This window comes from Colletotrichum navitas (genome assembly GCF_030913465.1).
Source record: "Colletotrichum navitas strain CBS 125086 chromosome Unknown LY79scaffold_162, whole genome shotgun sequence".
NCBI lineage: Eukaryota > Fungi > Ascomycota > Sordariomycetes > Glomerellales > Glomerellaceae > Colletotrichum > Colletotrichum navitas.
The window spans coordinates 1-57031 of NW_026850708.1; the positions used below are offsets into that span (position 1 = coordinate 1).

Here is a 57031-nt window from a genome sequence, read left to right on the forward strand (position 1 = left end):
AGTCTCCTTAGAGGTAGCTTATATAGGTATATAGTATTACTTAGACTTCTTAATTAAACCTCTTAGTAGCACTATTACTTTATAAGTAGTAAAAGGTACTAAGTTATTATTTATCTAGTAAGTATATAAAAGTAGTACTAAAAGTAGCTTATTTAGTTATTTCCTAGTTACTTACTATACTCTTAGGTATACTATAAAAGTAAAAATAGTAATTTAAGAAGCACTTTATATAACTTTTACCTCTATAGTTACTATAGCTTTAAAGTTACTAATTTACCTAGTTAGTTAATAATAACCTATATATATTTAGCCTAGTCTAGCCTTAATATAGAGAGGTTAATAATAAAGTTATTAATAAGTTACTTTAGAGGTACTTTAGTATACTAAGTAGTTATAAAAGGCCTTTTTTACTTTTTACTATACTTTACTACTACTATATATATTATAGTTATAAATAAAGTAGTATACTACTTATACTTACTTTAGCTAATAAACTAATATAATAGTATCTCTAGTGTACTATTATACCTTAGGTAGCTAGTTATAGTTAAGTTATAGCTTTATTAGATTAACTAGGTGTATAGGCTATTATTAAGGGATTTAAGGTCCTAGCTACTTAGACCTATAGCCTTCTTCTTAGGTAAGTTAAGACTTATTATTAAGTGTATAGTCTATAACCTAAATATATAGCTATAAGTAAAAGAAGTTTATAGGTACTACTAGAGATAGCTTAGTAAACTCTTAAAATAAGGTATTATTATTCTATATTAAGTTCTATAGTTACTATAGTTAATATTATTAAAGTAGTTATATATAGTATAAGTAGTATACTTATACTATATACTATAGGTATTATAGTATTAAGGATTATTTAAATAATTTACTTTTACTTTTACTTATTATCTTAACCTTTAAGGTATCTGTTTATACTATAAGAGTATATCTAGGACTACTACTTTCTTCTTTAGTTAGTATATTATTTTAAAGTTATACTCTAAGAGGACTTTTACTTACTAGCTTTAATATTCTATTAGTTTTTACTTCTTTATAAAGTATTCTAGGGACTTATAGTCTATAACTACTATAAATATACTTTTAGTACTCTTAAGCTTTACTTCTATATATATAAGTAGTTAATAATAGCTAGTATTTCCTTATTATAAATTAAGTAGTTATACTTAGTAAAAGTAAGCTTATATAAGTAAAAGTAATAGGTTAGTATAACTAGTACTATTTTCTATATTAGTATACTACTAGTAGTATAACTAGAGTAGTTAGTCTTTATAAATATTAGTGCTTATAGATTAAAGTTATATAGTAGTAAAGTATATTAGAAGTACTCTTTAATATTATAAAACTCTTCTTATAATCTTTTTTAGTAAAAGGTTATATTTTTTTAGTTAGCTTTATAAAGAGGCTACTATTATAAAGTAATTATTAATAAATATCTAGTAATAGTTAATAAACCCTAGAAACTTTAGACTTCTTTAACTAATTTAGGTACTAACTATTTACTTATAGTATATACTTTATTTTATCTATAGATATACTTTAGTTACTTTAAGTATAAACCTAATATACTTAACCTTTTAATACTAAATTTACTTTTAGCTATATCTAGGCTAAGCCTTATATATATAACTTAGTAAGAATATTATATACTTCTCTTATAGTCCTCCTTAGTATACTTAAGTAAATAAGGATATTATTAAGGTATATAGTAATATAGTTATTAAGGAATTTATATAAAGTATTATTAATAAAGTACTACTAGCTTATAAGTATATTAGTTAACCTAAAAAGTAAATAAGCTATTTAAAAAGCCTATAATATATATAGAATATAGTCTTATACTTATTTTTTTTATATTCTTATCTTATAGAATACTACTATAATATTTACCTTAGTATACTACTTTACTACTTTTACTTATTAAAGGTCTTAGTAATTAAAAAAGTAAGTAATAGTCTTCTTTATAATAGTATTTAGTATATAGTAGTTATAGTAAAAGTATAAGCTACTACTAGGTTTATATATAAATAGTACTAGTATACCTATAGCTAAGCTACTAGTATATATAAATTCTTTATTAAAGAGGTCTTTTAGTATTCTCTTAAGTATAAGTAGCTTTTTATATAATATACTATAAAGTAGTCCTTAAGATAATATAGTGTTAAGTTTAAGGTTAATATAATAGTCTTAGCCTAGTTAGTACTAAAGAACTATTATTAAGGTACTTAGGTTAAATAAGTTACTATATTTATTATAAAGCTATTATAGTAAGGCTATAATTACTATAGCCTATTAGGCTACCTTATTTACTTTTAGTATTAGTACTTTTTATATATTAGCTAGACTAATAGCTATTACTTATAAAAAGGCCTAGCTATCTTTATTAAGAGGGGATTAGTACTTTTATTATATATACTTTTTATAGGTAGCTTATTAATAAAGTATAGTAAAAAAAGTACACTTACTATATATACTACTTAGATTTCTTAAACCTTAGCTAACTTTTTTTAGCCTACTAGTTATAATATAAGGTTAATATAGCTATAGTAAATAGTATATTTAGCTATATTAAATATAACTTTATTATTCTTTATCTAGGGCTTCCTTAAGAAGATATCTTAGCCTAGGTTAAGTATAATATATATATAGATACACTAGTGATAACTACTTAACTTTAACTTAAATACTACTATACCTTTAGTTATTATAGGCTAGGTGTTATTTATAAATCCCCTTAAAAAGGTCTTATACTATAAGATATATAGAAAGTACTTTTAGTATATAAAGTAACTACTTACTATTATATAGGTATTATAGCTAGTATTAGTAAAGGCTTAAACATAGGAACCTTTATTAATATAGGTATTTAGTAGTACTAATAGTCTAATTATTTTTTTATTATATAAAAACTTCTTTTAACCCTTATGTTTTTTACTTATTAGCTCTAAGGCCTAATTTTACCTTAAAGTTACTTTTTTCTTAAGTCTTTACTATTAATATTCTTTTCTTTATTATTATCTAATAAAAGCTTTTTAATATATATAGGGGCTACTATTTTAGCTATATATACTACTAGTTATATAGTAGTATATTATTTAGTAATATATCTCTTTTTTTAGTAGTAAAAGTATACTTAGGTATTTTTATATATACTACTATACCTTATTAGTGTCTTACTATTATTCTTATAAAGATAGTTTTTATTACTTAGTTTTTAAATAAGGAATTAATAGGGACACTCCTAGAATTAATATAGACGCTTTAGCCTTATAGACGCTCTACTATTTGCCCTTCTAATTAGCTAAAAAGAATTTTATTAGTATAACTAAATTCTACTAGACCTATAGAAGGTAGCTTTCCCTTTCTTGTCCTTCTTTATAATAAGGTTAATTTATTTAACCTTAATTTTCTTTATACTATTTATTTATAATAGCTTTATAATATAGTCTAAGGTATAATATATAACTAGCTTACTTTTTTACTATAGGTTATATCTTAAGAGAGTAACCTATAACTAATTATAACCTACTACTATTATTTAGCTACCTACTATTATTTTTCTCCTTTAAAAGTAGCTATCTTAGTGTTAGCTAGTTCTATAGAGCTAGTAATCCTAAGAGGTAATATAACCTTCTAGTTAAGCTCTTATTAAGCTTATTATAAAACATATAACCTCTTTTATACTATAAACTATATTACCTTAGTATAAAGCTAATACTTTACCTTACTTACTATTTCCTTAAAGGAATAATAAAAACTTAGTAGACTATTCTCCTTTAGCTTTCTTTAGAGTATAGCTTCCCCTCTTATAATAAATAGTCTTAGTAACCTTCTTATCTTACTATATAGTAGTTTAATAGTGCCTTTAACTTTATTTAATAAGTTATTAGGACTAATTAATAGCTAATAATAGTACTTCTCTAATAATAAAAGTATACTTATTAATAGTAAGAATAATAAGGTCTTTAAGCTAATTTACTACCTTATTTACTACTTTAATAATAATTCTCCCTTTAAAGTAAAGTGTCTTTCTAAACTATAGCCTTATACTATACCCTAAGTAACTAATCTTCTTTTTCTCTTATACTAAATATCCTAAACCTACTAATACTTAGTAATCTAGAATAAACTTTTAAGGCTATCTTTAATTAAGTTAATACTTTTATAAAAGTTAATAAATTTAGTATTATAAAGTATAATAAAAGGAAAATCTATAGCTATCTTAGGTAATACTACCTTTAATATAATTAGTTTAGTAACCTTAAACTACTAAAAGGTAATAGTATTTAATAGTATATATCTTAAAAATATAGTTATTAATACTAAATTATTATAGAGGCCTAAGAGGAAAGCAAGTAGCTATTATATTATTATCTAAAAACCTAGTATAGTTAGTATAACTATAGCCTTAGCCTTAAAGCCTCTATATATCTTTTTTATTATAGGCTTACTTAGCCTATAATAGATATAATTAATATAATAAGCTAATAAATTAGTATCTAGGTATATAATATATACACTATTATTTAAGAGTAGTTTCTAGATTCCTTATTTACTTAATAAGATATTTATAACACTAAAGCTTATATAAACTAAGAAAAGTTAAATAAGTATTTACTAACTATAGCTTTAATTAAGCTATTTAATAAGTAAAGTATCTTATATATAGTAAAGTAAGTAGATAATAAGCTAGACTACTTTATTAGCCTTATCTAGACTTTTCTTTACTACCTCTAAATATAGAAGTAATTCCCTAAAGTAATTAGTTTTAATAATACTTATAACACTAATTACTTTAAACTTTTACTTTTCTAGGCTACTAAATAAACCTACCTTAGGTCTATTTATAACACTATATTTAGCCTTATTAATAATAAAAGACTAAAAGGTTTTTAGTTTTTTTTAGTAAGTATTTACTAACTTATAAACTAATACTTAGTCTATTACTTTACTATTATTATTATAGACTATAATAAATAAATAAAGGCTATACTAAATAAGTAGTTCTTTAGTGTCTAGTAATAACTTTATATCTACTATATTAACTTTAATATTATACTTAAGGCTAAGTAAAAGTAGCTTAAAGACTACACTTATAGTAGTAATAGTAGTAGGTCTAATAATAAGGCCTATTAGCTAATAATATAAGTAATAGCCTAGCTTAGTAATAAGGACTAGGCTTATATTAATATACTAGTAAATAAATTACTTCTTTATATATATTATAGGGTCTTTATAATATAAAAGCTAGTTATTTTTACTAAGACTAAGTATACCTTTAAGAAAGCCTAGACTAAGCTTTATAAAGAGTTTATTAACTAATACCTTATCCTCTAGTATATTTATATAATATACTTACCCTAAGAGTATAGTAGGCTTACTATTTTATCTAAAAATACTAGAACTTTAGTATTTATATTATATCTAGTATAAAGTTAAGTAATAATAATATTAAAGGCTATTTCTTAAATAGTCTTAGTGACTTATATTAACTTATTAATATTATATAAGATATAATTAATAACTAAAGTTATACTTTAGATAAGCTTATACTAAAGATAAAGTCCTTAGAAGCTAAAGTATATAAGTACTTACTTTAAGCTCTTTAGTAAACTTTAGATAATATTTTCTTAAAATATTTAGCGCTAATTAAAAATAATACTAGCTAGTAAAAAAGATAATACCTTTTAGTAAAAGACTATTCTTAGCCTTTATTAAAGAATATAGTCTAGACTATACTATTTTAACTAAGCTTAATATCTTATACTACTATAAGATCTTTATAAAGATACTTAATTTAATAATATTTAGTAAATAAAAGGTATACCTTTAGTAGTGTCTTTAAGAGATATCTTCTTTTAATTTATACTACTAATCCTTAATCTAAAGATTATAGTATTCTTCTATAGTAAGTTAAAGAATATAGTATAGCCTATTTTATTATAACTAGCTTTACTTAAAGAAGGCTACTTAACTAAATAAACCTATACTTTTAGTATAAGCTAAAGTATAAGTAGTAAAAAGTAAGGTTACTTATCTAGAAGTAAAAATAAGTTAATAGTAGCTAGGTTATATAAGAGAAAAGTTAACTAAGTTAAAGCTAGATTTTAACCTTATCTTAGTAATAAACAAGAAGCTAGTCTAGTATTCTTAGTAGTAAAAAGATAATAAGGAATTATATAAGTAAATAGCTACTTTAGCCTAGTGTTTAAAGAATATAAAGTTAGTAGAAAATAGTTAGTAGTAATAATAAATCCTTATAGCTATATTATAAGAAAGTAGCTAAGTAGTAAGTATTTTAAATATAAAAAAGGTTACTTTTCTTAAGGTAAATAAGAAATAGGCCTAGTAAGAAGGCTAACCTTTATAGCTATAAGAAGTAGGCTTAATAAGGGGGTTATTTTTATAGCTATAGGAAATAGGCCTAGTAAAAGAGGTAACCTTTATAGCTATAGGAAGTAGGCTTAATAGGGGGGTTATTTTTATAGCTATAGGAAATAGGCCTAGTAAAAGAGGTAACCTTTATAGCTATAGGAAGTAGGCCTAGTAAGAGGGCTAACCTTTATAGCTATAAGAAGTAGGCTTAATAGGGGGGCTCTTTTTATAGCTATAAAGAAGGCCTTTCTTATAAAGTCTATTTCTTATAGCTATAAAAAGACCTCCTTATAGAGCCTGTTTTCTATAACTATATAGGTTAATTAGTTAATAGTATAATAGAATAGTAGAAGAGCTATATTAGTGTAATTACCTTTACTACCTTTGTAAAGATATACTGTTTTTTTAGACTAATTAGAACAGTAAATAGTAGAGTGTCTATAAGGCTAGAGCGTCTATATTAATTCTAGGAGTGTCCTTATTAATTCCCTTTAAATAAACTTTATTATTATAGTATTACTATTAGTGTCCTTATATAAAAGAAAGTACTACTTTTAAAAGGGGTATAAAAGGTCTTTAACCTTCTAAGATACTTTAGTAATCTACTTAACTTATTTATTATAGTTATTTAAAAAGAAGACACTTACTAATATAGTATAAATATATAGTAAAAGTTTATTTATAAGAAGTATAATATATATATTATAGTCTTAGGACTACTTATTAGCCTCTACTAGTATTCTTTTAAACTTAGAGTAAAAGAATAAGAAGGTTTTATTATCCCTTATATAAATAAAGACTAGTACACTAGCTATATACTACTTTATATAAAGGTTACTATAAGTATACTCTAGGTACTATAAGAATTATTTAAGGTTATAGTTATATTATTTACTACTTTACTAATAAAATATAAAAATAATATATTATAGTCTAATCTTTAAGTATATATTAATAAAGTACTATACTTTATAATTATTTATAAAGAAAGTATAATTAAGCTTTATTTTATTATATATTTAGTATAACTATTAAAAAAAAGTTATAGTGTAGGCCTAAGAACTTCTTAGGTAAAGATAGTAGCTTCTAGGCCTATAATTAAAGGCTAGCTTTTTATATAGGTATAGTAAGTGCCTATATAAATTTAATAGGTGTTTATATAGGCCTAGCGCCTATAGGTATAGGTTTAGTACTCTCTTATATAGTTACTATACTTTTTTTTACTAGCGTTATAGTGCTTTATTTAATAACTATTATATTAGCTTAGAGGCTTAGGATAGTATTATATATTTTAAGTAAGGCCTTATATATAAAAGCTATCTTCTCTTATACTAAAGTAGGTGTATTACTAAGCTTACTTATTAGTTAGTTAAAAAGTCTAGATATATAAGGGGTTAGTACTACCTTCTAATAAGTATATAGTAACTTAATATAATTAATCTAGACTAAAGAAGAAAAGTTATTTATAGTAGTATATATCTTGTGTATATAAGGTTAAATAGGGGCACTAAGTAAGCGTTAACTAAATATACCTACTTTATTAGCCTTGTGTATTATAATAGACAAAGCCTTACTACACTTACTATAGCTTTAGCTTATAATAATTTTATAAGTCTTCTAATAATAATATATTTATCTTTATCTCTTTTATTTACTTATTTACTAATCTACTTATATATCTCCTATTTATCTACTTTTTACTTAACCTTTAAGATTAAAATAACTACTTAAAGTAGCTATAAAGACTATTTTAAGTCTTTACCTTCTATTTTAGGCCCTATATTATAAAGCTTAGAAATATAACCCTTAAGGAAGCTAAGTGTAATAGCACTAGTAAAGAAAAGTAATAATTAAAACATAGGTCCTATATTTTATAGAAGCTAATTCTTAACCTAGCTATTACTAGCCTTTTACTAAGGGGTTAGCACTTTTTTAATATTATGTTTATTTAGCCTTACTAGGTAAAACGCTTACTAAACTATATTAGGAATAATGTTCCTTTAACCTACTAGGTCTACCTAGGACTTTAGGGTAATTACCTATTGTCCTATAATAATTATACCTCCCTCTTGTATAACTGTCCTAGTTATACTACACTAGCCCTAATCTAGTATATCCTTAAAAAGGTTTAGCCTGCCTATTAGCTGTCTATAGGGCCCTTTATGCCCCTTATTAAAGCTACTCCTTTAAGCTTTACCCCTTTATTATTTATTTACTTTTATAAACTTTATCTTCTTTTTTTTATTATAGCCTTTTATTAAGTTCTTATATTATTATTACTGCTTTTTTTTTCTTTTACTTATATTTTATTAGATTATTAATTTATCTTTTTTTTTTAGATTTTTAATAACTAATTCTTAATAAATAATAACTAATATAATAGTAAGACTTAGCTAATTCCTTAGATTATAAGAGAAGAATTTATAGTACACTAGCGCTAATCCTTTAATAACTTGTCTTAATTAAGCTATTTATAATTAGGCTATATATTAGAAGTAATTAGCTAGACTTTACTATACTTAAGCTAATATTACTATAACTTACTTCTTTTTATTAGTAATTAACTAGCTATTCTAATATATTTATATTCTAATAGGCCTACTAAACTACTTATAAGGTAAGCCTTTTTATTAAAAATAGTAAATATAAAGATACTAGTAATAAATATAACTCTTTATTTTTTAATAGTTCTAGATTAATTTATTACTAATTAAAATATAATAATAATATAAATAGTAACTAAAGCAAAAGTAACTTCTGTTATCCTTCTCTTATTAGTCCTAACTAGTGTTCTCTTAGCTCTTTACTACCTGTTGTACCTAAGAACTATAGCCTTGCCCTACTAGGTTTCTAGGGCTTTAATAATAAGTTTTATAACGCTAAAGATAAAATTAGTATAAATAATCCTAATAATAGGGTTACTTAACCTCCTAATCCTTCTAGTAATAACCTACTAAATAAGACCTAAATTCTTAATCCTCTTCTAGAGAGACTAGTTTTATTATATTAGCCTTATATATACTATATTTATACTACTGTTAAGGATTAGGAGGCTAAGTATACTTTTACTAACGCTTTCCTAATTCTAGACTATTAATTTACTTTTAATAGTAGTACTAGATATATATAATATATTACTTATGCTAATAGCTATATACTAGTGCTTAGGTTTTCTTTTTTATTTAGTAGGCTTTTACTAATATTTATTTATCTAGTGTACTACTATAATCCTAGGTAATTACTAAGACACTATAAATATTTTTATAGTACTAAGCACTTTAATTTAGGCTAATAAGTTTATAGCTATTTATAAGCTTATTTTTACTATTTTAGTAACTTTTCTAGATAACTTAGCTACTCTAGATATTTAGTACTAAAAGGCTTAGTATTAGCTAGTATTAAAGAATCTTTCTTATGTTTATTTTTTTTTATATCTTACTAAGCTTTTACTAACTTATTACTATAGAATAACTTTTTTAAGGTTAAGAATACTTTTATTATTTACTATAAACTAGTATCTAAACGCTATAATTAGATCTACTATAGGCGCTTTAATTTACTTTTACTTTATATAGTAAGTATTACTTTTTTACTTATAAAACCTTATAAATATTTACTAATTATTAATAAAGACTACTAAAATAACCTTTGCCTTTTTCTAGGTAATTAAGGCTATATTATATAGTAAATATATAAGCGTAAGGTATATAATAATATAGTTTATATTATCTATAATAAGGCTAAAGAACTTATTACTTATTATCCTTTTACTAAGACCTTAGCTATAATTTACTTTAAATTAAGGATTTTAACTATAGTTTATAGTAGCACTAGATATACCTTAAGTATACTACTCTTTAGGTTTCTTGTTTTATTTTTTAAGTTAGGTTTTTAGGCTAGTTTAGGTTTAGTTATTTTTATTTAAGTATACCCTTTAGGTACTATATTATTAGGCCTATTAGTTCTTTTAGATTTACTTAAGATTTAGCTTTATTATTACCTAGTAGTAATTAATCTTTATACTTTTAGTTCTTTTTTACTTAGCTTTCCTTATATTCTTTTATTACTTCTTATACTAATTTTATATTCTTACTACTAACTTATAAGTTATACTTAGATAGCTAGCCTATTTACTTAACTAAGTAAAATATTTTTTTTTTATAATATAGTAGTTAATAATATAGTCTAGTTTTTACTTTAGATTATTTTCTCTAGGTTAAAGAATAATAGATTTTAGTTACTTTATAGCTTTCTTTCTAAGGCTTTAATAAGCTAATATAGAAAACGTTATATATCTATAAGTATTTCTTAGGTAACACTAGGTAATAAGCTTACTTACTTATAGCCTATATTACCTAAAATAGTCTAATAAACTTAGGTGCTAATTTACACTATATAGCTTTAAACTATAAGTTCTTTATAGATAATAAGACTAAATCTTCTTATTTAAACACTATAGGTTTATAATATTTATTATAGCTCTTTGTTTACCTTTTAATAGCTTATTACTATACTTATACTAAATCTAGCTATAACTTATATAACTTCTTTAGGTAATATTAGATACTTTATACTTTTTTTTCTTAAATCTTGTCCTTAAGATTTAGGTAGAACTTTAGTAAGTACCTTAATAAGGCCTAGAAAAGGCTATATTTTATTATTATATTTTTAGTATTATTTACTATAAATCTACTAATAGTAATAAATTAGGCTAATAAGACTTATTACTTATAATAAAATAGTATAGGTAATACTTTATAACCTTATTTATAGCCTTTATTTACTTGTTTATTTATAAGTAAAAAGCTATTAAAAGCCTTTTTTTAATCTTAGACTAGTAGTATAAGTTTAACTAGTATTTACTTATAAATACTAATTCTTTATTTAATATAACTCTTTATAGTATACTAAACTTAAGCTTTACCTTCTTATATAGTATTTTAGTAATCTCTTCTATAGTAATTAATATACTTACTACTATATATATATAGTACTTAGTAAAATAGTTAATAATTACTAGGATTATGTTTACCTTTTGCCTCTTAGTCTATACTAAAAGTAAACTTATAATAAAGTCTATTAAGATCTTTTTAAAAGGCTTCTAAAGTAATAGTAATAACTATAGGGTGCTATATAGCTTATAGGTCTTAGCCTTTATACCTAGGTATATCCTATAAGTATTAATATACTCCCTTATGTTTTACTTTAGCCTTTTCTACTAGAACTTTTACTAGATTAGCTTTATAGTCTTATCTTTACTAAAGTGTTCTACTAGTAAATTATTATAATAAAGAGAGATTATCTTTTCTCTTAAACTAGCCTTCTATAGAACTACTAACTAATCCTATAGAGAAGTAGACTATTCTTAATAGTCTAGTCTTTCTTTTTAGCTTTAGTTACTTTTTACTACTATTATATCTTTTTATTATCTTACTATAGATAGCTAATAGTTTTAACTAATAGCTTTAATATATCTTCTTAATAGGTATTTTTTTTACTAATACTTTTTTTACTTTACTCTAAGTTAAGACTTAGACTTTATAAACCTCTTAAACCTTAGTCTAATTTACTATATCCCTTTATATTAGTGCTTTAAAGTAAAGATTATCTAATAGGTTAATATTTACTACCTTTTTAGTATAATAATTTAGCCTTCTTAATAGTTTATTTATAAGGTTATACTTCTTCTCTTAATAATAAATAGTAAAGTTATATAAAGCTAGTATTATATACTATCTTACTTACTTACTATTTAGTTACTACTTACTTATAAAGTACTATAGATTATTATAATTTATTAGGACTTCTAGGGGTTTTATTACCTCTTTAATATAGTGTTACTATATTTTAAATAACTTTATAATTATAAGTATCTCTTAATCTAGGGTATATAATTTAATTTAGCCCCTTAAACTTCCTTAACTAGAATATAACTAAGTACTATAGTTTATCTTTATATAGCTATAATAGTATTTCTACTACTATATAATATAATATATTTATCTTAATTTAGTTAGTAACTTAAGGTTAAAATAATAAAGAAGTAGTACTATTTTAAAGGCTAATAAGAGGTATTTAAATACTACCTATTCTCTAAGATTAAACTATACTTCTTTTAGCTTTTTATTACTTTTATTCTCTTTAATAGGTCTAATAATAGGCTTATTATTTTATAAAATCCTATATAAACCTATAGTAGAAATTATAAAACCTAAGAAAAACTTAGACTTCTTAATATATAGTAGGTTTTAGCTAAGAATATACTACTTTTACCTTCTTTAGGTCTATTAAAACCTTGTTAATAAACAAGATAAACCCTAAGAACTTTACTTACTGTTTATAAAATTTATACTTCTTTAGGTTAGTATATAATATATTATCCCTAAGTGCTATAAGATTTTTAGTAAGTGTTCTATATAGGATTCTTTATCTTTTAAAAAGATTAGAATATTATCTAGGTATATAATATAGAATATATTTATTAACTCTTCTAAAATAATATTAATAAGGTTTAAAAAGTTACTAGAGTATTAGTTAAGCTAAATAGTATTACTATATACTTATATAACCTATAATAGGTCCTAAATATAGTCTTTTATTTATCTCCTTAGTAATCTAGACTCTATAGTAAGTATCCTTTAAGTTAATCTTAGAGAAGTACTTTATACTTATAATCTTATTAAAGATCTCTAAAATTAGAGGTAAAAGATAGTAATTTTTACTAAAACCTTATTTAGTCCTTAGTAGTCTATATATAAGCAAAGAGTACTATCCTTTTTTAGGATAAAGATTACTAGTGCCTTTACTAAACTTTAAGACCTCTAAATATAACCTAATTATAGGTTTTTTTTAATATACTTATAGAAAGTCTCTAATTCTTTAGTAAAAAGAAGTAGATTAGCCTAAATAGTACTTTTTTTCTTTTATAATATTAATCTTATAATCTATAGGTCTCTTAGTAGAATAGCTAATATACTATTTATACTAAAATGTCCTTTACTTTTTTAACTCTTAAGGAATTATTAGAATTTTTATTATTATATTATTAAAATCCTTGTTTAGTAGTAGTAATAACTTAAGTAAAGTTACTATAGTAAAAATATAGCTTTTAATTATAATTACTTAGTAAACTTATATACCTTTAGTACTATTTAATCTTTCTAAATATAACTTTAAACTACTATATCTTATTATAACCTCTAAATAAATATTTATATCTTTAATTATAGCTATTAATAATAATATAGGGCTACTTTTTAGCCTTAGGTCTTAATTAATAGTAATATAGTCTTAAGTAAATTACTTAGTTATTCCCTAGGAATTAGTTACTATTAAAAGACTTTATAGACACTATAGGTAAGCACTATTATACCTTTAGTGCCTTAAGACTAGAATACTCTGTTTACTTTATTTAATCTTATTTTCTTTATAAATTTATATAAGATAATATTATATTTTACCCTTAAATCTAAATTAGGAATAAATCTAAGGATCTTTAATAGGTTTTAACCTATATTATAATATAAAAACGTTATACTATTAGGAACATTAGATAAGATAAAGTAGTTAAGTCTACTTTATTTTTACCTTATTTCCTAAGATTAGAAATAGTTTAAGATATAGTAGTAGCCTATTTTACTTTTATTAGGTTAAGTATAGTCTTATAAAAAGTGCCTTAGCTTATTATAATTATAGTATACTTAGTAGGTTTTTATTATTTATAACTTTAGTTAGTAGTTATTATTAATACCTTAATTTAATAAGGTATTTCTTTCCCTTGTTTTTACTACCTTTTTAAATATACTTTAATAGTCTCTTAACCTATTATATTAACCTTTATACTCTCTAAGCTAGCTTTACTATTTCTATATATATTTTTAGTAGCTTTACTACTAATTTTTATACTTTATCTTAGAGTTTATTAGTTAATTAATAATAAAACTTTAGGGCTTATTCTTTTTTAGTCTTTTATTAAATTCTTTTTTAAAAAGTTAAGATATATATAAAATTACTTAGGATCTTAACCTTCCTTTTACTTTACTATAACTATAAAGTATATAACGTTTAGCTCCTAATAAATAGTGTCCTTAAGAAAGGTTTTAGTTTATTCTAAGAAATAATTAAAGTCTTTAGCTTTTTCTTATTTTTCCTCTTTAGAAAGTTAATATATTATCTTATTTTACCTAGTATTTATTATCTATATTATTTTTACTAAAATAATTCTTTTTTTAGTTTTCTAAACTTTTAAGGTACACTAGTAATAAATATATATAAATTATTAATCTATACCTTTTACTATTATAAGCTAGACTTTAACTTTAATTTACTTATTTCCTTAAGGGTGTATTTTTTTTTACTACTTAACCTTAAAGTGTTAAAGTATTATTAGCCTTTTATTACTTAGGTAATTAATTTTTTTAATTATAAAACTTCTAAATTTTTTATAGTTACTACTTTAACTTGCCTCTTAAGCACCTAAATACACTTAAGGATAGCTTAAGAGATTAAGCCTAATATAGTGCTTAGGCTACTCTACGCCTAGCTATTACTACTATTTCTAGGTATATATAGTGTTAACTTAATAGCTTCTATTATATAGGATAAAAGATAAATAAAGAAAATAAGAATTATAATAGCACTAGTAAAAAGAAGTAATAATTAAAATATAGGTCCTATATTTTATAGAAGCTAATTCTTAACCTAGCTATTACTAGCCTTTTGCTAGGGGGTTAGTACCTTTTTAATGTTGCGTTTATCTAGCCCCGCTAGGTAAAACGCTTACTAAACTATATTAGGAACAATGTTCCTTTAACCTGCTAGGTCTACCTAGGACTTTAGGGTAATTACCTATTGTCCTATGACACTAAGAAACTTATTTTAAGTATTATAACTCTTTAGTTTAATAGTATAAAATAATAAGTATAATAATTATCTTAGAATAAGACTTATACTCTTTTAAGAAGACTTTAGTATATCTAAAGTACTCTTATAATCCTTTAGATAAAATCCTAAAGACAAGAGTTCTTTTTAAATATACTACTTTATAATTTATTAAGACTTTACTTTGTTTTCTTTAGATATTTCCTTATTTCTTCTCTTTTTAGAATAGTTATTTAGATTTAATAATTTAGAGAAGAGATAAATAGAAGTAATCTAGGAACTCTAGTTTCTAGTACCCTAGAGATATTACGTTTAAGGTATTAAACAGCCTGTAGTAGCCTTAATGATATCTACTATTGTAGTAGGGGGTCTCTTTATCTTTACGGCTTACACAAGCCAACCTGCTGGAAGTACCACTTGTGTGCCTCGACGTCAAGGTTAGTAAACTGGGTGCCGCTATTACAATCCGTGTTATACTTCCCCTGACAGACTTTGACATCTTCAGGCCTGTAGTCTACCTTCTCGGCGCCCCCCAGCGAGAGCCAGTACTCTGTGTCGACGTGGTAGTAGCCTAAATCGTGACCCGGCAGCCGCGGGACCGGGTCATCCCAGTGGGTGACGCGAAACGTCTGGCCGGGCAGACCGTTGAAGAACTCGACGAACTCCTCGTTGCCGATGCGCGGAGACCCGTAGAGGTAAGAGTCAACAGGGATCCCCGTTTTCTGGCGGAGGTGGGCCGCCGACAGCGTGGCCAGGGCCGCACCCAGACTGTGGCCCGTGGTGACGACGGTGTAGTCAGGGTAGTTGCCACGGAGTCCGGGGACGACCGCCATAACGAACTGCTCGACGGTGGACCAGGTGTCCTGGAATCCGTTATGAACCTTACAGCCGGAGCACAGATCCGAGCCTACCAAGTCGGCTTTGATGCTGTGTGCCGATAGGTGAGTTATAACGCTGTCGTGGCAGAAGGTCAATAGTTGGGTACTAACTTGTTCATCCAGTCTCCGCTGCCGCTGGTGCCGCGGAAGGCGACCACGATCATCCGTGCGGTGTAGTCGAGGGCGATGTAGCCCCCACTCTCCCGTTCGGGAGACCTGCAGCAATTCATGTCAGTCCAATCGACGCGGGTGTGCTCGGACTGGTGGCGATGTAAGACGCGCTGGCTTACTCTAGAGTGGTCACAATGTGGGTGTCATGCGTTTCAATGTCGGGGCAGGCATTGTTACTACAGGAGATCTTGGTGGACATTTGGAGGGGGTCCGAGTTGCACCAGGCCGCCGACGTGTATTGAATGAAGGTGTGGAAGTTGTTCATCATGACCGGCGTCACAGCACCCGAGATCGCGCTGCCGCCGGAGGTGCCGACGGAAACGCCGCTGGGTGCGCCGCTGGATGCGCCGCTGGATGCTACAGAACGCGTGGTCAGTGTCCGACGCAGAGGAGAGATGCTGCGTCACTCACAATGACTCTGTCCCATGTTGGTGGTTGGTATCGAATGAGTGACTGAATGAGTGACTGAACGAGTGACTGGCGAAACGAGGGATTGGCTGAATGAGTGAGTGGAACAAGTGGAAGAGGGAACCGGTAAGTGGCTACTTATGGGCTGACAAGCCCAGGTAAGGACGATAACAGGTCTCCCAACAAGCTTGCGGGTATCCAAAGACTAAATACGAAGTTGCAACTGTGGGTGACAATGTTTCAACAAGCCTGTGGGGTTGGATAAGGTGGTGGTAATTGGCCCGTTTGGTTCTAGTACTTGGCCTGTATCTTGTTGAAGTGTGGGCACATACTCAGTGGGCCACCCGGCTATTGGCCCAAATAGGCAGTGCCGCTTAGGCAATGTCCCTAGGTAGCATTTTTAGGGTGGATTGGTCCACTTGCCCCTTAGAAGTACGCTTGGGCCGAAACCCCGCAGCGATAGTTACATATAAACATTGTACAATCAATCAATAGAGTAAGGATGTCGCTCCTACGAATACGCACTTCATCAGATGTGGGGCAATGTGGCAGCCTGGCAAAGCTGCCGAAAGTGGTTAGATACGGGCCAGATACGCATACTCGGGTAGAAGGACACAAGACAAGAAGCACTATGGAGCACGAAGTCCAAACCAAGAGTAGATATTGACCGAGAATGCCAGCTCATCTTAGTGAAAAGCAGGCTAACCCAGGGCACAGCCACAGACTCTGACGAAAGGGGAATAAAAGTCGCATCGTAAGGCCTATGCATGTCATGATGCCAGTCCCAGCGTCACCGAAACAGGCGAGAAGGCAGGGGCTGGCTGACGCTCGGATCCGTGGTTCTTCAATGGCAGCTCCACCCGACGACGGTAATGTGCTTGGGCCGCCTCGGGGACAAAACGGCGATTGCCTGCCCGCGCTAGGATGAGAGCCAAACGCTCCTGTATGCGCGCAAAAAGGTGCGATGTTTCGGTCAACGGCTGTGGCGTGGCGCCGCTAGGACGAGCTAGCGAAGCGGCGCGAAACAGCAGTGGTTGCTTGTTGAGCGCTGATTTGGCGAAACAAACCAAAGACAAGCCGATCAACCTGCCATCCGATCTTTGAGTATGGGCCATGGATAGCATGCTATATCATCTGTGGGTATGGATCATGGATGGCAAGCCATCCCATCCATGGCTGGCATTGGCCAGTCAGGGGAGGCTCCCGAGTCAAGCAATAGCCAGTCACGGGGAGCTTCACGAGTCAAGCAGTACTACGCGATGTGGTATTAGCAGATAAGCTAACAGGCACCTTTTGATAGCTTTATATCCGTAGCCTCTAACTGAGTCTAGCAAGAAGTCCGGAGACAGACCGAAAAGCACACGCATAGACCCAAAAGAGTATTTACTTTATAGATTACTGTTTTTGTAAATAAAGAAAAAAAAAAACAGAGAAAAGCAAGAATACCTATCTAGATTTAAGGTTAGACGCTAGGATCTAGGGTCAAGTTAGGGTTTAGGGTTGGAACTTAATTAGTTCGGTGTTAGGAGTGTAGATATGAGTACTAATAGGGCTGACAAGTGGCGGTAGCGGCTGGAGGGTTGTGAAACTACGAAAAGGTAGCTGTTAAGCTACCTGCTAGGGTCTCACGCCCCGCGCTGCGATGAGTGTGACCAGGGTTGCTATCCCGGAAAGCATCAAACCCCAAAGCCTCCGCTTTCGATCATACCAGGTTTCTTGCTCGACGCAGAAAAGAGCCCTTCTCCCCTTCCTTCTGCATCTGCTTAGCCTTTTCCACCTCGCGTCATCCAGCTCCCTTGCATTCTTAATCGCTGGCGATACGATATGCTTTCATCATTCCTTTTTACTTTCTCAGCATTGCATACTCCCTCGACGGCTTTGGAAACTTGTGCTGGACCAACAACCTGAGATGGACAGCACTCTCCCCGCCAGCTCGCCCGACGACGAAAGAGGCACTCAGCTGCTCTACATCGCCGTTATATTCACCGTTATTAGTATTGTCTCTCTCGGTCTGCGATGTTACACTATGGGCGTCATCCTCAAGAGGTTCTTCCTCGCGGACTGGGTCGCCGCCCTGACTGGCGTGAGCCGCGTCTCCTTTAAACCTAAGAACCCTCAGCTGACAAGCAACAGCTCAACCAATGCGCCCTTTGTGCCTTCACCGTGCTAGGCGTGCACTACGGCCTAGGCAAACACGTGGATGATGTTTCGCCGGAGAACAGAATCCAGGCGCTGAAGTGGAAGTGGGCAGCACAGGTCTCGTACGTTGTGGGGTCGACCCTCATTAAGTTCATTGCCGGCCTGCTTCTGTTGCGGCTCTTTACGGGCCAAAAATGGCAGCGAAACAGCATTATCGTGCTCATGGTCCTCCTCGGTCTGGTTCAGACCGCCTATCTCTTTATTGCCATCTTTCAGTGCACCCCAATCCCTTTTTACTGGTACCGATTCACGCCCGATTCGCCCGTCAAAGGAAAATGCAACAGCAGGATCCTGGCTATCGTCCCCAGCTACATTTCTATACTCCTGGGTGTCTTTAGCGACTGGTATCTGGCTCTACTACCTATAACGCTTGTGTGGGGAATGCAGATGCAAAAGAAGGTTAAGATATCCGTCGTCGGGATTTTGGCTGTTGGCTCCATGTGGGTGCTGTTCTTCCCCTCTAAACCGCGTGTTCGTGCTGACCATTACGCCGCGCTACAGGGCCTCGCTCGCCAGCGTCGCACGTATCCCTTACGCAAAGCAACTCCTCTCGAGCCCTGACTATCTTGTTAGTTTTACGGACCTTGCCATCTGGAGCATCGTTGAATGTGCCTTGGGCCTCATGGCGACGTCGCTGGCCACGTTGCGGCCGCTGTTCGTGCGGCTCAACGTACTAGTCAGCACGCATGTCTTGAGTACGTTCCAATTAAGATCGCGTGCCGCGCAAAGAAGCGCCGCTGCTAGGCTTGGCTCTTCGCAAGCGCCATTAGAGCATCCTACTGCTCATTATGATGACGTTCCTCCAATATCAAAACTACAGTCATTGAAATCAGAGATCTAGCAATATAAGCTTCTAGGAGTGTAAAGTAAATGCAAACGTATAGAGCTAGACCTAGTAATAAGAGGTTAACTTTACTAAGTTAGATATTTTTTGGTGTCTAGCCTAGTGAGTTAGAATCAATTGATAGAAAATATCTTAAGGGTCTCTTCAGTTGAGATAACTAGATATGACCAAAAACAAAGATAGAGCAAGAATAAGAGTAAATATAAGTATTACTAAGATATTAAAGACCAAGCGTGCTCGGTATACAGACCCGTGTGTAATAGGGCATCGTCAAGTCCTGTAGTCTAATGCCATATTCGGTGTGTTTCTGCTGGTATCTGTTTATGCCACGGGGAAGAAGCTTGCTGTTGTTGTTGTTGTTGTTGTTATATTTAACGCCGGGCCGTTCCTGTAAAGGACAAAGGGCGCCTGAGGTTGCAGGTTTCTAGCTAAGTAAGTACAATAAACACTAACAACAATCCCTCTCTGTCACAATCGGTATGTTCAATGCCATCGCCCATCATGGGCTGGTGGGGAAGAAGGGTGCGTATAGGAGCTGGGCCTCAATGAATCCTGATCATGGTGGTGATTCAATGGCTAAAACTGCAAAGATGACGAGGTTTCAAAAGTGGTTTATATTGGAGTCTATTACTTTATATTGAGAGATAGATGGCAAAGACGGGTCGTGAGAGCACACGCTATTAAACCCGCGCAAGCTATACGTGGAACATACGACAATAACAGAAAAAGAAAACAGAACATCATGAAGATTCGGTCATCACTCAATCTCGCTACCGTTCTTTAGCTAGAACTTGATGGAGTATCCTGAAAAGGCACCAGGGGAGTCTCGATCCCAGTCACAACTAGGCAAAGAGAGTTGAGAGGAGGTCTTGGAGAGGCGAGACAATTTCCACAGGATATGGTGGAGACTTCGACGTTGGTAATACACGAGGCACGGGTCTGGCTTCTCTCTACCCTTCTATTTCTGCAGCACGAGGAGTATTTTGCAGAAAGATTAAGGAGTATAAGTGACAGGAGGCTCGCTACCTTAGCGTCCGTGAGTGACATTTAGAACCAGTGGGAAGATGGAATGAGGACGGGAGACAAGAGGATGATAAACAGATTTGTGATTTTCTATTTTTAGCGCTTTTTGTCTCGTATCTTTGGGCATATCAGTCCCATCTTTTCCAGTCATGTCGCTGTTGAGACGAGAATCAAAGACTTTGGAGGGCCCCGGGCAGTTGATGTTGTTGGAGTCCACGAAGTTTTGGGCAAGACTAATGATGGTCTGCTGAAGAAAGACTTGACCAAAGGTGTCAGGACATCTGGCTTGAAATTTAACGATCAATTTAACAACGCCCTTATTTGACCAGGTTCCTCTTGAAACATGCGTAAATAACCCTACGCTAGCTAGTCCTCAGTCTACCGACGTTGGAAGGGATGGATCGCATGTACAGGCCATACCACAGAGGAGATCAAGTTCCTTGATGACGACGTCCGCATAAGTTATGGGCTTTTCCGAGCTCTGCTTTGACCCTGCCATGGGCTCCTGCCGTAACCTGTGACTCTCACTAGTGAGCGATATCGGAGCCAGTGTACGGCGTCCCAACGGGCGTTTGCGAAGGCTTCATTCTGTGCCGTCGTTAATGATATCCTTCTTTGTCGTATCCGGGCATCATGCCACTCTCCATGCTACTCGCGGATCTGTCCTTTCTTCAATTACAGCCATAATAGGTGGAGGGACGGGGTGGCAACTACCAAGCTGACCCAGAGAGGCCTGCTACGACAGTAACTTGGACTGATCTCAGTATTCTTGATTTTCTGAAAGGCCCGGGACGAAATTGTTAAAGAATTATCCCTGAGCAGCAATATCTCTGGCGTCCTGCTGTTTTTGCTTTTCAGCTTTTAAAGACTTTCGGGAGAGGTTGATGGTGTTGCTCCTACATAACGGAGAGGGAGTTGCGGCACTGTACCGGCAGTCATTGTGCGTCGTCAGGAACAGTCAGTAAACCTAGGGGCTCGTAAAGAGACGGGGAAGGATACATCACGGGAATCTAGCGACCTTCGGTGGCCCAAGACAAAAGGTCTCTTATATTAGTTAAAAGCGTCCTGTTCATGTATGCGTTTCCCAAGGTGGAATACATACATGTAGCGTGGGTATCTTGGCAGCAGCCCACGATGATGGCCTTTGCCTCAACCGCTGCCCTCTCTGCCTCCGCCTTGTCCTTGAATAGAAGTAGACAGTCATTCTCCTTGATTTTAGAGAGCACCATTGACGTAAGAGATAGTGAATCGTCTAGGTGATAGAGCGGGTACGTTTTACGTTCGCGGATGCGGGCTTGGGCCTCCTCGCGGGTCAGGGTTGGTTGGTGTTTTGGCAGGGTTGTGTTGACGCTGAAAGACACGTGGCGGTCGCCGCCTAAGGGCGTGCAGTCACATTCGATCTCGAACTACGGCCGCACCTTGTCGTTCCAGATGGGAATGGTGACCGTTTTTGTCTAAGTGTAGGAGGCAGCTGGAGAGTATGTGGGTAGCTGGTGTTGTTAGGGGATGTTGAGGGACTTCTCAAAGGCCTGGAGGCTGGGCATTCGTCCATGTCGGGCATGATGGGTATAGGGAGATTTGTCTAAGGGGGTTGAGTGACTCTGATAGCCAAACTTCATCTGTCTCTGTAAGGACCACTGCGCTGCCTTTTCAGGCCTCAGTTTGGTATTTGTGGAAGCAGCCGAGAGTCAATTGGCGTGACCTGCGCGGCCTCGGCGTGCCGCAGTAGATGGTTTTGCAGGGGTTCAAATAACTTCGAATCAACAGCGAGATTCACGGCCACCTGTACCTTTAAGGCCTTTTCGAGATCATCCAGGTTGACTGGGTCTCTGTTGCCCGGATGGACGTGCGGATTGATGACGGCAAACCCTGCTTCGTCACCGAAGAGTTCAAATAGGCTGCGATGAAGCAGCAGTTACTACCACTTCGCCTGACACTCTTGTGAAGTCCGAGGAAATTTCAGAGGACATATACCTAGATACTAATTAAGGGAAAATGATTCAGTTAGAGAACTACAGCATCAACAATACCCCAAGGTTAAAGAGATTGTCCACCAACCTGACAATAACCACTCAAGCCCCGCCAACTAAGAATATTTTTCAGCCAATTCTATGGATTTGTCTATGGGTTTGGTAAAGGGAATTGGGGCAGGTACTATATAAATTGAACACGGGGAGAAGGAAATTATTCAGACGATGTTAATCTACTTGGGAATAGCCTAACATTGAGCAAGGGCCTGGAGCAAATGACATATAACCCCATCGCTGATCCTGTCTGCTGCAGTGGGGCATGACTGCATAGTACAAGTCAGTAGTTGTTAGGATTCTGAGAAGAATGGGCGTTGATCGTGGGAAACTAGCTAAACAAGTAGCATTTCCTGAAGCCCACTACTAGTGAAAGCTGTAAAGTAACAGATGGCACTATAAGCCCTTAAGTTATTAAACTATGTCTTTACCTTCTATAAGGCTCCATAGAAATTAGTTTATTCATTTTCTTTTGATACAGTATATGCCCAGTTAACATCTTCCCACCCTGGCTTTCGCCGGATTCTTACCAAGGTAGTCTTCTGCGCGCTTGTCAGCGGCTTACCAACCGCCTCGGCCAGGTTGTTATTAATCGGCGGCACCTCTAGGCTGCCACCCTCCGGGGCCTCAATGTCAAACCCGAGCACCAGGGCAGCTAGCGTCCCCAAGATCTCGGCATCGGCGAAGAAGCGGCCGGGACATAGGTGCTTTCCGCCTCCGAAGGGGTTAAAGGCACGGTTCTGTGCCCGCTCCCTTTCTCTATCAGTTGTCATGAAGCGCCTCGGGTCAAAATCATGCGCGTTTGCGCCCCATACTTCGGGGTCAAAGTTTGTGATGATTGCAGGGATCTGGATGTTTGCGCCCTTTCTGAGCAGATACGTTTGCTCGTCTCGAACCTCTCCCGATGCTGAGGATGGTCTGTAGCTGATTACCGTGTCCTCGACGACCCTGCGCGTGCCTGTCGAGCGGTTGGTCAAGCGCATGACCTCCTTATAGGTCGACACTAACAGCGGACACCTTGTTTGGAAGTTGGCAACTGTGAAGGTGCACGTTTTAGTTCGAGGGCGTTTGAAGTCAGTCGAATGGTTGTCGGTGGCAGCGATGCCTTCCTCCTGAATAACAGCAATGGCAAGGAGCTCCTTTCCAAGGTCTGCGACGAGCTCTGTGTCGCGGAAAACGTAACACATCATCCAGAAGAGTGTTGGGATGGCGTTTGTAACGCTGACGAAGAGCATCCCAAACTCATGGTCGGCGATGTCGTCGATGGGTAGCCCCCATTTGCGGTTGACGGCCACACGACGTTTGATGACGGCGCTGACATCAGTCATATTGTCAAAGTCTTGATGGAAGTACTTCCTAAGCGCTTGCTGGACTTTGGCACGGCCGTTGTAGGCTTTCCTTGCGGTCAGGAAGGGGAAAGGCTTCATTAGAAGTTGAGCCTGACCACCATCGTAGCCCCTCCACGTTTTAAGGGTCAACATGTTGATCTTTGTCTTCAGGAAAGGCTTCGGGAGAGCTGCTTACCAAAGATTTTGACTCAACGTTGGATCGGCCATGAGAGAACTCTTGTCCCCGAAAAGGGAACCCACAGTGGCCATCGTGAACGAATCCCTCAGCCACAAATACAGGTTTCTGGTTTCAAAATCATTGCCAATAGCATTTATGGTTTTGGAGATTCTGTTCAAGGCGTAAGTGTTCATCTCCTGCAGGTCGGGCCCGGGAGCCAGCGATGCGAAAGACCGGTGCTGGTCATCAATCCATGCGGTGGAACCGTCCACAGGCGAGGTATGGAATAAATCAATAACGTTGGGTCCCAAGCCGACCATCTTCTGTGCGAACTCTGCCATGACGGGGTATAAGCTCAGAGCCTTGTTCTTCATGGCAACCTGGATAAGCTGGGGCGCTTTGATTATGTATATCTTTTGGGAGCCACCCATTGATATGGAGAATATTGGCAGGTTCGGATTCTCGAGCCTGTTAAATTTGCATGACCATGAGGCTCCGATGTTAGTCATGACGCCAACTACAATGATCATACGGTGTCTGGGGGAGTTGGGGGTTGAGGACGGGCATTTGACATACCCAAGTCGACGATAGTAGTGTTGTCTTGAGCCCAAAAGGCCGAAAATGTGGCCAACAAGTGGTATTTTGGGCTTCAGTACTTGAGGTTCCCTTGGGTCTTGTTTCTCAGCTCCAAGCCAGCTTCCGTTGACGAGGATGGCAGCAACCAAGAGCAGAAGCCACCACGAATCATAGCCATGGCCAGCGAACAAGTTTTTAACCAAGTCAAGCAGCGGCATCTTGACAATTGGATACCCAGAGGAGTTTGAGAGGTGCAACAGGTCCGGACAAACTGGACGTGTGAAGAGACGCGTCTTGCTCTGCGTTTGGTATTTACAACGTGTTGCCTTTTAGCAGATGCTGTTACGTAACTAAACAATACTATTAGTTACGTAGGTAGTAATAGTAGCTTATATATCGTAACATACCCCCTGGATTTAACCTAGAAAGTTAAATCTAAACACACTTTTTGATGAAAACCTTGTTAGGTACATCTCGCCAATCATACGTAGTAAAGATCCACATACAGTGGGGTGTTAGAAATCATGGTACACGCTACTTAATAACGCGTTATAACGTGTCCTCTAACATTTACCTCTTCTTCTTATTTTTCTTATAACTTCAGTAAATTATAGCTAATTTATAAGTCTTTTATTCTTATCTATTAGAAAGTCATAGATTTTAGTATAAGCTTACTAGGGACTAACGTATAGTAATTATTACTCTTATATTAGGCAGTAGAAGCTATTATAATATAGTAGCCTTATTTAACTACTTTATTAATATAGTTACTTATATACTTTAATAATAAAAAAACAAGTAATTTACTAAGGGTATACCCTAAAAAGAAAGGCTAAAGAAACTTTTATATACTTAAAAATAAGGTATAGTTAAATTAGTAAAAATAAACTCCTAGGTTACCTACTAATAGCTTCTTTATAAGTATAGCTATATTATAAGCCTATAGACCCTTAAGTATATTTTATAAAGTACTAACTACTATAAATAAAAAGTAATATAAAGGCTATTTATTATAAAAAAAGTAGCTACTTAATAGCTTTAATTTATATATATATAACTAAAGAATATTAAAGAATTAATAATAGTACTTTTTTTAGTAAACTTAGTGTTTATTAAAGTCTTTAAGCTAATTTTTTTTAGTAAAGTCTTAGTTTTTAAATAAGTCTTTATACTAAAATAATATAAATAATCTAACTACTTAGGTATTTAGATTACCTTAAGAACACTAAAAAAAGTAGTTTATTAACCTTATAAGTTATATTAAGGCTAATATTATAATAATAGTATAAGTAATAATATAGGAGAATAATTAAAGTAAGCTAGTCTTCTTAAAGAGAGATAACACCTTAAGAAGAAGAGAATATAGTGTTAATAGCTATATCTAGTGCCTAGAAAAAAGATATTTACCTAGCTATAATAATATAAGGTATTTTATTTAGGATAATACCTTTATTTATATATTAGTAAATATAATAAAGTAGCTCTTAGATAAGGTAGTCTCTTAAATAAAATAGCTACCTTACTTACTAGATCTTAACCTTATTAAGTATTATTAGTAAATAATAAAGTTTAACCTATAAAGACTATACTCTAATATATTTTATCTTAAGAAAAACTAATTAAATATAGGGTTATTTAAAGAGTAAATTACTAAGGCATAGGAGGTAATCCTATAGGAGAAAATTAGGGTATTAATCTATTTATTACTACAGCGCTTAGAGGTAGTTATATAAGCACAGGGTTAGTATATATAATATTAATAAGTGAACTTTTAGGTTTATTTTTACTATAGTTTAACTATATATTTCTAAAAGTTGATGGTTTTGTTGCTAGTTAAAGTGATGTAGTCATAATGTTGGTGGCTGGGAAATTAGTGGGTGTACCATGACTTTTGGCACCCCACTGTAGACTTTAGTAGGATTATTAACTAGGGGACCCTAACAGAACTTAAACCTATAGTGCTTAAGATCTATAGCTAGTTACTGCACTTAAATTAGAATATACACTATTATAGTATATAGTAGGTAGAAGCTAGGCTTACAACTGTTATGTAATAGAATAATACTGTTAGTTACATGGGCAGTAATAGTAGCTTATATATTATGACAGATGCAATGATGCTACTAAGGCCCGTGGTGACAGTGGGGCAACCCTCGATATGTAATGCTATCGGTATTCACTGCCTGATAAGCGAACTCCACACTTGGGTTGCCTGCCGAAATAGGTTAGCCGACCGCTAGGTTCTAGTTTTGGCACCTTTGCTAGGCCTCAGAAGGATTGCATGCTAGTCGTTGAGTCACCCACTGTTTGCTGAACTACCGGTATGGTTCCGTGTGTGCATGACTATAACGGACACTGTGGTCGAATAGGAACACAGTGCACAATCTCTTGGTCCGACTTTGACGCGCGTGGGCCAGTTGATGTCGATCCCTCTAGTATAACGATTAACCCGAAGCCTATTGTGCATCCATCCTTCAGCGCTAGCAGTTCAACCCAGGTCCACTGTAACGCAACGGGTATCAGCATCATGAGATGAGTGCATGTCCACCAGGACTGGGGTGAGATGAATCTATATCATTGCTCGTCATAGACTGTTAGACTGAGTTGTAGCGAGTCAGCCACAAAGTTGAACGGATTCTTCTGTTTACTTTCATTCTTGTGTGTTCCTCCTCTGCTGTCGAGCCACCCGCAAAACGCAGGGAATCTGACAGTGTACTCAGAATGGTCATATCAGACATGGTACCTCTGTCTGAGGCCTTTCCCTGGGCCGCAATGCGCCGGCAGGCCAAGGCGAACTTGACGCCCCCCACTGCCAGCTTCCGAGGCAAAACAGTACTCCTCGTTGGTGCCACCGAAGTGATCCTTTCAGATGCCGCACGCATCCTCAATCAACTCGGAGTGTCAACTCTCATCCTTGCTGTTCGCAATGTGGCCAAAGGAGATGCCCTGGGCAACAAGCTGAGAAGGAAGCGCGAGGATTTTAAAGGCTCCAAACTAACCATCAAAGTTTTAGAAATAGACCCTCTATCCTTTGATAGTGTTAACCGTTTTGCAGCTACCGTCACTCAGCTTCAGACCCGCATTAATGCTATAGTTATAGGCTCAGCCATCATGAATAACAAGACCAGAATAACAGCAGATGGCTAAGAAGAAAGTAAGTAATAGATGATCTTCATACGTCTTCCCTTTTGCTGATGCAAATGCTCTGCCCCATTTCAAGCTGCTAGCTCTAACACATTTACAACTTAGCCCTGCAGTTAGTCCATCTCTCATCGGCTCTCTTGATTCTCCTTCTGCTTTCCAAACTACTCTCCGATGGAGAGACACATCCAGTGGTCGTTAGTAGCTTGACAAGCTCGGCGATCCAGTCTGCAGCTCCGATAATCTCACTGCCGGACGACGCAAAAGACTCGTACATGGAGCAGGTCAACCGTGTCAAAGACGCCGCCATCCAAAAGAGCTACCATTACAGCATTACTAAGCTCATCCACACGAGCTGGATCAGGGAGCTCTGTCATCGCCATATGCCGGCTATAGAGGGAAGAGTCCACTTCCACCAGTTGGATCCAGGCGCCTGCCTCACGCCGCTCAGCTCGTATGTCTTTGTAGACCGGCTTCTGCTTTGGTTCATCAGCCGGCCCGGGGAGGCGTGTGCCCGGACCGCAGTGAACTCATGCTTACCCGTTGAAGAATCGTATGGGAAGCTGTTGGTAGATTATGATGTCACACCGTGAGTTCTCTTCTTCGCTCTCCCATCTAGCACATGATCCGCCGCCTGCACTTGGGGAATATTCTTGAATTCTTTACACTGACTATGATGGTGATTCAGACATCCTGGATTCTTGGATCGGTGCGTTCTCTGCCTTATGCGTGCTTTGGTCATAGTGTCATCCCATGCCAGACTTTGCGACTTTAAAAGATGCATGTGCTGACCTTCAATCTTGTTATTACCAAGGATCTGGTATGGCTTGGTGTTCCAATCTTCACCAATATCAACCCCCTCTTCAACTTTAAGTTTCGGTCCGTCATCAATCAGCTCTCTCGAGATGGTTCACCGTACTCCCTGCTGCTTCTTCGATTTAAGAATCAACCAGCATTGGAGAGTTTCCAGGATGTTCATCTCCGCGGCTAAATAAAACTGTACGGAAGAAGATCAAGGAAAGGGTGCAGAAATATGTCGCTGAAGGAAGATACGCTGGAGTAACAGTAAGAAGAAGAGGGAGAGGAAGGCTACGATGACAACGAGGAAGATTCTCAATGCAGCAAACATTACTACAGCGATGAAGAGAGAGGAGGATAATGTTAAGGACAAGGATGAGGATAGCAAAGTCAAGTTCTAACTTGCTGTCGTCTAGAAGAGAAGGGGAAGGAGATGGGAGAGTTTAACAATTTCCCTATCCACCATTGATCATTGATACAAGACACCGTTGGTGGTATGGTCCATGTACAGATCAGCACTGTTGTTGTGGATGGGAAGTGGCCCCCAGCCTGCAGCTTGGGAGTGCTCTCGCGCCCCGAGGCGCGAGGCGCAAGCCCAGAGATAGAATGGCGAAGAAAAAATAACTACGGAGTATGATGTTGCAGGTAAAATCACTGAATGCTCTGGAGCTGGTGTTCCTGGGGTTAAGGCCTGAGTAGACGTAGAAGCCAGCCGCGGCAGCACTAGTCCCTGAGACAGGAATTGTACGACTGGTGTAGGAGCATGTCCTCTAGAACAAACAAAGCATCTAGATAGAAATTGGAAACATAAATCATGTCATGACTGTGGATTCCCGTTGCGCTTAAGACGTCCCTCCAGACGATGTTACGCTAGAAGATGATGGACTGTGAGCGGACAGCCATGATGGAATGGGAATAGCGAAAAGGACGGAGCCTACAACCACATCCATTGCGTGATCTTGTTGCCCCTTTACCCTCGCCACCTTGAGCCACCATGACTGCGCCCAAGCCTCCTAGGGACCGCCACACGTTCCAACACCGACCTAGACGACCCCGACTCGCAAGCGAGACGATGAGAACGGCGCTCGGGCGCTTGCGGAGCCGAATGTCCGCAAATGTCTTCATGTGCAAGACGCGACGTCTACGAAGCATGAACGATATGGGATGTGGGCTGGGGCGGATGCTGAGACGGATGGGGAGGCAGCTGAGGAGCTAATAAAGAAGAAGTACCCTCGTTCCTACGTTACGCGCAATTGCCAAGTCGAAAGGTTTTTACAGAGAAAGAGGCGCAACGTGGCGGAGGAACATGTTGCTCAATCGGGTGGGGACCCAGACGCGGTGCCGGTGGGCACGTTAGTCTGGTTCTTGAGGACCCGCGAGGTGCGGAAACACAGAGTGGGCGTTAGGGACCCTATCAAGCAGTCTGTGGCACAGAGTGGCGCATAAGGGCTTGCCTGGGCTAATTAGGTAGTTGTGCTGAGGTGGGGGAAAAGTGCCCCTGTAAAAGCCTTACACTATGAAAAGCTTCTTCTATTGTGCTAACCTAGTGGCTTCCGCCTTAATATATGTCTGCTATCTTGAGCCCTGGACCTTGCACGAGTATTGTAGCTACTTTTGTATTAGAGACTGCAAATTTGCAACTCTCTAACTCTAACCTTGGTAGAAACTGTGAAGGATCAGCAGCGGCCCAAAAAGTAATTCATTATAAGGCTATAGTGACAGAGGGCCCTGATCTGGCTTGTGGAGGCACTCTCTTTCCATCTGCTATTAGTATTACTCAAATTCCCCCATTCATGTGTAGCGCCGTCATTAAAAACGTCTGGTCTTCTACAATACTGCAAATGTCGTTTTCGGACAACCCATCAGATAACTAGCTTAAGTTATTCACTATTCTGCCAAATAGGGTTAAGTATCCTGCTGTAACACTGTTCGGGATGCACCTAAAATCTGAGAATGAACTACGATATGTCGTTTTAGGAAATTACCCACTATCCATTTCAGCCATAACCAAGCCTATCTAGGGAGCTATCCTGATTACAGAAACTAAGTTCCTACTGAAAATTGGGAAGCTAATCCTTCGTAACGGCCCGCTCCGCGCCGGGACTTGTGGAGGATCACCCGCAACCGAGGAAGTTATGGAACTCAATCCTTTAGCCCTCTAAGTATCCGTAAAGTTTACTCTTATGATTAATACCCTAGTGCCTCGCATGCATGCATGCGAGGCACATGAACCACAGCCGATGAGGGGTTGTGCTCGATGTACTAGGGAGAAGCAAGACATGTGCATTTCAGTAATCTTTTGCTGGCTGGGCAACTCAGACGGTAACATTTGTCGTCTGCGGCCATGTCTCAGCTGGGTAAGCCTTACGCGGCAGGCCGCATCGAGCATTCGGGGCTAGCTGAAAGCGTCAATGCTTGTGTTCACTCGGAGGAATGTGTGGGTTGAATTATTTGTTAGCTACCGTATCCTCTCGTTAAATTTGCCCACCTCCACTCTGCAAGCTAACGGCAAAGGGGAAAGCGGTTGCTCACGGAGCTAAACCTATCATAGAAAGCGGTCAACCTGCTCACCCATCCACCCACTTGCCCACTTGCCCTTTATTTACTGTTCTTACGCCTTAACTTCCTGCTGACGTAAATGACTAACCCCTACTTTTGCCTTTCTAGATCCCTGTTTCTGCCAGCACGCTAGCCCTTATTTGGCGGTCTCGATGCCCCTTGCCGTTAGCTTGCAAAGTGGAGGTGGGCAAATTTAACGAGAGGATACGGTAGTAAACGAGAGTCTTGGAAAAACAAGCATTCGACGCAAATAAGTTGGGTACGCGGCCTTGCCTGACTGTTTCTGGAAGCGATTGTGTGTGAGCCTTCTTGAGACCTTGTAGACCTCTTAGTGGCGGCCGTTCAAGCGTCTGGACCTTTTGAGCGTCTAGCTTTCGCACTCTCTGCTGAGCGTGAACACATGTCCCCTCATTTGATAGTTCGAAATTAAGGCACGTCTGACAAGTTCTGAATTTTAGCCTTGCTTCACCACATTGCATTTGCAGAAACTAATCATAAGTTTTGCAGGTGTTCAATGCTCACTATTACTAGGGCCTTGAGTTATGCTAGAAAAAAGCTGAGAAGCGGCGGAATATCCAGCCACGTTCATTGACTAATGCTAGAAACTACTCAATCGTTCATTACAGATATCTATTGTTATCGATATTGGCCCTATCCGACACTAGATTTTGACATTGACCTTTTTTACAAGGTCGTTCACCGACCGGAAGAACTCGATTAAGCCCATAGACCACCATGTCCGCTTAGTCCAGCCCTCCTTAATGGGTAGTCTCTCGTCCTCAAAGATGGCCCGAACATACTTCACAGGGATAGTCTGGCCGTCACCAAAGCATCCCATCATCAGCGCGATCTGGCCGCAGTTGACCTGGTGCTGAGCAGGGCCGTACACGAGCTCCGGATTGTCGATGAGCTGTTGCTTGATCCTCATCTTGATGAAGCCGGCTAATTCCTTGATGGTGAGGGTCTCGCCGTCGTGGGAGCACTTGAGCATGTCTTGGATCAGGTCCTTCTGCGGCTTGTTGTTGCCCTGATCTTGAGCGAAGTCGCGACGTGAGAGAGAAATGTCGTGCTCAATCGCCCCATGGGAGGCAAGATTATCAAGGTTGAGATATTTTTTGCCTTTTTCGTCGTACTGCTGCGGATTCCAGCAGCCAAAGTAAGAGAAATAGGAGTAAGGGTTCTTGAGAAGACCCCAGAATCTCTTCAATGCGCTGACAGGGGGTTGGAGATGGGCCTTGTCCGGGTTGTGGTACTCAAAGTAGGTTGGGACGGCGAAAATGGAGCCGAGCAAGGGACTCATTCCCACTTGTCGCATCGCCGCCGTCAGATCGGACATGTAGATGTTCTTTCCGTCGCGCTCGATGTAGCCGTGGTTCGAGAGCGCATTGACTACTGGGCAAGGACTGCGGCTGGCACTGTCCGGGCTGCGAACATATTTGCCAACCGGAAGAGAGGGAGGCATTGCCATTGTGAGAGGGGAAAATTAAGGTGTGATTTGATGACACCAGGTAAAGAAACAGATGATCACAGCACCTATTGAGCTGGCAGAAACTGCGATATAGCAACGTTGATAAAGGACCTTCTGAAGACGAGGGGGCTTTCCTGTGGTAAAAGTACAGTAGCGATCTTATCAAGCGCCGTGGGGGAGCACAACAATTGAACCAGGATTGGGCCGCTTTTTTACCTAGGCATTTCATGTAAGAAGCTTTCTTTTGAGTACTTCTAATGCTAGCTGGGCTTATGTCTTGGCAATGTCAAGCCGCTGATGTTGACAATGACCTTGGATGGCATTCGCTGCGAGATCATCCCTGAGGTTAGCAGAATGCGTGTTTTAGGCGAGTAGTATTGAACATGTTTCTGTATTGAGCCATCACATGCCAGCGTTGGCGGGAAGCCCGCTTCTAGCTGAACCCTCCGCATCGTTTTGGGAACGGCCCGAAACTAGCTCATGAGGAGTCCGTCGGCAATCTGAGTTTGAGACAGCTTTTAGAGAAGGTCTCAGGATATAAGACAGGCTCGGTCCTTATGCTTCCATTGCAGTAGTCTCTGATAAGGGTATATAAACACCGAAACGCTGATCTATAGCAGCTGAAAATCTGCATTAGGAAGAGACTGGCTGGAGTATACCTGCCGTCGGGCAATGCACGACAATAAGGCAAAGCACCCACTTTTCGACCACCCCTGCATTTTGACCACCCAAAAATAAAGCCATCACAACCACCACCACTTTATTCAATTAACTATCCACAACCTCTTAATGCCACAATAATACAGCTTTTGGCCTCACTAGGTATATCTAATGCGCCAGATTCATCTAGCGTACTTTCAACATCGCTAGCCTCAATCTAGGCTTACTACACCTCTTTAATTATTATAAACTTTATGTTTAGATCTAGGGTAATAGCCTTCCTCTTCCTTAGGTTACTATTAGTAACTTAGGCCTAGAGGAGCTGTATCTAGTGCTTAGTAGTAGCTAACTTTAAGGCCTACTCTTAGAAGCCTTTTTTTACCTTTCTAAAGAGCTAGTGTTATATAGTAATAGTTTAATCTAGCTAGCTAAACAGTTGTAGCTAGGCATCTAGCTTCCTCCTCTTTTTAAGCGTTAACTACCTAACTACTAATAAAGTAGATAGCTAATCCTCTATATCCTAGGTACTCTTACTATTATAGGCACTATCTATACCCTTATTAAGTAGTATTAATAAGGCTAGCTTATTTAGTAATAGATAAGAGCTTATTAGAGGCTTTATAAAGGTAATAGGCTATAACCTAGTATATTTTTAGCTACTCTTAATATTACTAGTAGTTAATTTAGCTTAGTAAGCCTTTTAATAATATAATATAAAGTTCTTTTTACTAATAATAGTTAAATTATTCTACTATATAAGGTATTTAAGCTTCTTCTAATAGGCTACCTTAATAAGACTAAAGACTACTTAGTTAAAAGGCTAAAGGATATAGGAGGTATATAGTAGTAAAAATAAAAGATAAATATTATTTATATAGTATAACTATATAAAGTCTATTATTATATAGCTTTTATACTTATCTAAGATAAGTAGTCTAGCTTAATTAGGTTAAGAGAGCTTAGTTTATAGTAAAAAGACCTTTTTTAGCTATTTAATAGTAGTAGTATTAGTAGTTTATTTATTATTTATTACTATAAATTACTACTTATTATATAGGCCTAGATCTAGAGAGAATTACTACTATTAAATACTTTTACTTTTATATATAACTAAGAGATAAATAAGAATACCTTTAGTAGATATACACTTAATAATAAATACCTAGGCTTATAATCTAGGCTACTTCTTCTTTACTACCTTTATTATAGCTTTACTTAGTACTAGCCTATTATCTCTTTTACCCTTAAGGATACTAGTCTTATCTATATTATATTTATTAGCTAGTTTAATAGTAGTAATATAAGGTATAATAAGATATTTAAACTAGTCCTTAATAACCTTAGTAGATACCTTATTAATATACCTTAAATTAATAAATTAACTTCTTTAGACCTTAATAAATAGGTTCCTTTAAATAAAGCTATCTACTTACCTCTTGCCTAGAGGCTAAGTATCCTCTATAGCTTAAAGGATATAATAGGTAAAGTCCTTTAGTTATTAATAGGTTAGTAGTAGCCTAAGGTCTACCTAGGCAGTTACCTAAGTAGCTAGGCTAGCCTCCTAGCTTATAGAGAGCCTCTAGAGGTCTTTAAATACATCTTGCTGTTGTTAGTAGCCTTTTCTATAGCTTAGAAGTATTAATCGTAGTACACCCTATTAGCTAGCAGTAGCCTAAGTAAATAGGCTATTTTTAATATTCTTAAGTACTAAAATAACCTTATTTTTAGTATACTGCTTTATTATATAATAAAGAAGGGATCCTAAAAAAATAATATAGATTAATAAAGAATAGAAATTGTTGTAATAGTTAGAAAATTAGGTATAGTAGTTAATAGAGTAGCTAGGCAGCATTTTTAGGTAGTCAAAATGCAGGGGTGGTCAAAAAGTGGGTGCTTTGCCTTAGTTTCAACCAGCCACAAGTTTCTACATACGCTCAGGTTTGAACTCTAGCAGCCACAATGTCTTATTCATGATATGTGCATCGGCCATTTCATTTTGGCTAGGTTCAGCTACCGACGGGTACTATATCGCAACTCAAATTACCTATCCCCATGGTGTCTCTTTCCACGATCTGGAGGTACAGAGACCGAAGGCGACTATTTGCCCAGGACGAAAGCGTCGGCCAGGGTTCTGAACCCAGCACAATCTCAAACCTTGCACGTAATAGTATGTGTCAGAAGGTAATTAATTCGTACCAACGTAAAGGTATTGCTGGCAAGATTGTAATTCCACTTGCAAGCGGGCTGGCGGAGAGTCAATCGTAACGCCCGCGCCAAGGATGTGCTCTCGGTAATATTAATATGCCCTTTGCTTGACGTGACGACGGTATTAATATGGCTCGCCCCCGTTACCCATGATTGAGCATAAGTCACTTCGCAGACCTCGTAAATCATACCCCGGGCTCATCCAGACAGACCTTTGGCTATTTTAGGATTAGCCAGTTGTTGTATTCTTTGTTCCTTCACATTAGCAAAGCTCGCCCGACCAGCCCGCCCAGCATGGCGACACGAGCAATTGCAGTGACCCAGTCAAGGGAGGACCAGCTCATGGACCTTACCCTACAGTTGAGGAACAAGGAGAATGAAAAGAAGTACGCCCAGTTCCACGGCGATAGTCTGATCTCTGTAAGTCCTACATCGTGTGTGTCTGAACGCGTCATTGCTAACAAGCCCGTGTAGAACAAAATTACGCAGAAGGTCGGGCTGCTTGGAGATCTCACGGCAGCACTCACTCCCAGCAATTGGCGCGCTTGGGGTGACATTGCTGGAAGTTTCTTTTCCGGCAAAGGTCCTGATGTAAGTTCTCTCCTGGCTTTGGTAGCGTATCACTAACAATGTGCCTAGGAGCGTGGACTTGCCCAGATTGCTGGTAGCCTATCGAATAACAGCGCTTTTCGTGAAAAGTTTATTAACGCTCAAGTGCGTGAAAAGTACGACAAAATGCTGCATCGTGAGTATATGGACCTGCCCTGAAGAGAAGAAGACATGAAAACGTTTGGCCTTCTGCTTGTGTCTTCCTCCGCTGACGTTGTTGAAATCAGCTCCTCTCTCGTACTTGGGTGACGCCTTTCAGTACAGAACTGCCGATGGGTCCTTCAATTCAGCCCTGAACCCACACCTCGGGCAGGCTGGTGCTCCCTACGCGAAGACCGTACCATCCAAAACGGCTCCGCTTGGCGCGCTGCCTGACCCCGAAGTTTTGTTTGATCGGCTGATGGCTCGCGAGAACGGGGGCCGCCAGAGTCAGTCTGGACTATCATCAATGCTCTTGTACCACGCCACCATCATTATCCATGACATCTTCCGCACCAACGACGATGACAAGAACCTCTCGGACTCCTCTTCGTATCTGGACCTCTCGCCTCTCTATGGCTATACCGAAGAGATGGTGCGAAAAGTCCGCGACAACAAGTACAAGCTAGGCCTGCTCAAGCCCGACACCTTCGCAGAGGACCGTCTACTGAGGCAGCCTCCTGGAGTGTGTATTATGCTGGTTATGTACAACCGGTACCACAACTATGCTGCCAGACAGCTTCTACAAATCAACGAGAACGGTCGCTTCAGCGTACCAGAAATGTACAGCGGCACACAACTAGTCGCGCTAATCAAAGAACACCTTCCTGATCGGGACGACCATGGCAACAAGGCACCACTTGACTCAACGGTGGACCGTCTTTGCAATGATTACGAGCGCTTGTGGAACGAAGTCCAAGCCGCGAGGCCTCCGGATGCCCCCGATGCTGCTCTACCGCAACTCGGCCCCGAGACACCGGAGCAGACAGCTGTGCGTGAAGCAGCCGAAGAGAAGAGGAAAAATGCTCTTGATTTGATCACGGCCTTTGAGTCTCAACCCTTATACAGGGAGTTTGTGGACGTGAAACGCAAGCTGAAGCAGAAGCTGAAAGAGAAGGGCCAAAAGCTGGAACGCGAGTCGCCAGCTCATTTGAAGTCCTTTGAGAAGAAGTGCAAAGACTTCAAGATTGCTTGGCAGGCTGCGTGTGACAAGCAGGACGACGATCTCTTCAACACTGCCCGCCTCATCACGCAGGGTATGTATGTCAATATTAGCATTCACGACTATCTCCGTGCCTTGATGGGCTTCCACCAGTTTGACACAAACTTTACCCTCGATCCGAGGAAGGACTTTGACCAAAAGAAGACCACCCGAGGCATTGGTAACCAGGTCACTGTCGAGTTTAACCTGATCTACCGCTTCCACTGCGCCATCTCGCTTCGTGACGAGAAGTACGTAGAGGATTTTATGAAGGCCACTCTCGGCATCGAGAAGCCCGACCGCCTCTCCCTGGCAGAATTTCTCAAAGTGATGGCATATGGGAAGCAGAAGCACGAGGAGCCCTGGCAAGTCACCTTCGGCATTCCGGATGTTCCCGCCACGAAAACAAGTCCCGGTTCAGAGGACGGGAATAGCACCGAGCGGAGCAGAAATGGCTCAGACAGTGGCATCTCCATGGACGGCATCGGTATAGACGTCGACGTCGCCAAGGCCATGAAGCCCCTGGCCGTCGCCACCGCCTCTGTCGCGAACCCCAAGCTCTTCACACGCAACGAGATCACAAACCTTTTTAATGACGAGCAGATGCTCAATGAGCTGACTGCGGCCATGGACGAGCCTCTATCCAACTTTGGCCCGCGAAACGTGCCCAAGTGTCTCAAGCCCGTTGAGATGATGGGCATTATGCAGGCTCGCAAGTGGGAAATCGGAACACTGAACGATTTCCGTAGCTTTTTTGAGCTTCCCGTCCACACCACGTTCGAGAGTGTCTCTGCAAACACGGACATCCAGAATGCCCTACGCGATCTCTATGAGTCGCCCGATAAGATTGAATTGTACCCAGGCATCTTTTGCGAGAGCGATGCCAAGATGGGTCTAGATCCGGGGCCAGGAAATTCAAGCTCCGCGCTGTGGTCAGCCATCTTCTCTGATGCCATCACGCTGGTGAGATCTGATCGATTTTATACCGTCGACTGGAACACCCAAAGCTTGACGGCCTGGGGAATGAAAGAAGTCACACCCGACAACGAAGTGTGTAAGAGCTCCGTCTTCCATCGGCTCATCCAGCGTGCCTTTCCAGGCTGGCTGCCCCCTGACAGTCTGAGGTGGTTTTCCCCTTTTTATACGGCCAAGCAGAACGCCATCTACGCCGAGCAGCAAGGTTACGCCGTTCAATTTGGAGAGACAGCCAACATCGAGCTCAACCCTTGCTACGACCGAGCAAAGGCTGCAGCGAGCATTGTCGCATACCCGCCGAAGAAACCCCAGAAGCCATGCTACCTTGACAAGTTTGATGACATCTTCACCGTCCTCAAAGGATATCAGAGCGATCACTTTACCAATCCGGTGTTCACCTACAAGTCAAACTTGCCTCAGTCACTCAGAGACGTGCTTGATCGGGAGACAGTGAGGCCGATCAACTTTGACCGAAAGATCCTAGAGAACTATGTCAAGAATTCCGAGAAAGATCTCAAGGCATACCTCTCGGAGTTAATGACATTCATCGTCAAGCGCGAATCGGTCTCCATCACCAACTCAGAGTTTCAAATCGACGCAACCAGAGAGTAAGTATTGAATTTACTTGATGTTGGAAATGCTCCTTTCAGCCGAGAAATCATTAACTCACTCATCCTGCACTCACAGCTTCGCCATCCCTGTTGTGACCCGCTACATGGCGTCGTTCCTCGGCTTCAGCCACAAACTGCGCGAGATCCCCGCCACTTCTACAGTCTTGGGCAAGCACACTCAGACCGCACAGCACGGAACATACACCGAAAACGAGATCTACCAGCACATCACCAACTGCCAAGTCTTCCTGGCCTACAATACCGACGAGACGAAGTGGATGGCGCGCCGCCGGGCGTTCCAGAAGTCAGTGGAATTCTTGATTAGCCTTACTACACATGGCACGATCTGGGAGGCCAATCAGATTTTCGGCTTGTCCAATATGCTTTTTGGCAAGGAGGAGAATAACCCGATGCATCGTATGGGTGTGTTTGTGGCACGACAGGTGCTCAAGCATGAGCCGAATCGGGTCAGAGCTGCGGCGATCTTGCTGTTGATCTCTTTAGACTTTGCATATAATGCTGTCGTTTCAGTGAGTTGCCACCCTTTCACCCCCTCTGGTCCTTTGAACATCTGTTTTATGGAATCATACTTCTGGAAATCCAGATACAGTAACAATAGTCGAGCTAACCAATCTCTTTTTCTGCATAGTTTTCTGCTACGCTAGACGGTTTCATGGAAGACCTTTGCCAAGTTGCCAACGGCGACAACATCGCCGCCGAACCAAAATGGCTCGCCCTCCAGCGTGCTGCACTGGCCGATGACGATGCCACTGTTGAAAAGATGGTGCAAGGCATGGCACGCAACAAGGTTAACTTGCCCATCGTGCGCAAGGTGCTCAAGGAGGGGCAATTCGACTTTGTTGGCAACGGCCCGTATAAGAGCAGTCCCACAACGCTCAAGGAGGGGCAGTATGTTGTATTGGATTTGGTAGGTTTGCTTCTTTACACGGGGGCGCGAAATAGGAAGGCCTTATTTCGAGGAATGGCTGACACCTCTGTTCCCAGGCTCCTGCTACCGCCAAGGCCGAGGAAGCGAAAGACAAGGGCAAACTCGAATTCCTGACCCTTCAGCTCTCGATTGCTGACAAGTACGCGGTTTTCAGCCCACGCCGCTTCACGCCACTTAGCCAAGCGCAGATGATAAAGTTTATTGCGCTAACGCGCAACACGCGCCGTGGTCCTGCAGCCCAGGGAGAGCTTAAGCGTGTGCACCTTGAGCCTACTTTAGAAGGCTACGCAAATTATATGGCGCCTGAACGCGTGGAGTGGATCAAGAAACAAGTTGGCGAGCTGGGGGATCGGAGGAAGGCGTCCAAGATCTTCAATGACAAGGTCTTCCGGCCCGGATTTGACACGTACTTAACCCCTGCATGGGACGAGTATGTCCCTTTCCCGATGACGTGGAAGATCCGCTTTGACGGGTTCGGGAAGAGCGACTACATCGACAAGAAGGGTGTCAAGTATGGCCAGATCCGCACAGTCGGTAAGACGTTGCCAGACTTCTGTCCGCCTTGGTACCAGCCCAAGGGCCAGAGTTCAGATGGTGGCGCTTTTGCCGTGGTCAAGTGTGTGTGTGCGGATGGTGCTGCAAGCGGTTGCAGTTGTAGTGGCGGTAAGGCTGGGCGTAAAGAGAGGGCTCCGAAGCCAATAGCGATGTCAACGGGGTGCCGTGGTCCGCACTAAGTGAGCTAGTCTTCACCACTATAGAAACGAATAGGCTAGCCTTGCTAGCATTTTCAAATCATGTTGTCACCTCACCTAATGTTAACAAACGTGGGTTGATGATATGAGGTGAAGACAAATTTTAATAACGAGATTGGCCGCCAGCCAGCTGAGTTGATGGGCGCGCCTAGGACCCATATTAATTTAATTATTAGCATTAGGGGCTATGACGACTTGTATCCTTGCTTTTCTACCTGGAGCTGTTTGTAGCTACTACTGTATACAAGAATGTTTATAACAGAGCTAAGGATACTCTCGCTTATATAAAATTCCACCGCTTACAGCTATTACTTAGTTAACTATATATTTAAGCTAAGATTACCTTATAAGGGATAAACGCTAATTATTTATATATATTAACTATAAGAAGCCTTATACTTATTTATACTAAGGTAGTTTTATATATTAAACTAGATTAATATAACTAAATAGACTTATAATAATATATAGAGTAATATAATAAAATATAGTGTCTTGTTATATAAGAGAAAAGTAGTTAACCTATTAAAAAACTATATATAAACTAGAAAAGCAGTAGAAATACCTTTTCTAGATAGTCTATATAGGTAGTATACTACATCCTATAGTAGCACTATTAGCACTAGCTATATAAAGCTATTTTAGCTTTATAATATACCTTCCTAGCTTTAAGATATCTTAAAAGTAGCTTTATATATAGATTTAGAATTAGTAAATAAAAGAAAATAAAGTAATTATTATATAATAAAGGTTATTATAACTAAAATATTATAATAAAGTAAATAAAGAAAGGGTTTAAAAGAGACCTTTTAAATAAAGGTTTTTACTTTATTAACTATACTTTTTTTATTATTCTTAAGGAAGGTATAATAGCCTTAGGTTTTTTAATATAAAATAACCTCTTTTTTTAAAAATCTTTTTCTTTTTTTTTAACTTATTAATAAATTAATAAAGTAAGTTAGTTTTTTTTTTTACTTAGTACTTTAATTCTAAAGTATATACTAGCTAATTTTCTTGTTTTTAAGTAAAAAATAGCTAGTAAAATAAAATAAAAAAGTATTAATAATAAGATTTAAAAATTTAACTACTTTTTATCTAAGAAAGGAATTTTACTATATAAGATATAAGGTCTTACCTTATATAATTATTACTTTTTATACTTTTAGTTATTAGATCTATACTTAAGTATAAATTATTTAAGAATTTATAATACTACTTTTAGAAGCCTTATACTAAATAAAGTTAAAAACCTCTATAACTTATTTATAGCTAACTAAGTAAAAATAGCTAGTTTACTAGTTATTAATAAAGAATACTTATCTAGTGTTTTAGCTTTTAATAGTACTAGCTTAGCCTAGACTTCTTTTTTAAATATAGTCTTAGCTAAGAACTAAGTAGCTTTAGTTTAGACTTTTACTTTCTTAGCTTAGAATTCTTTTATAAATATAGTTCTAGCTAAAAATTAAATAGCTATAGTTTAGAATTCTATTCCTTAAGTAGCTACACTTAGTGTTTTTTTTTAACTAAGAGAATCTACTTTATATTTTACTTCTTATATCTAGAAATCTATTTCTCTTAAGTAGTATTAATAATTCTTAAGTAGTTTTAACTAAAACTTTAAAAGAGATACCTAAGAAAAATAAATAAAAAGTAAAGTAGTAGTAGCTTAAAAAGGCATTTTTTAAGTAAGTAGTACTTATTTACTAGAAATATAAGACTTATATATTAATTCCTAAGTGTTTTTAGTTTATACTAATATAAAATTTATAGCCTTAGGATTATTAAATATAAATTTTACTTTATATACTAATAATATAATAAGTTATTAGTAAAAGAATAACTAGGCCTATATTTAGAAAGTATATAAAATAGAATTTACTTTAGCTTAGACTTACTATATTAGAAAAGCTAAAAAACATAAGCTACTTAATACTTTAGATTAAAAGTCTAAGTCTAAAGATTTTAATAGTAAGCCTTTATTTTTAGTTTATAATTATCTTATAAAGTAATATATAAGTAATTATAGTAATTTATATAAGAAGTATAAGATATATAATATAAATAAAGATAAAATACTTATCTTTAAGCTAGGTCTATATATAAATCTATTTTATATAAACTATTTAAAAAGCCTTTTATATAGTAGTTCCTAGGGAGAATATATTATAGTAAAAAAAGGTTATATTTACTATTTATAGAACTATTCTTAATATATTTTTATTCTAGAGTTACTTTATTAAAATATAGATATATTTATAGTCTTAGTTTACTCTAGAAATATAAAGAAAAGTATAAGTTTCTTAACTAGGTCCTAGTTTATATCTAGCTAATTAAAAAGGTACTTATTTTCTAGAGTAAAAAGGTTTATAAGTATATTAAGATATTTAAGAATATATCTTTTTACTAAAAAAAGGCTTTATAAACTACTAGGCTTCTAGATCCTAATATTACCTTATTTAGTAGCTATAGTTACTAGCTATTAGCTTAGTTAAGTTACCTTCCTAATATAGGTCCTTAACTAGCTTTAGCTTATATATAGGTTCTTGTCCTATAGGCTTCTACCCTATAGGCTCTCTCTTAACTAGCTTTAGTTAGTAAAGACTATACTACTATATCTTAGTAGCTAGATTTTATATAAAGTATAATTTATAGCTACTTTATAATAAGTAAATTAAATCTAGCTATAATTTTAACTTTAAAAAGCTTATTTAGTCTTTATAAAGTAACTATAAAGGCTTATTATAAGTAAATAAGCTAGATTTAGTTTAGAAATAGGTTTTTAGTTTAAAAGTAGGTTCTTAGGTAAATAATATTTAGGATTCTAAAAAGGGTTAGTTAGATCTAGTAGTATAGTCCTAATAATTAGTTTTTAAGATAGTAGGTTTATTTTTAGTATACTAAGGTAATCCTAGCTAAGATAAAGGTATTTTCTTTATTTAAGTAGCTAAATAATTTTCTAGCTAAGAAATAATACCTTAGATAGTTTTACTGTTTAGAATTTATTTACTTATTTTTATTTACTTAGTTTTTATTATTCTAAATAAAGTCTATTATATTAAAAAAGTTAATTAGTGCTATAAAGTGTTTAAACTTAGTATATAAAGGGTTTTTTATAAGTCTATTTACTAGTATATTATTTATTAAGATATAAATAATATTAAAACTTTTATTTAAGAATTCTTGTTTTAACTATATATTCTAAATATTAATATATTATAAATATATTAATAAGTACTCTTCTTATTAAATAACTAGCTTAATTTTTATTAGTTATTATTATAAATTTTCTATATATCTCCTAGTAAGAGTATAAAGTCTTAAAATAGCTATTTTAAAGCTATTATCTCTTTAGTTATCTATTCTAGGCTTAGGAGTTTAGCTTCTGTTGTTAATATAGTAATTATTACTTAGTAAGTAGCTTTCTACTAAATTACTTCTCTAAAAAGCAAGAAGATATACCCTTAAGATAACTTTTTTAATTCTTTATTATCTATAAATAAAGCGTCTATTATAGTTATAAAAGTATTTTACCCCTTATATTACTAAAGCTAATTATAAGGTAGTATATAGAATATAGGTATTAAATTACCTAATTTACTACTTTTATATAGATTTTTAAAAAGTTTATTAGATATTATAATAAGACTAAGTATATAAAGGTAATATTAGGTTAAATTATAATTACTATAAAGAGTATTAAGCTAATTTTTGTCTAGAATTTATAAATTACTTCTCTTATAGCTTAGTTTTTGTTTTTTTAAAGGTTACTATTAATAAAAAAGTTACTAAAGTAATTCTATTAGTAAGTTTAAATTATTTTATAACCTTTTTAATATATAAGTTATATATAAAGAAGAGTTTTTTTAACTAATAGTCTTTAATAATTTATATCCTAAGGTAGTATTTAGCTTAACCTTAGTTTTTATTTTATATACTTTCTTTAGGCTATTAATAATTACTTCTCTAGCTACCTTATTATTTTAGTAGTAATAAACTAGGATGTTATTAATATAGAAGATAATAAATACTTTCTACTTTATATTTATAAATAGATATAGGTCTTTATTTATAGCTTATAGTCTAAGTAATTTAAGTGTTATAGATAGCTCTTTATACTATAATAGTAGTATATTATATAGCCTATATAGAGTATATATAAGTTAAATATATTTCTTATAAATCTAAAAACTTTCTAGGAATTAGTAAGTAACTAGTTTACTATTTATCTCTATATTAAGAAATATATTAACTATATTTAGTTAATAAATCTTAAGGTTAAATTAAGCTATAATAGCTATTATAACTTAGAAAGTCCTTACTACTAAAGTAACTATATATATTTATTATAGTAAGTTTTCTTTCTAGAGATTACCTTATATATATATTTTTACTTTATAGTAGTTAAAAAGTCTATCTTTATCTAGCTTATATATAAATACTTACTTAAGTAAAAGTAGCTTATTCTTTACTTCTATTATATTAATAACCTTCTAAATTCTCTTTTTACTAAGTTTATTAATTTTCTCTAGAATTACTATTTTAAAGAGGGTATAAATATTTTCTAGTAGCTTAAGTATATCTTTATAAGTTTTTAGTAAAGCTAGAAGTTCTAATATAATATATTCTTTACTTAGTGTAAGTGTTTTCTAGGTATAAAATATACTTTAAACTACTTTAATAACTATAGTATAAAAGGTTTAATATCCTTAGTCTACTTTATTTTTAGCTTTTTATTAATTAAGTAAATATATTAATAAGAAGTTATTTTAATCTTTATTTATAAAGTAAAGTATAGTTTATAATTTATTTACCTAAAGTAAAGTATTATAAGTAAAGTTAAATTTAAGTAAGGTTTTATATTTTAATAGTCTTATATTTTATCTTAGGCTAATAAAAAAGTTTTAAATTTTACTTTTTACCTCCTAAAGTAATTTCTAGTTATCTTTAGGTAGTAGTCCTCTAGCTCTCTTGCTTTTTTTTTACTAGTTAAGTATAGCTTTTTACCCCCTAAGCTAAACTTACTTAAGATAAGTATTCTATAGTTCTTTATTATTAAGTAGTACGTTTAGAGGGCAATTTATATAGTTAAAAGTAGCTTATTTCTTTTATCTATAGTACTATAATCTATATTCCTTAAATATTACCTTGCTTAGTAGATTTTACTATAAGTATTTATATTTAGGAGCAAAGGTTAGATTAATAAGTAATATTGTTTTAGAAAGTAGTATTAGTTAGTAATATCCTATATAATATACCCCCTTAGGCATTAGCGTAGGTTACTATACACCTAGATATAAAGGAAAAATAGTTCTTTTAGTATAAAAAGGCTAGTTATTATATAATTATAGGCTACTAGTATTAGGTATTCTTATTAGTAAGGCTACTTACTATAAGGCTAGCCTATATATTAGTAGATATTTACTTTAAGGCTAATATAATAGTTACTATTCTTCTTTTTTTCTTAATAACTATAATAATAATTATAAGTTATATTATTATTTTTATTATAATTAATTACTAACTTATTATTTTTTTATATTACTATACTACTTTACTTAATTACTAATACTTCTTTTTTTTTAGATATCTTATAAAACTATTACCTTTAGTAAGGCTTATATATATACCCTTATAGCTACTATAGGCCCTAAGGCTATAGTAGTCTTACTACTATATAACTACTATAGTTACTATAAGTACACCTTGTCTTCTCTTAAAGAGAAAGAGATAACCTTTAGTAAGTCTACAAGAGAGTAAGAACCCCCTATAGATAGGTCTTATAAGTATTATCCTATTACTAGTTAATTAATTTTAGTGCTAAAGAATAAGTATAGTTCTTTAAAAGTAATAATAAGTAGTCTCTCTAGAGACTAGCCTTTTTAACTTTAGTTAAGAAAAGCTAAGTAACTTAAGCCTAGATTTACCTTTAACTAGTATATTACTACTTATTATTACCTAGTTATTTCTTAATTAGTAACTTATTTTATAAATAATAAAGTAGTAGTAAAGTAGTTACTTTTTTACTTTTATATTAATAATAAAAAGAGCTTACTACTATCTCCTAAGGTTAAGAAAGATTTAGATAATAATAATAATACCTTTATAAAAGTACTAGAATACTAAAAGAGTATAGTAAAAAGACCTACTATTATTAGCCTTTATAAGTATTACTTAAAGAGTACACTTATAAGTTAATCTAATAGTAAGTGTCTCTTAAGTCTTAGCCTTAAATATTACTAATATATTATATATTAGTATATATATATACTATTACCCTTAAGGTTATTAGCCTAGCTAATACCTTCTTATATACTTTAAGTAATAAAAAGGCCTTATATAAAGTAAGTTATTTTTATTTATATAATAGTTACTTTTACTTATATATTTTTATTTTAGGTAATTATAGCTATATAGTTATATATATAAGTAGTTTTACCTTAAACTCTAAAGAAAAAGAAGGCTACTTTACCTATAACCATCTTTTTTAATAAGGATAAAGAGAAGAAAAATAAGAAAAAAAGTAAAAGAAAAAGAAGAAGTAAAAGAAAAAGGAGGTATATAATAAAGTAGGTAGCCTTAAGGATCTCTTTATAGAGGTTATTACCCCTAAGTATTCCTCTAGCTTCTTTATTAGTCCTTATATATATTATAGTGTCTTCTTTAGTGCTACTTATATATAGGCTAACCTTAATAGCTTTATTAGTAAGCTTTCTTTTATATAAGAGACTTACTCTATATTTTATTATCTCTTAGATAACTATATAGATACCTTCCTCTGTTATTAATTAAGCTCTTTAGCTCTAGGGCTATTTTTTAACTTTTTAGAATATTAGGCTCCTTAGCCTATAGGCTGTTTTTTAATTTTTACTTTAGCTTAGGCCTCTTAGCCCTAGGCTATTATTTAATTTTAGAGAAGTTTTTACTTTTATCCTTCTTATTATTTATTAATTAGGTCTTTATTTCTCTTTATCTTACTATATACTATATATCTTATAAGTTAAGGAGTACTCTAAAGTGCTTAAATTTAACTTATAAGAGATTCTTAGTAAGCAAAGATTTAAAAGTGTATTTTATATAGAATTTATATTTTTTTTAAAATATAAGGCTTTTTAAACTAAGTTATAAATATTTAATTATATAATTAATATATAGTATAGATCTTAAAATTATTACAAGGGTTACTTAATATAGTTTCTATTTTTAGTAACTATATACTAAGATATATTAGTAAATATAACTTGTATTTGTATTATATTTTTTGCCTAGCACTATATAATACATGTTAGTGCCTATACTAAAAATAGATTTCTAAAAACTAGTATAGAAAAGCAGGGCTACTTCCTAAAAAGGAAATAAAAGTATAAGTATATAAAGAAAAAAAAACTTAATCTAAACCTTATTTTACTATATTTTTATATAGCTTATATAAGCCTATATAACTACTAACTCTTTTTTACTACACTATAAAGGTCTTAACACTTATATAGAATCCTTGTATTTTTTTTTAGAACTCTGTTAGTAAGTTTATCTACTAGTATTTTATTTATTAGTAAATATATAATATTAACTTTACCTTTTATATAGACTTCTTATAGCTATATATTCTAGATATTAATATAGTAAAGTTATATTATAATCCTCTTTTTTTTTTTATAACTAAGTAAATTATTTACTAGTTATTATATTATACTACTTATATATTATCTCTTAATTTAAGGTAAATATTATAAAAGAGGTATTTTAGAGTAATAAGTTCCTTAGTTATATATTTAAAAGTAAGAAGCTTAGCTTTAGTTATTAATATTATAACTATTACTTAATAAGTTACTTTCTAATAAATTAGGCTACTAAAGAGATATATAATATACCTCTAGGATAACTAATAAGTAATTATATTATTAGTAAAAGAAGTATTACTTATATAGAGAAGTTATATACCCCCTAAGATACTAAAGTATATTAATAAATATAAGGTATAAAAGAGGTATTAAATATACTACTTTACTACTTAGATATAGTATACACTTAGGTTTATTAGGTACCTAGAGAGAAGTAAGTAAGTAAATACTATATTTAGCTAGATTATTATAGTAGTATATAGAATTAATTTAACTATCTCTTAAAATAGCTTTACTTTTACTAGTATTACTATCTCTTTGTTTTAAAGAAAGTCTATTATTAGTAGTAGTATTATAAGAGAAATTCTATTTATATATTTAAACTTTACTACTATATTATAGATATATTAGTTATAGTAGAGATATATCTTCTAGTTAAGTCTATTATATATAATATAAATACCTAGATACTACTTTACTTCTCTAAGGTCCTTTATTTTATATACCTCTTTTAGCCTTATAATAATTACTTCTTTTACCTCTTTACTCTCTTTTAGGTATATAATAAGAATATTATTAATATAAAAGAGTATATATATAGTATACTCCTTAGAAACAAAGAGACAAGGGTCTTTTTTAATAATAGTAGTCCTAGGTTTTTTAGTGTTCTTATAAACTCCTTAAACTAAAGAAGAGGTATATTATATAACCTATTTAAGGCCTATATAATAAATACTATTTTTCCTTCTTACTAATAACCTAGTAGTAGCTTATAGTATACTAGCTTTTTTAATAAGTCTTTTTTAGTATTAAGAAATATATTAACTATATTAAGTTATTATAGTAGTAATAACTAAGGTTAAATAACTTATAACTATATTACCTAGAATAAAGATTCTAAGATAAAAAAGAAAAAAAAACTATAGTAAGGCCTTCCTCTATAGCCTTACCTTTAAATCCCTCTATAAACCTTTTCTTAGTTATATAACCTCTAGTAGTCTATACCTAGCCTTAGTAGTCTCTATAGCTTATTAGCTACACCTAGTATAGCTATTATAGCCTATAGTCCTAGTTACCTTATAATATTACCTTCCCTCTTTACTAGTAATATTATTTATAATATTAAAATTTCTTAACTAGCCTTAAAAATAATCTTTCTTTTTTATAAGTTAATTTTTTTATTTTCTTATATAAATCTTTTTTTTAGAAAATCTTTTTTTAAGATAAAAGCTAGTAAAGTAAGGTTAAGGCCTAAAAAGTGTTAGTTAGCTTATAAGGTAGTAGTAAGTTAATAGTCTATTAGGTAGCTTTATTATTATTAAGGTAAAGAAGTACTTTAGTGTTCTTTACTATAGCCTATAATTATTAAGGTAGATTAACTAGAGGTTTAGTAGCTATTAGGTGTTCTTTATAAAACCTCTATAGTACTACTAGTAAATAATAAAAGCCTTTAGTATTATACTAAGTTAAATCTTTATTATAACCTAACTAATTAACCTAGTACTAAAGTCTCTTATAGTTTATTTTAGACTTTAGTACTTATAATACTTTATACTTAGGTTTATTATTAAAGTTAAATATTATAAAGGGAAGTAGTTCTTATTATTATCTAGGGAGAAGGTTATTAAAGGCTTTTCTAAGCTTACTTAGGTAAAACACTAAATAGGCCTTAACACCTTTAGGTAACTAGACTTTCTAGGTTCTTCTTAATCTAGCTACTATAATAAGCTAAAGACCTACCTATAGGTTTTAAAGCTTATTAAGGTTATTATATTTCTAGTAAATTATATTAATAAAAACTTTATTACTAACTTAAAGGTTATTAAGTTATTTATACTAGTTAGTATAATAATAGTACTATTCTTAAGTAATTTCTATATTCTCTTTAGTTATTTACTAGTACTTATAAATCTTTTAGGCTTAGTACTAGGCGTTAGTTTTATTAGGTTTTTTTTTAGTGCTATTATACTTCTAGGTATAGTTATCTTAATTAAAACTTAACCTTAGAGGTCTCTTAAATTTAACTTTATAAGGGGATAAACTAGTAGTCTTACTAAAGAAGACTATATAAGTAAAGTCTACTACTAGAACTATATTACTTTAGTTATTCTAGTAGTAATTAATAAAGAAGTAAAGTTATTATATAATATATTAGTTTAAGACCTTAGTTTATTTATTAGTCTAAAGGTAGTCTATAGTAAATAGCTTTATTTTAACACTATAGATATAGTAAAGCTTATTCTAAAAGTCTAATATAAATTAAAGACCTTAGTCTAAAGTAATAGTTTTAAGTAAACTAAAAATTAAAAAGACTTTTTTATAAAATATATATACTATATTCTTTATAGTAGTTATCTTAAAGTAAAAAATAAATATAGCTTATTTACTTAAGTAGTTAACTACTACTTAAAGGTTATTAAAGCCTTTTTTATCTTCTAGATAAAATATAAAGTTAGTAATAATATACTACTAAAGGTAGTATAAGATAAGTAAAAGATAAAGTTCCCTAAGAGGTTTATTTTATAGCTTTTAGCTATAGTAGTATATATAATAGTTTTAGATATATCTCTCTATATTAGCTAAAAGGCTAAGCTAATAGTAGTATTCTTTAAGGATTTTTATTATCTTATTATAGCTAAGGTAAGTAAATAGTTTTTAGTTATAGGCCTCTTAAATTATATAAGTGTATAGGTTTTTTTCTAAAGGTATTACTAATTTATAGTCTATTATTAATAAGTTATCTTAGAGTTTTTAGTGTCTTTATTTTTTACTTATAAGCTTATAAGTAGCTTTTAGTAATAAGATAGTAAGGTTATAGTTTAACTAAAGAATTTATTTTACTAGTAAGTATTTTTAAAGGTTATTCTCTAGGGTTAAGGTATTAACTATAATCTTTACTAAAGTAGTTCTTATAAGTATTAGTATTATATCTTATAGTAGCTACTTTAGCTTTTTAGTAATCTTAAGGAAAAGTAGTATAAGTAAAAGTAATACTTAGGTATAGCTTACTTTTTTTAGTAACTTTTAGGTTACTAGATCTTCTTTTTTTTAATAAAGTATTTACTAATATATTTTCTTTCTTAAGTAGTACTAAATAATAAAGTTAAAGTTTACTATAGTTTTAGCTTAGTAAGCTTAGTAACTATTTAGTAGCTTTTTTATTATAAAGTATAAGAGTAGTTAGTAGTTAATAATAACCTTAAATCTTTAGTAATAGCTTACTAGCTTTAAGTACTATTTTTAAAAGCTAAAATTACTACTAGTAGTTCTTTATTATAAATTATATAGTTAACCTTAGCTTTTATTATTATTTTTAAATAGAAGACTATAAGGTACTAAGTCTTGTCCTCTTAGTACTAAAGTATTACTTTAGTATAGATAAAGTCTAAGGCGTCTATCTCTAAGTAAGTAAGTAGCTCTAGTTAAAAATATTAGAGTATAAAGATATTAGTTAAGGCCTACTTTAGTAATTTAAAAGCTTCTTTATAATCTATAGTCTATTAGTAAGTATAGTCTTTAGTAGTTAGGTAGTTAAAAAGATATATAACTTATCTATAGTTAGCTATAAACCTTTAGTAAAAGTTATAAAATCCTAAGAAGAATTATACTCCTTTTACTATAGTAAGTGCTTTTTAGTTTTTTACTATAGTAATCTTTTTAAGGTTAAGTTAAATACTATTAGTACTTAGTATAAATCTTAAGTATTTAGTAGTTATTATTTTAAATTTATACTTCTTAATATTAGCCTATAGGCTAGCCTTTTAAAGTTAACTAAGTACTTTTTTAATATACTCTTAGTATTTAAGGAGGTCTTTAAAGAAAATTAGAATATTATTAAAGTATATAGTATAAGAATTATCTAGGTATTTTATAAAGATATTATTTATATAGTGTTAATAGGTAGCTAGTCTATTATAAAGTCTAAAAGGTAATACTTTACACTTATAAGCTTTATAATAGGTGTAAAAGGTTATTAGGTCCTTAGAGTTAAAGTATACTTTAATTTTATAGAACACTTATTAAATATTTAGCTTAGTAAAGATCTTTATTTACTAATTTAGTTTAAGGTCTTATTAATAAGTAGTAAAAAGTATTAGTTTTTCTTAGTAATCTTATTTAGCTTCTAGAAGTTAATATAGAATTATAGGCTTTTATTAGCTTTATATATAAATAATATAGAAGAGGCCTAAGAAGTATTCCTAGAGGATATAAAGCCTTTTTAGAGATTCTTTAGTAAGTATTCCTAGGTAGCCTATAGTTTTACTAGTAACTACTTATATAAGAGGTAATAGGTAAGCTTATTGTTTTTACTTTTTTAAGTTTAATTTTATAGTTATAAAAATAGTAAAAAAAAGTTAGTTCTAGTAGTTTTACTAAAAATATCTTAGTAAGCTACTAGCTTAAGAGGTAACTTTATATTAACTAAGTCTTTTATAACTTACTTATCTTAGTCTAATAGATCTTATTTATTTCTTTTAGCTTCTTTTTTTATATTAATTATTTTATTTAGCTTATAAAGAGAGATAAAGCCTAATTTAATATTCTCTCTTTAAAGATTTATATTAAAGGTAATAGTGTTTATAAAGTAAAGTAGTTATATTTCTAAAGTATAGCTAGTTATATTAAGTATCTTTTTTTCTTTTATAAAGTCTTAGCTACTAGAGGTCTTAGTCTTAAAGTACTTATTTTATTTTATAAAGGCTTTTAGTTATATTATACTTATAAGAGTATTAGAGGATTAACCTAGACACTAAGGTAATTACCTAGCTTTTATCTTCTACTAGTATTATTAGTAATTAACTTTAAAATAGCTTACTATCTTTTAGTGTTAATCTATACTAAATATTAATTTTATTAAAGTATAAAGGTCTTCTATATCTTATATAATAGTAAGTAGTAATAATACTTAAGGAGTATTAGAAGGCTAAAGAAGATATTAGTTTTTTATATTAAGGTTTACTTTATAGTAAGTAAACTACTAATATCCTAGGATTATATTATAGTAGCCTATATTAAGCTATAGAAAAAGTTTATATTAAGTAATATTAGTTAATATATATATTAGCTATTTATATTACTTAGATATTATTTAATTATTTACTATTAAATTCTATAGTAAAGATAAGCTTAAGTAGTAGGCTATAAGGGGTATTATAGAATTTTTTAAGTAAAGTAGTTACTTAAGGGTATATAAAAAGTAACCTTTTACTCTTATATTAAAAAAGTATATAGTTAAATTCTATATCTATTAAAGGCTATTATAAGTTTAGTCTTAAGAGGTCTTTCCTTTATAAGGTCTTATAAGTTTATTAATATAATAGATAGTCTATAGTCTTCTTATACACTATACTTTAGTAAAAAAGTATATTTTACTAAGGTATTTAGTTTTTTACTAGCTAGTTAAGTCCTCTTTAATAGTCTTTTTAATATTAACTTATTTATAGTAGTCTTTTAGTAGTAAAAGTAGTTATAGATAGTATAGTTAGTACTACTATAACTAAAATAAGTATTAATTTTACTAGGCGTTAGTAAAAGGCTATAAGTATTTAGTTATAGTTAGGCTAGTAGGTAGTAGTACTAGCCTTTAGAGTATTAGTAGTAGTAAGTATAAAGTATTATACTAGCTAGGTCTTCTCTCTCTAGTATAGGTAGTAGTAGTATAAGTTAATAAAGGTTCTATAGTATAAGTAGCTTTTACTATATACTTAGTATACTACTAGTAATCTATACTAGTATTAATATACTACTAAATAATAGTATTCTAGAAATAACTAAAAGCTTATTATAAAAGTATTTCTTTTATTAGCTAGTAAATAGTTTACTAACTTTAGTATATTTTATAAATTTAGTATACTTAGCTTATATATTTTTAAAAGTAACTATAAGGTTATTAAGTTTTTACTTAGTATTATTAATAACTATAGGGCTAATATAGATAACTTATAGCTTTACTAAGATATCTTTTATAGTAGTAACTATTAGGTTAACTTTACTAATTAAGAAGTAAATAAAGTTAATAGTATATCTTTTAACTTAGCTATAGGTATATTTAAAATAATAGTTATTACTTTAGTAAGTATAATTCTTAAGTTAGGTAGTAATTTAGAAAAGCTAGTGCTTAAACTTTAGGTTTTTACTATCTTTTTTATCCTTAATCCTAGTAAAGATAAAGACTTTAGGGAGTTTAAGGTTCTTATACTAGTAAGTATTATTACTAGCTATTAAGAAGGTAAAAAAGTTAGTATATAAGCCTTTAGCTTTTAAGCTAGTAACTTACTATTATAGGTCTTTAAAAACTATATAGTCTTAGGTCTTAGTAGCCTATTATTACTCTAGGTGTTTTATTTAATTATTTAAAGTAAAGTTAATATCTTTTACCTTCTAAAGTTTAGTCTTTAGTAAAGTAATTATAAAATATACTTTTTATAGTTAGTAATAAGTTCTTTAGTCTTAGTAAATAAACTTCTTAGTTATTAGTATATACTATAGTAATAAAGCTAAGTTTAAGCTTTAGGTGTTACTAAGTAAGTCTTATAATAAGTTATTAGTATACTTAGTTATAAAGGTTAATTAAGTTATAGTAGTAAAGCTTTTTAAATAGCTTCTAGTAAATTTATACTTCTTTTTATTAGTAAATAAGCTAATATCTTTTAGCTAAAGAGAAGTATAATACTATTAACTAGGTTATTAATATATTAGCTATAAGTAGCTTAGTTAGTAAATATAAGAAGTTTTTAGTATTAATATCTTTAAAAGGTAGTTAAAGTTAAAAGCTAAGACTTTAGTAAGGTCTTATTCTTTATTTTTATAAAAGTACTATAGTAGTTAGCTAGTAAGACTTTATAAAAGTAAAGGTTTAGTATTAAAAGTAGTAAACTACTAGTGCTTATAGATTAGGCTATTCTTAATAAAAAAAAAGGGGTTAATTAGTAAGTATATTATTAGCTAGTATATAATAGTATTATAGATAAGGTTTAAGGGTACTTATTAGTTAAGGCTTAATAGTATAAAAGAGATATTATCTTTTATCTCTAGAGAATAAAAGAGAGATCTTAGAATAGTATTATAGTAGTAATAACTAAGGTTAAATAACTTATAACTATATTACCTAGAATAAAGATTCTAAGATAAAGAGAAAAAGAAAACTATAGTAGGGCCTTCCTCTATAGCCTTGCCTTTAAATCCCTTTATAAACCTTTTCTTAGTTATATAACCTCTAGTAGTCTATGCCTAGCCCTAGTAGTCTCTATAGCTTATTAGCTATACCTAGTATAGCTATTATAGCCTATAGTCCTAGTTACCTTATAATAAAGTTACTTAACCTTAAGGTTAAATTATATAGTAATAGCTATTACTATATAAAAGGTTTATACTATAAGGGTTACTATATATATTTAAAGAAGAGGGTTCTTTTCTTATATATTCCCCTTTATAATAATTTATACTTTACTATAGTTAAGATATTCTTCTAGATCTTACTTATATATCTATACCTACTTTAATAAGAGAAGCCTTGTTCCTAGTAGTAAATCTTACTTATTAATTACCTTAAACACTTTAAGATGCCTTAGTTCTATAATTTTATAATCTATTACTTATTATAGTAGTTAATAGAGGTCTAGATGTATCTTAATTAGCTCCTTTAGTATCTATAGTAGTTTTATAAGATTATTATAATAATATTACTTCTTGTTTAATATTTATAGTATATAATATATTATTAGCTTATATATTACTATATTTACTATAAAATACAGTATATAGTGCCTATTACTTACTTTAGCTTTTACTTTTTATTAATTATTTAAGAAGGTTATAAAGAAGCTTTTAAGGCTTAGTCTTTTCTCTTAACTAAGGGACAAGAAGAATACTCTCTTAGAGGCTACTAGTAGGCACCTTACTCCTAGTTTATACTTTAGTATACTATAGTTAACTATACTTATATATACTAGAGAGTACCTTTATTATTAGCTTATTCTTGTTTCTTAGCCTTACTTCTCTTAGCTTAGATTATTAAGTTAATTATATAGCTATATATTAATCTATATATCCTCTACTATTTTAGAACACTAGTTATTATCTAGTAGTATAAAGGTTAAAAGACCTCCTTTATATAAGATTATAATTCCTTTTATACTATAGTGCTTAGCCTTATTATATAATCCTACTACTTAACTATTATTAAGTATTATACTTAGTTAACTAATTTTAGAGGATAAGGCTATCTTAGTATTTAGATTACTAAGGCCTAGTGTTATCTTAGGAGTCTATACCTCTTCTTTTTCTCTTATAGTAATACCTTAGTTATATTACTTAATATCTTAAGTAATTACTTTAGTATTACTTAATAAGGGATTATTATTCTATATTATAGTAACTATTATTTAGAT

At 33.3% G+C, this 57031-nt stretch overlaps 7 protein-coding genes across 7 annotated transcripts; 3 read left to right on the forward strand and 4 right to left on the reverse strand.

Moving 5' to 3' along the window:
• Positions 1–15484: 15484 nt before the first annotated feature.
• Positions 15485–16901, reverse strand: LY79DRAFT_572708 (lipase). The gene is made up of 4 exons (XM_060559397.1): positions 16728–16901; positions 16436–16673; positions 16257–16361; positions 15485–16194 (listed from the first exon to the last, which is right to left on the reverse strand). The coding sequence occupies exons 1-4, from the start codon at positions 16741–16743 to the stop codon at positions 15648–15650; spliced, it is 906 nt and encodes a 301-aa protein (XP_060407316.1). The 5' UTR covers positions 16744–16901; the 3' UTR covers positions 15485–15647.
• Positions 16902–18633: 1732 nt separating this feature from the next.
• Positions 18634–19764, forward strand: LY79DRAFT_644367 (uncharacterized protein; the record flags this gene model as incomplete). Its single annotated transcript, XM_060562419.1, has 3 exons — positions 18634–18807; positions 18858–19363; positions 19425–19764. 3 exons carry the CDS (start codon positions 18634–18636, stop codon positions 19762–19764), a joined length of 1020 nt encoding a protein of 339 aa, XP_060407317.1.
• A 3508-nt stretch (positions 19765–23272) lies between these two features.
• On the reverse strand, positions 23273–25114 carry LY79DRAFT_529401 (cytochrome P450; the record flags this gene model as incomplete). The annotated part of the gene is made up of 3 exons (XM_060556110.1): positions 23273–24272; positions 24339–24781; positions 24893–25114. The coding sequence occupies 3 exons, from the start codon at positions 25112–25114 to the stop codon at positions 23273–23275; spliced, it is 1665 nt and encodes a 554-aa protein (XP_060407318.1).
• Positions 25115–27206: 2092 nt separating this feature from the next.
• LY79DRAFT_112618 (uncharacterized protein) lies at positions 27207–28211 on the forward strand. The gene is made up of 4 exons (XM_060550713.1): positions 27207–27454; positions 27511–27554; positions 27617–28050; positions 28117–28211. The coding sequence occupies exons 1-3, from the start codon at positions 27437–27439 to the stop codon at positions 28041–28043; spliced, it is 489 nt and encodes a 162-aa protein (XP_060407319.1). The 5' UTR covers positions 27207–27436; the 3' UTR covers positions 28044–28050; positions 28117–28211.
• A 1093-nt stretch (positions 28212–29304) lies between these two features.
• LY79DRAFT_585010 (uncharacterized protein) lies at positions 29305–29987 on the reverse strand (the record flags this gene model as incomplete). Its single annotated transcript, XM_060560460.1, has 2 exons — positions 29305–29459; positions 29810–29987. The coding sequence occupies 2 exons, from the start codon at positions 29985–29987 to the stop codon at positions 29305–29307; spliced, it is 333 nt and encodes a 110-aa protein (XP_060407320.1).
• Positions 29988–31639: 1652 nt separating this feature from the next.
• On the reverse strand, positions 31640–33321 carry LY79DRAFT_572739 (Chloroperoxidase). The gene is made up of 2 exons (XM_060559398.1): positions 31902–33321; positions 31640–31825 (listed from the first exon to the last, which is right to left on the reverse strand). Exon 1 carries the CDS (start codon positions 32860–32862, stop codon positions 32056–32058), a length of 807 nt encoding a protein of 268 aa, XP_060407321.1. The 5' UTR covers positions 32863–33321; the 3' UTR covers positions 31640–31825; positions 31902–32055.
• A 2554-nt stretch (positions 33322–35875) lies between these two features.
• Positions 35876–41068, forward strand: LY79DRAFT_572741 (linoleate diol synthase). The gene is made up of 7 exons (XM_060559399.1): positions 35876–36147; positions 36202–36318; positions 36367–36472; positions 36564–39099; positions 39179–39632; positions 39752–40030; positions 40108–41068. Exons 1-7 carry the CDS (start codon positions 36022–36024, stop codon positions 40783–40785), a joined length of 4296 nt encoding a protein of 1431 aa, XP_060407322.1. The 5' UTR covers positions 35876–36021; the 3' UTR covers positions 40786–41068.
• The last annotated feature ends 15963 nt before the right edge of the window (positions 41069–57031 follow it).

Bases quoted from the DNA above. Each gene is read 5' to 3' on its own strand.
- LY79DRAFT_572739 (XM_060559398.1), bottom strand. From the start codon at position 32,862: ATGGCAATGCCTCCCTCTCTTCCGGTTGGCAAATATGTTCGCAGCCCG.
- LY79DRAFT_572708 (XM_060559397.1), bottom strand. The intron at 16,362-16,435 runs GTAAGCCAGCGC...GAATTGCTGCAG, and splicing joins CACATTGTGACCACTCTAGA to GTCTCCCGAACGGGAGAGTG. The intron at 16,195-16,256 runs GTTAGTACCCAA...ATCGGCACACAG, and splicing joins AGCGGAGACTGGATGAACAA to CATCAAAGCCGACTTGGTAG.
- LY79DRAFT_572741 (XM_060559399.1), top strand. From the start codon at position 36,022: ATGGCGACACGAGCAATTGCAGTGACCCAGTCAAGGGAGGACCAGCTC. The intron at 36,148-36,201 runs GTAAGTCCTACA...AAGCCCGTGTAG, and splicing joins ACGGCGATAGTCTGATCTCT to AACAAAATTACGCAGAAGGT. The intron at 36,473-36,563 runs GTGAGTATATGG...TGTTGAAATCAG, and splicing joins GTACGACAAAATGCTGCATC to CTCCTCTCTCGTACTTGGGT.
- LY79DRAFT_112618 (XM_060550713.1), top strand. The intron at 27,555-27,616 runs GTGTGTTCCTCC...CAGTGTACTCAG, and splicing joins TTCTGTTTACTTTCATTCTT to AATGGTCATATCAGACATGG.